The following is a 72,089-nucleotide window of genomic DNA, read 5'->3' on the forward strand; positions in this document are numbered from 1 at the left end:
AACATGGTTTGGACCGGGCTCTTTACCTGGAGAGCCAAATATTCAAAAGAGTCAAATTTGCCCAGAAATACTTTTTTTACCCCTCTACCTTTTCTTTGCTGTCTGCTCTCACAAAGAAAATTGTAGTTCGGAGGCGTTGACTCTATCAGAATGGGAGCTTCATTAAATTTATGTAACCATGTTTCTGTTAAAATCATAACATCAAGATCGTGGTGTTGGACCACTTGTTGCTGAATATTGGACTACTTGCACAGACACCAGGCCTCCTGCTGCTTTCGGCCATTTTGTATCCAGGACATGGCGGATGATATGACACGCCCCAAGTCTGACGTCACAAGACGCTATATAGGAAGGCGGACATTTTCAAAACTCGCTTTCAGCTGGCAATCTTGACGGGGTTGCCACGCAACTGGAGCGTCCTTGGAAGTAAAAGAGATCCCACGTGGAGTCTTCATTTATTTCTCTCGTTGGCCAACGAACAATTCATAACTGAGGTTTCTGGACTAGGAAGGCCAGAAATTTCACTTTGCCGATCGAAGACGTGAGTTTAATACGTAACTAAAAACACAGAGTTCGAGGAACGAACCGCCATCGTGTTTCACCCCTAGTCGACTGCTGATGGTCAGCTCCTATTTTTTCCTTTTCGTCAAGAAGACCAAAGGACGGGACTGACCGCTCTCTTGGAGTGTAACTGCGGATGCGCACAACGCTCAACCCCCCTTTTTCCTCTCACTCGCGGACCCAGAAGGAAACTTCACCAAGTAAAACCCATCTTTTATTTAATCTTTTATTTCTTTACTAGAAGGCCTGGGCAGGGTCAGAGGTTGTAGAAGCGATCAGAATCGCTGGTTAGGATCTCATGTGTTCTGAATGATATGTGCATGTAACCTTGCTTATTGAAACTTTGATGTGTTATTTTGATATCGGGATCCGCCGCGGTCCTAGAGCTGCTTGTGTTTTACTATCTGAGAGTCAACGCGGGTGCGTTGTAAGACTGGACTGTTAAAACGACCTCATGGTAAAATTCTCTATTTCCCTTTTGTCTTCAACCTCACTGTGCTAGATTGCCCCCAAAAGTTAGAATCCTTTGTGCTCAGGAGTTGGGGGAAAGTTTTATGATCAGGAGATCACTGAGTACACTCCATTCCGTCTTCTGTTTTTGCCATAAACTGCTGGTTGATTCAATACATACCCACTGCCGTTTGTTGAATTTTGCTTAGTTAGGTGTGTTACCCCTGTGTTTGTAGAACTTTGCATGTTAAGTAGGTGAAGATTAATAAATATTCACATAGATAAAGAGAGAGCGTTTTGTGTTCATTGTGTGCAAAAGTGATTTGTCAGTCAAAATAAGGTTAACGTTCCACACGTTTCGACAGAAACGGTCGATTAAGCAGTGACATCTCCGGCAATAGTTATTAATTATTACGGAGTATTTAACGGTTGTAATTGTCAAAGGCGTTGAGCCACAATTACAACACCAGAAACATCTCTGGTCTCGATTCATAAATGAGGATTTTGGTTAAGAAGTTGATTTTGTCAGATTATGATTTGTAATTATAATTATTGATCAAGATTAATCAATCAATAATCATAAACCCAACAGTGGTCAGTAATGAAGTCATTGATTAAAAATGATTTTCATGACATAGATCTAATGTTTAATAAAGCCAGTTTATATGACTTAGTTGCTGATATTAACTCTGTGTCTGGTTGTACCTGACAGTTTATGGCTTTTTTGATTGTTTATTACTGTCTCTTATACTTTTAGCTTTGTTCTTTCTGTCACGTATAAGCACAGAGATTTTATAACTATCTCCTATCAGGGGCCCAAGTTTTTCCTGGACATGCTCATTTCTGATAGCGTTACCACTGGGACCCAGACTGTATCACAGAGAAGTGATTTGAAGGTCCTGATTAGGAGGAGATAGATTAGGAGGTGATGGGGCTCTGCGGTATTTGGAAGATGTTGGTTTAGTAGCAGGGCCTCGGCCACGGGGGGTGTTGAATGGAGAAGATGTCAGAGCCATTTGGGTCCTGATTTTAAGAGCTCGTTTCATTTTATCAGAATCCAGTAAAGCAGAAAGCGGGCTCAGTGGGGAGATGGGAGAGTTCTGTGCGGTCTGGGTCTGGGTCGGGGTCTGGGGTGAAGGGGGTTTAACGGGGGGTGGTCGGTCTGGGTCTGGTTTGGGGGGGGTGGGGGAGGGGGGTTTCCACTTCTGCTGTGGATTTCGACTGGGAGACCTTTTGTGATTACCTCTCTTTCTCAGCCAACTGGCCGATTGTTTCTGCTGGAGCTGTTGGAGGTAGCGTTATAATTGTTGTAGATACTCCATGTTCTCTGCTGAAGGTCGAAGCTGCTGGCGGATTATTTACTGAATAGAACAGATCAGATGTGAGATGTCTGGCTCCCGGCTTGTTCAAACAGAAACCATCTTGCTTGAAGAGTTGTCTTTTTTCCCAAAAATTATTAAAGTTGTCGATGAAGTTCACAGGTGTGGTAGCACATGTTTTTTTCAACCATTTATTAATCATCAGAAGTCTCGAAAAAATGTCATCTCCACAGAAAATTGATGCAAAGGGTCCGCTGAGAAACACCTTGATATTGAGACCTCCTTCAATATTCAGAAGACGAGTGAAATCCTCCTTCAGTCTTTCTGATTTATTCTTAGCTACGTCATCCATGGCTCCACAGTGTATAATAAGGTTTTCTAGAGACGGGCGCTTTTCTGTGATTGCAAGAATATTCTCTGAGATATCAGATACAACCTTACTGGTACCAATCATAACGTTTTCTTGTTGCAGACGTTTTTAATCCCATCCACAGCTGTGTTGCCCACTATTAGGGTTCTTAGTCCGGGGCGCTTTTTCTCTGAAAGCTTAGGAGAAGACCGTTTAGAATGAATCAGAATCAGCTTTATTGCCAAGTTTGTACATACAAACAAGGAATTTGCCTCCGGTACACTTTGCTCTTTTGTTCTGTTTTTGCAGTACAGAATATACTAATTTACAATTTACAATTTACAATGTACAATATACACATATCTAATAAAAAATGTGCATTTGCAACATCTGTATGCTGTTGTTCTGTACTATATTGAATGTTCATCAGAGAAACAGCCTGGGGGAAGAAACTGTCTCTGTGGCGGCTGGTTTTAGTAAACAGTGCTCTGTAGCGGCGGCCTGAAGGTAAAACTCTAGTTTATGTGCAGGGTGTGTGGGGTCGGCAGAGATTTTGACAGCTCTTTTCTTGACCCTAGACCTGTATAATTCCTGGATGGAGGGAAGGTCAGCTCTGATTATTCTCTCTGCAGTCCTGATTATTCGTTGCAGTCTGGACCTGTCCTGTTTTGTGGATGAGCCAAACCACACTGAGATGGATGAAGACAGGACAGACTGAATAATGGCAGTGTAGAAGATGACCAACAGCTCCTGTGGAAGGTTGTTGAACTTCTTAAGTTGCCTCAGGAAGTACAGTCTCTGCTGGGCCTTCTTTCGAACAGTGTCTATGTGTGGAGACCATCTCAGGTCCTCAGAGATGGTGGTTCCTAAGAACTTGAAGTGGTCCACGGCCGATACAGTGTTGTTGAGGATGGTGAGGGGCGTGTATGGGGGTGGTGTTCTCCGAAAGTCCACCACCATTTCCACAGTCTTGAGTGTGTTCTCAAACCTTTTATTGTTCTCAGAAGATGGATAGTTTTCCTGGTTTTCGTTCTGTAGTGGAGCAAATCTCTTTTGAAGGAGAATTCCATTATTTCCAGCTGTCTCACTCCTATCATTTGTTGTGACAGCAGCTCGCTGTCGAGGTCTCCTTTTCCCAGGGGAAACGGGGGCATTTCTCTGTAAATCTGGTCTCTCTTTCAGGGTGACCGGAGGGTGTGTTCAAACTACAGGGGGGGATCACACTCCTTAGCCTCCCTGGTAAGGCCTACACCAGGGTATTTAAGAGGAGAGTCCGGCCGATAGTCGAACCTCGGCTTCAGGAGGAGCAGTGTGGTTTTCGTCCCGGCCGTGGAACATTGGACCAGCTCTATACCCTCTACAGGGTACTCGAGGGTTCATGGGAGTTTGCCCAACTGGTCCACATGTGTTTTGTGGACCTGGAGAAGGCAGTCAAAAGTGTCAATCATGGTGCCTTGTGGGGAAGGGGCTCCAGAAGTATGGAATTGGGGGCCCTTTATTAGGGGCCATCTGGTCTCTGTACAAGCGGAGCAGGAGTTTGGTCTGCATTGCCGGCACTAAGTCGGACCTGTTTCCGGTGCATGTTGGACTCTGGCAGGGCTTTGTCACCGGTCCTGTTCCTAACTTTTATGGACAGGATTTCTAGCCACAGCCAAGGGCCGGAGGAGGTCTGGTTTGGGGACTAGTGGATATCCCCTCTTGTTTTTGCAGATGACGTGGTCCTGCTGGCCCCCTCTAGCCAAGACCTACAGTATGCACTTGGGCAGTTCCCTGCTGAGTGTGAAGCGGCTGGGATGAAGATCAGCTCCTCCAAGTCTGAGGCCATGGTTCTCAACCGGCTTGTCCTCTTCAGGTTGGAGGGGAATTCCTGCCTTAAGTGGAGGAGTGCAAATATCTCAGGGTCCTGTTCACGAGTGAGGGAAGAATGGAGCGGGAGATAGAGAGACGGATCGGTGCGGCTGCCGCAGTAATGGGGGCACTGTGCAAGTCCGTTGTGGTGAAGAGAGAGCTGAGCCAAAAAGCAAAGCTCTCAATTTACCGGTCGGTCTACGTTCCTACCCTCACCTATGGCCATGAACTTTGGGTCATGACCGAAAGAACGAGATCCCGGATACAAGCGGCTGAAATGAGCTTCCTCCATAGGGTTGTCGGGCACTCCCTTAGAGATAAGATGAGGAGCTCGGCCATCCGGGACATGCTCGGAGTAGAGCCGCTGCTCCTCCACATCGAGAGGAGCCAGTTGAGGTGGCTCGGGCATCTATACCAGATGCCTCCAGGACGTCTTCCTCGGGAGGTGTTCCAGGCACGTCCCACCGGGAGGAGGCCCAGGGGATGGCCAAGGACATCTGCTGCCCCCGCAACCCGGTCCCGGATAAAGCAGAAGACGATGAGTACGAGTACGAATTCAAAAAGCAATAATGTTTTGATAAATTGGGCATTTGGGCTGAATTTTATAAAGCTTATTATCCCATAATTCTGGATTGCTTTCAGATTTGTATTACTATCTAAAGTTATATTTTAATCTTTTCTGTTGGCAAAACACGAATAAATGGGTTCAGCATGGGTGAAAACACTGAAGGAAGCAACACATTTATGATCCTTGCATTCAGATGTATTCTTGCGCTCATGGTGATTATTATTGAGATGAAATACCAGCATTGAGAAGTGACCTGTGCAGGTTTTAAAGGTTTATGTACTCCCCTGAGCTGTGGCAACTTCAGCTAAAACATAGCCAATACAAATGTGACTAGACAAGACAAATGGAAAAAGTACAAGCTATGTCAGGGCAGATTTGAGGTAAGCACTACAAAAACATGTTTCAATCAAAAGGAAAGTTTTGATCTTGTAGAAACTTCCTCTGCAACTTGTGTGGAATGTAGTGGGCTTACATATTTTCTTTATTTCTTTAATTATGTATTCTGTCTACATATAATCCTAGTTTCTTCCTGTTTTACTTTAGGTATTATTTCTATTTTATTGGATTTTCTTTTACCATTCAAGAATATTTTGTTAGCTATATGTTAGGGCTGCATGACATCAAGAAAATATGCAAGTGCGATACTATCGCTGGATTTTGTTAAGATGATATTGCATAAGATTAACTCATATTTTCTCATTTCTTCTTATTCCACTATGATGGAAAGCCACATAGGGTAATATCCACACCTCACCACTAGTTTATTCCACTTTAGTTTACTTTGTAGTCACTTCTTCAAATTTATATTCCTCATAATTCAATATATTGTTTGTTAAATTAGCTTATTTTTCCATCACACCTTGTAATGTTTATATTGAGTGCAAACATATCCACACTGCAAGGTCGAACTATTCTTTTCTGTTGTATTGATACCTCTTTATTTGTTTGAGTTACCTGGGGGTTTCACTGCTCCTTCCTAGATGGCAAAACAGACATCATGACACAAGACAAGGGGGGGATGGGTCACTGAGGCTTTGCTGCCCACTCACAGGTGCTGCCCTTGCTAGATGAGAAAAGAGGCCACATTAGGAAAGTAGAGGGAAAAAAATCATATTTCACACTTTATCCTTAGCAGGATACAGTTTAAGATTGCAAAAAACCTCAGCACAAAGAAGCAACAAGTTTACAAAACATCATGCCGGGAACGGTGAAGGTGGTGTGAGGGGTGCATATGTTTATCTTGAGCATGCGTGTGGGTGTGAGTGAGTGTGTGCAAGTAAGTCCATGAACCACTGTCACAGAGGCCATTATCCTTGATGGTACGTTGGAATGTTCATCAACCAGCCACAAAGTTCTGAGCAAGTCCACAAATATCCTCAGGGAAGGGAGGGGGCAGAGGGAGCAGAGCGTCATGTTTACATAACTTCCAGGAGAGGTTGAAGATAGCCAGCCATCAAGGCCATGCAGGGGAGCCAGATTCAGAAAAACAACAATTATTTGGGTTAGGCTGAATCTTAATTTTCCGTCAGCCTTGAGAGTCTCGCTGGTGCTTCTCAAAGGCTAATCCAAACAGCCAAATTCCTGGTCTTTCGCCAGATCCGAGCGAACAACTTTCTCCAAGATTTATACCATTTCACCCCAGAGTCCAGGAACCGCAACCTGCGTGCGATCCTAAGGATCACATCCAGTCTGCAATTCAGCTCACGTAACATCTCATTCTGAGTGCTGATCGCCCTGAAGATCCCATCATACATGCCAGGCAGCCTTACAATTGCCAGAACAGCTGCTGACACTCTCCGAATTTCTCGATATGCCAGGTAACCGCTGACTCCAAAAAGCAGAAATCCTGATATCAAACATCCAATTATATACACATCTTCCACATCTTCGACTGACATTATCGACAAACACACAATCCTCCACTTCTGCCAGGAGTCCATTGTGTATCCAGAGAAAAATGTCCAGTCCTTCACCCTGTCTTCTCCTCAAGAAAATTTGATCAATTGCATTGAGAGACCAGCTGACCAAATCCATAACTAAGAATTTGGAAGATATGCTAGAAGAGGCTCCAAAGACAAGACACAGAGCTGAAGCAGGGCAGATATGAGAGGGGGTGGGAGACAGAGAAAAAGCATCCTCCTCCACCGAGAGCAGAAAGTTTGCCAGTTTGTAATGTGGGAGCCATTTTGTCTTTCCCTTGTGTGTTATATTTACCATATTACACACAAGGGCCACACCATAGTTAAAGTTCCCTTATCTCTCAGTTCAGGAAGTCAGTTGGTCTTATGTTTGTTCGATTTTAGTTTGTTGAGTTGACCTATTTTACAGGCCTGCTTGTCCAAGTGTTGGAGTTTTCATACTTCTGGGTAAATAAAAGCATACATTTTTGAATGTAACACCTGTGTCCTCTACTTTATGGCTTTTGACAATCCTTTGTAACCTTTACAGTTTTCCCACCATTTTATTTGAGCTGTAGCATCTATGCTAAGCAGAAATACATATACCATGTGCATCAAGAGCAGTTAAAAGCCACCCCAACAAGCTGCATATTTCATTGGTATAAAGAATTTAATTGAATAGCACTTGGAAAATTATGTCCAACCAAATATTGCACTCAAGCAATCTGTGACACCGATGTTGCGATTAAGATTGCGATTAGACAAATATTGTGCAGCTCTAGAAACAGTTTTTATCCATCTTATGTTTTTAACTCAGATAATAGTTTCATAGGTTTTACTGTTGTAACAGTTTTATGGGCTGGATGGTACAGTTGTTAGCATGACTGACTCGCAACCACAGGGTTTTGTGTTCTAGAGATGAAACTGTTTAAATGAAGTATCTGTATTGGACCCAATATTGAGATTCTTGGATTGGATTTGGGGTTGAGGCCACCAGTCCATCCCTAGATCCAAGAGCTATGATCTTGTAGCTGCAGTTCATACTTTGACAGATTTTATTCAATAGGTTTAAGCTTTTGGCTAAAAAATTGTTGTACACTTAAGTAATAAAATTCACATAATTATCTTATACCATGTATAAAAACAGATGTATCAGTAGATGTGTTTTTTAGATTTGCCAGACTCCTTAAATATTAAACCTGACGAGAGCCTGTTATAGAAGCCTGCTGTAAAGAAAAGTCACAGCCATCAAAATAATGCTGACTTATTTGCCTCTCCCTCCTCCTCCTACACTTAGGTGCAAAACACAGTCGCACGTGCTTGTCTCCGCGAACTCAAAGCAGCGTCTGCCGGACATGTCTGCGCAAAGCTTAATTTTTACGACAGTGTAGGCGGTGTCACACAATATCCACGTATGCTTAACATTAATAGTGCTTCTGCCCAGATGTTTCTTTAAAGTAATGGCTGGAGTAGAAGGCATTTTGGTGCGACACTAGATGAAAAACGCTTGTATTTTCTTCCAATCAGCATCCATGCATGGCTGCATACACACTGCCTACATTTGTACTCATAAAATCTGTGATTTCAAAATCTTGTCCAGCTGTTGACCGATGTTTGTCAGGTTTAATGAAGACACAAGGAGAGGAATATATACAAACAAACAGACAAATAAGGCTATTTCACTAATTTTCACCTAATTATTTTGAAGAAGAAAAGAAAAAGTATGGCCACAATCATTTTTCTGAATGTCTAATAACTCAAAAAAGATGTTGATAATAGAAACAAACATTCAGTATTTTATAATTGCAGCAAAACTCAGTTCTGTGTAAGAAATGTCACTTTTATTCAAGGAGCTCTTTTCATGCAAGCATTTCTACTTCAACAGTGGAAGAATTATTTTGCTAGGTAGTTAACATTACTGGCCAATATATGTTGAAGGCTAAATATAATGCACTTGATATAGAGCTGCAAACAAAAAATGTGTTATGATTTGGGGTTGTTTGGTTTTTGGTTTCTGGGTTTTTCTTATATTTCTCTCACAGGTTTTGAATCATGCTTCTGTTTATTTTTCTGGTCATGTTTTAGTCTTGTTCATATTTTGTCAAGTTTGGTTTTTGGTTCTGGTCATGCTTTAGTTTTTGTTTGTATTCAAGAGTCTCTGTTCTTGCTCCAGCCACGTTCTGTTCTGTCTGTTATCTTTATCCGGTTCACCTGCTCCAAAATAATTTGTCTCCTAGCTCCACCTGGTTTACTCTCCATATATTCACTCCTGTTCAGTTGTTCATCGCGGAAACATTATTCAAATATTGCTCTTGTCCTGTAGTCACGCCACGCCTGTCTTGACCAGCCTGGCCAAGTCTGGTTTTTTTTGCCTGTTCCGCCTGCCCGTTCGTTGTTTTGTTCCTGCCTCTTTTTAGAGTGAGTTTTTGTTTTTTATTTGTTTTTTTCACTTACCATCACAATGCCTGCTCGTCTGCATTCTGGGGTTCTATCTCGCAAACCATAAAAAAATTATCAATAAATGGGAACATGTTACTTAGCTGTCTGTTTGATTTTATTAGCATAATAATAGACTCAATGTTAACACTAACTACCTCAAGTAGGTTTGTGATTTGAAATAAAAGGAAGGTCTTTAATTTGAACTACACGAGTGTAATTTATTTTTAGTGTAATGTTTCAACACTGTCAGAAAACAGTCAAATAATGTATCCTGTTTTCTCACCTGATTCCATGAATCTATTTTGATTACGATGCATAGCAGAAAATTGATTAATTTCATTTACAAATTTTGCAGCAATGCCAAGAAATGCAAGGCTATAGAAGTATAAATATATCCTATTTTTTATTGTAATTTTAGAAATAAATTTGGCAATGGATGCCCTTTTTTTGGCTTGAGCACCTGCCTCCATGTGCATGTTCTGACCAGCACCAGATGAAATTGGGATGTGGTGCTGGTCTGGTTTTAGCTTTTGGGATATCTTTTGTATTTCCCCCCTTAGGCATGATGCTGTCTCTCAACATCAAGTCGAAGCTTAACAAAGTAAAGGCTGCACCTCAGTGTATATTAGATTAACTCTTAACAGCATTTGGGGATTTTACAATTGATCAATATAATTTCACAGTGACAGTTGATTAACCAATGACCATCACTGATTAATCATGGCAAGTTCAACAGATTCTCTTTTTCAAAATAAATGAACTATTGATTTGAGTAAAAAGACAAAGCATTTTGAGATTTTGAGATGTGGAAGTTTTTATTTTCCTGCCACACAATGATAACTATTTTGATAGAATTTCCCCATGAATATTTTCTAAAAACCCTCCAAATGCTCTGAAAGCAGCCCAAATTTTAACAACAAAACAATTTGTTTTGTTGTTAAAATTTGTTGTTAAAATTTTTTCCCCTTAGTTGGGCTTCAAAAGAAGCCCAACTAAGGGGAAACAGTCCAATCTGGCAAATTGCACAACACCACACAGTTTACCCGAATCCAATAAAGCAAACACTAATCAACAACAACAATAAACATGCTGGAACATAATATGCACGCATGATGAGGCCCTTTCACATTTCTACCTGCCCCTTCATATATGCATGCCTAGAACCAGCGCTGTTACTTGAACTGAAGAAAACGGCTGAAATTTAATCAAAAGTTGCTTCAACAAAGTATTACTTTCAAGGTTTGGACATTTATGTAACCAGTCTATTGCACCATTTCAAATTAGTTCCCAAGTTGCTTTATAGAGGTTTGTGGCTGTCAGGATGTGCCATTTTGTTCTTTGTTTTTGTTTATTTTGCCATTAAAGGTTTTCATTGTTCCTTTGATTAGTAGTTTACTTGGTTTAGTTAATATTTGCTTAGATTCTTGTGCTTGTTTACTTACTTTAGATCTAGTTATCCTTTGGTTTATTTTATAGTTTAGTTTCTCCACTGTCCCAGTGTCTCCCAGTCCGGTCACCATAGTAACCATTTATTCCCTCAGTCGACACAGCCAGTTCCCACACCTGTTCCCACTTCTCCTCTGATTACCTTAGCTTCCTTTCATTGGTCCACTCTCATCCTCTCCCTGCTTATATAGCTGGTTGTTCTAGTTATTCTCCACTGGTTCCTCATTTCATGCTCGTCATGTTGTTACGTCTGTCCTTTTGATTATACTCCCTGAGATATCTTGCCTTTGAATCTCCTATGACTTTGTAAGTGCTTACCATTGAGCCTGAATTAGAGAGATCTGTTTTCAATATGGTGAGCCCTAGCGACTGTTTGCATCTTGGTCTAAAATAACCTCAGACGGTGACAGGGGCAACATTTTTGACTTTAATAAAAGCTTGTAATACAAGAAAAGAGCTAAAAAAATCAAGTAGGTTTGAACATTTATTAATCTGGATTACCTGTCCAGGGTGTGCCTTGCCTTTCGCCCATTGACAGCTGGAGATGTGCAGAACTACTCACGCAACCCTGCACAGATTAGCTGGTATAAACAATGGATGGATGGATGGATGTTCATTCATCTATGTTTTGCATTTCAAACAGTGGTTCATGAAGGTAAAAGATTCAGCAAGAAATCCAAAATTTCCTTTCAGTTTGGTTTCTTCTTTGCAACGACACTTCCTAGCAAATTCATCAAGAGTGGGAAGTTAGCCTTTAATCAATTGAGAACAATAACTTCAAACGTAGAGGAACTGACAATAGTCCCTACTGCTTCACATTCAGCTACAGTGCATCCCAAAGTTATGGCTTGAAGACACCAGCAGAATCACATCAGCAGCTGCAAAAAGCATACAGAAGACCTTGTGGTTTCCAAACCAGACACCCTCCCCTAACAACTTGAGACCCTACACATGAACAACCGTAAAAACAATCAGTGACATGTGGGAGCCCAGAGTAAATGGTAAATGGCCTACACTTGTATAGCACATTATCAAGTAAAAGCACTTTACACTGCAATCAGTCATCCACCCATTCATACACCCATTCACACAGTGACAATGGTAAGCTACAGGGGTTGGACAATGAAACTGAAACACCTGGTTTTAGACCACAATAATTTATTAGTATGGTGAAGGGCCTCCTTTTGCAGCCAATACAGCATCAATTCGTCTTGGGAATGACATATACAAGTCCTGCACAGTGGTCAGAGGGATTTTAAGCCATTCTTCTTGCAGGATAGTGGCCAGGTCACTACATGATACTGGTGGAGGAAAACGTTTCCTGACTCGCTCCTCCAAAACACTCCAAAGTGGCTCAATAATATTTAGATCTGGTGACTGTGCAGGCCATGGGAGATGTTCAACTTCACTTTCATGTTCATCAAACCAATCTTTCACCAGTCTTGCTGTGTGTATTGATGCATTGTCATCCTGATACACGGCACCGCCTTCAGGATACAATGTTTGAACCATTGAGCACATGGTCCTCAAGAATGGTTCGGTAGTCCTTGGCAGTGACGCGCCCATCTAACACAAGTATTGGGCCAAGGGAATGCCATGATATGGCAGCCCAAACCATCACTGATCCACCCCCATGCTTCACTCTGGTCATGCAACAGTCTGGGTGGTACGCTTCTTTGGGGCTTCTCCACACCGTAACTCTCCCAGATGTGGGGAAAACAGTAAAGGTGGACTCATCAGAGAACAATACATGTTTCACATTGTCCACAGCCCAAGATTTGCGCTCCTTGCACCATTGAAACTGACGTTTGGCATTGGCATGAGTGACCAAAGGTTTGGCTATAGCAGCCCGGCCGTGTATATTGACCCTGTGGAGCTCCCGACGGACAGTTCTGGTGGAAACAGGAGAGTTGAGGTGCACATTTAATTCTGCTGTGATTTGGCAAGCCGTGGTTTTATGTTTTTTGGATACAATTCGGGTTAGCACCGGAACGTCCCTTTCAGACAGCTTCCTCTTGCGTCCACAGTTAATCCTGTTGGATGTGGTTCATCCTTCTTGGTGGTATGCTGACATTACCCTGGATACCGTGGCTCTTGATACATCACAAAGATTTGCTGTCTTGGTGACAGATGCGCCAGCAACACGTACACCAACAATTTGTCCTCTTTTGAACTCTGGTATGTCATCCATAATGTTGTGTGCATTTCAATATTTTGAGCAAAACTGTGCTCTTACCCTGCTAATTGAACCTTCACACTCTGCTCTTACTGGTGCAATGTGCAATCAATGAAGACTGGCTACCAGGCTGGTCCAATTTAGCCATGAAACCTCCCACACTAAAATGACAGGTGTTTCAGTTTCATTGTCCAGCCCCTGTACATTGTAGCCACAGCTGCCCTGGGGTAGACTGACAGAAGAGAGGCTGCCATACAATCGGGACCACCGAGCCCTCTAACCACCATCAGCAGGCAATGCAGAATTATTGTCATGCTGTTATTATATTTTGATGGGCTTTAATGGCAGATAAAGTGTCTTGCCCAAGGACACAACAACTGAGATGGACAGAGTGGGGCTGGAACTGGCAACCCTCTGCTGCTGTCGCCCAATTTATATATCAGAATCAGAATCAGCTTTATTGCAAGGTTCGTACATACAAACAAAGAATTTGACTCTGGTACACTTTGCTCTCTGAGCTTTTTGTTTTTTGCATTATAAGATATATTATGCATACATCTTTATGTCCTTAAATACATATATACAATATACACATATACAAAGGTGGATTTGCAACTTCAGTATGCAGTTGTTTGGTACTCTATTAAATGTTCATCAGACAAACAGCCTGGGCGAAGAAACTGTCTCTGTGGCGGTTGGTTTTAGTAAACAGTGCTCTGTAGCGACGGCCTGAAGGTACAACTCTGAACAGTTTATGTGCAGGGTGTGTGGGGTCTACAGAGATTTTAGCAGCTCTTGTCCTGACCGTAGACCTGTATAAGTCCTGGATGGAGGGAAGGTCAGCCCTGATTATTCTCTCTGCAGTCCTGATTATTCGTTGCAGTCTGCACTTGGCCTGTTTTGTGGATGAGCCAAATCACACTGAGATGGATGAGGACAGGACAGGACAGATTGAATGATGGCAGTGTAGAAGATGACCAGCAGCTCCTGTGGAAGGTTGTACTTCTTGAGTTGCCTCAGGAAGTATAGTCTCTGCTGGGTCTTCTTTCGAACAGTGTCTATCTGTGAAGACCATCTCAGGTCCTCAGAGATGGTGGTTCCTAGGAACCTGAAGTGGTCCACAGCTGACACAGTGTTGTTGGTGAGGGGGGTGTATGGGGGTGGTGTTCTCCGAAAGTCCACCACCATTTCCACAGTCTTGAGTGAGTTGAGTTCAAGGTAGTTCTGACAACACCAGTGTACCAGCCGATCCACCTGCTGTCTGTATGCAGACTCATCACCGTCCTGGATCAGACCAATGATATTGGTGTCATCTGCAAACTTCAGGAGTTTCACGGACGAGTCCGCTGAGGTGCAGTCATTTGTATAGAGGGAGAAGAGGAGGGGGGATGGAACACACCCCTGGGGGGCACCAGTACTTATTGATCTGCTGCGGGAGAAGATGCTTCCCAGTCTCACCTGCTGCTGTTGCTCCGTCAGGAAGCTGTTGATCCACTGGCAAGTGGAGGCTGGGACGTTGAGCTGGGTGAGCTTCTGGTGGAGGATGTCTGGTATGATAGTGTTGAAGGCCGAGCTGAAGTCTACAAACAGGATCCTGGCATACGTCCCTGGACGGTCGAGGTGTTCCAGGATAAAGTGTAGACCTAATTTAACAGCATCATCTGCCGAGCTGTTTGCCCTGTAAGCAAACTGCAGCGGGTCCAGCTGGGGGCCTGTGTCTTTCAGGTGCTTCAACACCAGCCGCTCAAAGGATCATATTTGCACACAGAAGAAAAAGGGATTTCACTTCACTTGACCTCACTTCATTATTGTCCCCGTAGGGCAACTTGCCTTACAGCCAAGTGAATATAGAAACCCTATCATAGACACAATCTCTCTACAACAATAAGTCAAAAAAGTAAAACAGTAAGTTCAAATATCAATGAAAACATCAGGGTGAATAACAAAAGGAAATACAGATGATAATTTTTTTAATTTACCTGAGTAATTACTATTCTATCTGTTAGTTCTTGCTTTTGGGTATCTATTTTCCAATCAGATCATTGAAGCTAATATGCAGTATAGCTGGGTGATCAGGACAGTGGAGAGTGCCTTTAATCTTTTGTGTCTTCAAGAAAATATTTTCCCTCAAACACAGCGACGAAGCTGTAGCCAAAAAGCTGTTGGATCTCCGGTAGCACCAGCAGTCCGTAGCTGAAATGACCATCGATTTTCAAATTCTGGCTGCAGAAGCAGGTTGGAACGAACCAGCACTGAAAGGCACCTTCAAAAATGCATTAAACAAAAACATAAAAGACGAACTAGCTAGCCGGGAAGAACCCAAAACCCTCGATGATCTAAGGAATTTATCCATCCGTATCGATAACCATCTGAGAGAAAGACAAAGAGAAAGGAAGAACCTGACCAAGACTGAACCTGTAAGTCATCAGTCTACCTTGAAAACTTCTGAAATTAAAGTAAAACCTGTTGTTCTCACCCCCCAGATGGAACCCATGTAACTTGGCCAGACCAGACTTACTCCTGATGAGTAAGTCTGGGGTCTGGTCTGGCCATGCAACTGAGGAGTCTGGTCTGGACATGCAACTTGGCCAGACCAGACCCCTCATCTGGAGTAAGTCTGGTCTGGACCCCAATCGTTTCTATTTTCTCTCAGCCACCCAGTTCCAAGTTATTCAATGGAGCCTTGCCTCTCTCCCAATTAGTGAGCTGATCCCTGCAAACAGACGAGTATGGACTCCTGACATTGCCAAAAAACATTATCTTAATAAACCCGTTTAAAACTTTTCTGTTCCCCTGGTGTGCTGCTCTAGAGTCTCCTGGTTCAAACAACACTATGACACTTTGCATCTGTGTCAGAACAGCACCAGTTCACATACTTTCCCCCCTCCGCTGTCTCTGTATTGCTGCATTTGTTTCATTTGAGCAACATGCTGGATAGCTCACTGCCAGGCTTGCTGCATATACTGGCCAGCTTCCTCTGATAAATGAACAGCTGTGGTGACTATATGACACTGAGCAAGTGTGCTGCCTAATTAGGTACAACATGCTACTATTGATTTGGACCCCCTTTTGCCTTCAGAACTATCATAATTCTTTATAGGACAGGTACACCGAAATGTCTGTTTTTGGTCCATATTGAGACAACAGTATCATGCAAGTGTGCTGAAATTTGAAAAGAAAATCCTATATACATATAATAGGATTGATAAAAACCAACACAAAACTTTTGCGTTATCCTCATTGCTGTTACATATTCATAATTTTAGATTCCTTCTTAAGTTTTTTTTTTCACTTTTTATGTTCTCTTTATAATTGAAACTATGCAAAGGAAATTTCTAAATTATATAAATTTTTTATGTACAGAACTATACAAAAGTATCAGGCAGGAAAAATTTTCTAAATAAAGAATGCTTTCAAAAATGTAAGTGTTAATCATTTATTTTCATCAGTCAACAATATGCAATGAATGAACAAAAGGAAAATCTAAATCAAATCAATATGTGGTGTGACCAGCCTTTGCCTTCAAAACACTTGCACACAGTGTTTGAAGGAACTCAGCTGGTAGGTTGTTTCAAACATCTTGGAGAACTAACCACAGATCTTCTGTGGATGTAGGCTTTCTCACATCCTTCTGTCTCTTCATGTAATCCCAGACACACTCTATGATGTTGAGATCAGGGTTCTGTGGAGGCCATACTATCACTTCTAGTAATTCTTGTTCTTCTTTACGCTGAAGATGGTTCTTAATGGCTTTGGCTTTATGTTTGGATTGGCTCTCTTAGCATTTTGTAAATTGATAAAAATAAACAATCATCATTTATATATCTGAAAGCATTCTTTGTTTATAACATTTTTTCACTCCTGCCTAAAACGTTTGAAAAGAACTGTACATTTGCATTTGGGCTAAACAATGTCCTATTTTCCTATAACTCTGGATTGCCTCCTCATTTTCAATATTTTCTTCAGTGAACCTTTTATTTCTTGTGTCTGCAAAACATAAATGATTGGGTTCAGCATGGGTGGAAACACAGATGTCAAGGACAAGTTTATGATTCTTGCATTGGGATGTATACTTGCACTCATGGTGAATGTGATTATTATCGGGATAAAATAGATTACCACCAATGAGAGATGAGCTGTGCAGGTTTTAAAAGTATTTGCTCTCTCCTGAGCTGTGGCAACTTTGGCTAAAACACACCCAATACAAATGTAACTAAACACGATGAATACAAAAGGGAGCCACAGAATAAGAACTGGGAACAATCTAGCAATGACTAAATTAGGGAAATTATCATTGCAGGCAAGATTATATATCTGCCCATGGTCACAGAAATAGCTGTTAACAACCAGAGACTTACAGAAGGAAAGTCTTGTGAGCAAACCAACAGCAATTAAATTTGAAAAAATAACAATGAGCCACAAGGAGGCAATCAAAGAAAACATAATCTTATAGGTAACATTTACATGATAGTGCAGAGGAAGCATGATAGCCATCAGTCGGTCATAGCAGAGAGCAACTAGATTCAGAGCCTGCATTGAAAGACAGGTGTAGCAGAAAAAAAAGAACGTCAAACACTCATTGTAGGGGACATAATAGTGATTAAGCAAAAATATGTCAAGAAGCTTTGGAACCAGAGCACAGCTACCTAGCAGGTCCACCAATGCAAGGTTAAAAACTGCAACATACTTCGGAGTTCTTAGGTTATGATCCAGATATATTAAAGCCATTACAGTCGTGTTTCCCAGCACTGAAATAATAAAGACAAAGAAGAGGAAGACGTAGTAATACTTCATATCAGGTAAGCCAATAAATCCACTTATTATAAAATAGGGGGGACGCACGAAAGTAATATTTTCTCCTAAAGCAGCATTAAATAGGTCCATAGTGAGTCTATGCTCCAGACTGTTGTGTCCAATTTCTGTACCAGTGCTGACAGCAGCAGTGCAACCCTTAACATGCAATCATTTCAGAAGTTGTGAGAAGCTTTAACTGTCTTTTAGACCTTTGTATGCTCTGTGTTTGATCCCCTGAGAGGAAACGTTTTCAAATTGGGTTTTCAAAACTATGAGGTAACATTTCCTTCTTGTGTGTTTCTTTACATAAAATCAAGAAGAAAAGGGGGAGAGAGACATTTTCAGACTCAGGATGCCTTTGCTGAGATAGATATACAGTAAATCAGGAAAATAAATAATTGTAGGAATTTTTTTAAAGCTAGAAATAAACTGTTTAGGTGAAAAATTCACTTTATTACACATAAACAAAGTACATGTACATTCTACATTACAGTGGATTAAATCATTTAGGAGTTCAATAACAGTATATATAGCAAAACTAACAACATAGAAGACCTGAGTTGCATTTTGTTTTCTTAATTGAATTTTATTTACGTTCTGACTTTGGTTATTGTGCTTTGAAATGGATTTTGATCTTCATAAATAGCATAAAATGGATGTTGCAATCATGGCCCACAAGAATCTGACTTTTTGTGGATAAGTACACATTTCAATGGCATAAGATTTAGCCAAAATAATCTGGTATTCCGCAAAGAGGAAAATGTCAAAACATGCAATACTTAGAGTCACCTTATGTGGTCATCTCATTATCTAAACTAGTAACATGTTTTAAAACTAAAAAACACACATAAAGCACATATACTAAACTTTAATTTTGCTCTATCTTGAGACAACAGCATCATGCAGTTGCTGCAGATTTGTTGACTGAACATCTACAACCCAAATCTCCTGTTCCAATACAGTCATGGAGGTGCTCATTTTGAGATGGTTTGACCATTGTGACATGGTGCATATTCCTGCTGGAAATACCCATTAGACAATGGAAACCTGGTCACTTTGGGATGGACATGGTCAGCAACATTTTTCAAGTAGGTTGTGGTGTTTAAATGAGGTTTAGATTGTGTGCTAAATGTGAAAAATTATTCGACTATTACATCACTACCAGTAGCTTGTATAACGAACACAATGCAGGAATAATCCACGTTTTCATTGTTTTCACAAGCTTTTCATGCAACAGAAACATTACATTGAAAGATGGAAGAATATTTTGCATTTTGAGTCTCCGGAATATTACAAAATATTTCATAAAATTCACTTTGTTTACAATCCTGTCAATTTTATTACTGTCAAACCCTTTTGGTTCAAGCACAAGAACAATGTTGAATTATTAAGACTTTAAATATTGTGTCACAAGCGTGACACAATATTTCAGTTTTATATATATTTGCATTTGGGCTAAAGAAGATCCTATTTTCCTATAACTCTGGATTGCCTCCTCATTTTTAATATTTTCTTCAGTGAACCTTTTATTTCTTGTGTCTGCAAAACATAAATGATTGGGTTCAACATGGGTGGAAACACAGAGGTCAAGGACAAGTTTATGATTCTTGCATTGGGATGTATACTTGCACTCATGGTAAATGTGATTATTATCGGGATAAAATAGATTACCACCAATGAGAGATGAGCTGTGCAGGTTTTAAAAGTATTTGCTCTCTCCTGAGCTGTGGCAACTTTGGCTAAAACACAGCCAATACAAATGTAACTAAACACGATGAATACAAAAGGGAGCCACAGAATAAGAACTGGGAACAATCTAGCAATGACTGAATTAGGGAAATTATCATTGCAGGCAAGTTTATATATCTGGCCATGGTCACAGAAATAGCTGTTAACAACCAGAGACTTACAGAAGGAAAGTCTTGTGAGCAAACCAACAGCAATTAAATTTGAAAAAATAACAATGAGCCAGAAGGAGGCAATCAAAGAAAACATAATCTTATAGGTAACATTTACATGATAGTGCAGAGGAAGCATGATAGCCATCAGTCGGTCATAGCAAAGAGCAACTAGATTCAGAGCCTGCATTGAAAGGCAGGTGTAGCAGAAAAAAAAGAACGTCAAACACTCATTGTAGGGGACATAATAGTGATTAAGCAAAAATATGTCAAGAAGCTTTGGAACCAGAGCACAGCTACCTAGCAGGTCCACCAATGCAAGGTTAAAAACTGCAACATACTTCGGAGTTCTTAGATTATGATCCAGATATATTAAAGCCATTACAGTCGTGTTTCCCAGCACTGAAATAATAAAGACAAAGAAGAGGAAGACGTAGTAATACTTCATATCAGGTAAGCCAATAAATCCACTTATTATAAAATAGGGGGGACGCACGAAAGTAATATTTTCTCCTAAAGCAGCATTAAATAGGTCCATAGTGAGTCTATGGTCCAGACTTTTGTATCCAATTTCTGTACCAGTGCTGACAGCAGCAGTGCAACCCTTAACATGCAATCATTTCAGAAGTTGTGAGAAGCTTTAACTGTCTTTTAGACCTTTGTATGCTCTGTGTTTGATCCCCTGAGAGGAAACGTTTTCAAATTGGGTTTTCAAAACTATGAGGTAACATTTCCTTCTTGTGTGTTTCTTTACATAAAATCAAGAAGAAAAGGGGGAGAGAGACATTTTCAGACTCAGGATGCCTTTGCTGAGATAGATATACAGTAAATCAGGAAAATAAATAATTGTAGGAATTTTTATAAAACTAGAAATAAACTGTTTAGGTGAAAAATTCACTTTATTACACATAAACAAAGTACATGTACATTCTACATTACAGTGGATTAAATCATTTAGGAGTTCAATAACAGTATATATAGCAAAACTAACAACATAGAAGACCTGAGTTGCATTTTGTTTTCTTAATTGAATTTTATTTACGTTCTGACTTTGGTTATTGTGCTTTGAAATGGATTTTGATCTTCATAAATAGCATAAAATGGATGTTGCAATCATGGCCCACAAGAATCTGACTTTTTGTGGATAAGTACACATTTCAATGGCATAAGATTTAGCCAAAATAATCTGGTATTCCGTAAAGAGGAAAATGTCAAAACATGCAATACTTAGAGTCACCTTATGTGGTCATCTCATTATCTAAACTAGTAACATGTTTTAAAACTAAAAAGCACACATAAAGCACATATACTAAACTTTAATTTTGCTCTATCTTGAGACAACAGCATCATGCAGTTGCTGCAGATTTGTTGACTGAACATCTACAACCCAAATCTCCTGTTCCACTACAGTCATGGAGGTGCTCATTTTGAGATGGTTTGACCATTGTGACATGGTGCATATTCCTGCTGGAAATACCCATTAGACAATGGAAACCTGGTCACTTTGGGATGGACATGGTCAGCAACAATTTTCAAGTAGGTTGTGGTGTTTAAATGAGGTTTAGATTGTGTGCTAAATGTGAAAAATTATTCGACTATTACATCACTACCAGTAGCTTGTATAACGAACACAATGCAGGAATAATCCACGTTTTCATTGTTTTCACAAGCTTTTCATGCAACAGAAACATTACATTGAAAGATGGAAGAATATTTTGCATTTTGAGTCTCCGGAATATTACAAAATATTTCATAAAATTCACTTTGTTTACAATCCTGTCATTTTTATCAGTATCAAACCCTTTTGGTTAAAGCACAAGAACAATGTTGAATTATTAAGACTTTAAATATTGTGTCACAAGCGTGACACAATATTTCAGTTTTATATATATTTGCATTTGGGCTAAAGAAGATCCTATTTTCCTTTAACTCTGGATTGCCTCCTCATTTTTAATATTTTCTTCAGTGAACCTTTTATTTCTTGTGTCTGCAAAACATAAATGATTGGGTTCAACATGGGTGGAAACACAGAGGTCAAGGACAAGTTTATGATTCTTGCATTGGGATGTATACTTGCACTCATGGTAAATGTGATTATTATCGGGATAAAATAGATTACCACCAATGAGAGATGAGCTGTGCAGGTTTTAAAAGTATTTGCTCTCTCCTGAGCTGTGGCAACTTTGGCTAAAACACAGCCAATACAAATGTAACTAAATACGATGAATACAAAAGGGAGCCAGAGAATAAGAACTGGGAACAATCTACCAATGACTGAATTAGGGAAAGTATCATTGCAGGCAAGTTTATATATCTGGCCATGGTCACAGAAATAGCTGTTAACAACCAGAGACTTACAGAAGGAAAGTCTTGTGAGCAAACCAACAGCAATTAAATTTGAAACAATAACAATGAGCCAGAAGGAGGCAATCAAAGAAAACATAATCTTATAGGTAACATTTACATGATAGTGCAGAGGAAGCATGATAGCCATCAGTCGGTCATAGCAAAGAGCAACTAGATTCAGAGCCTGCATTGAAAGGCAGGTGTAGCAGAAAAAATAGAACGTCAAACACTCATTGTAGGGGACATAATAGTGATTAAGCAAAAATATGTCAAGAAGCTTTGGAACCAGAGCACAGCTACCTAGCAGGTCCACCAATGCAAGGTTAAAAACTGCAACATACTTCGGAGTTCTTAGGTTACGATCCAGATATATTAAAGCCATTACAGTTGTGTTTCCCAGCACTGAAATAATAAAGACAAAGAAGAGGAAGACGTAGTAATACTTCATATCAGGTAAGCCAATAAATCCACTTATTATAAAATAGGGGGGACGCACGAAAGTAATATTTTCTCCTAAAGCAGCATTAAATAGGTCCATAGTGAGTCTATGGTCCAGACTGTTGTGTCCAATTTCTGTACCAGTGCTGACAGCAGCAGTGCAACCCTTAACATGCAATCATTTCAGAAGTTGTGAGAAGCTTTAACTGTCTTTTAGACCTTTGTATGCTCTGTGTTTGATCCCGCGAGACCAAACTTTTCCAAATGACATTTTCTAGACTATGAGGTAACATTTCCTTCTTGTATGTTGCTCTAAATGATAAAGACAAGAGAGGGGGGAGAAGTCATTTGTTCTTTTATGATACAAGTTTGAGGTGTAGGGTTCTTTTCCTCCAAGATAGAAATAAAAAAGTAACTCTGATTAAAAAATAATTGTTTTTTGCACACTAACATAAAAAAAGCCCTTACTATTTTAAAAACGCAAATATGTCTAATATTTATATTTTCTGTTCTAAATTTACAAGACAGATTGTCGTTGGGATAATGGGCTTTGATTGCTGTGAGAAAAGAAATACATGACTTTCACATGACACCACTATCAAAGTAGCAAACAGTCTAATATATCCAAATATGTTTTTTTGCTTGTGAAATTGAACAAAATGTAGACCTACTGATTTGTGCATAGACAAGTAGGGAATCCAACTGAACTTTATCTTTCCAGACTACGTTCACTGCATTTAAAAAGTGTTTTTGGTCATTTCCTTATATTTACGATGCTCTGTGTTCTATTGAGTCCACTAAGGGTCAGATGTACCAGTAAAATAATAAATACAGGTGCGCTCAGTTAGTAAATCCATTGACATGAATTTGCAGTCTGTTTTCTACATTTAATTGTCGCATTCTGAGGTTTAGAGTGACCAAAGCACAGACAAGAGCTCGGCAGCAGCATGTTTAAAGGAGTCTTTTACTTTATTTAAAGAATAATCCAAAGGTTTTCCAGACGTAGCAAGAACGTAGCAAAATCACTGCAGATACAAGAAATCCAAAAACTTACGAAGTTGATACTGCAGGAACATAGTAGACAAAGTACATAGACGAAGGTAGGTGAACCAGCGAAGTACAATGAGAACCAGAGAGCTAATAAACAGAGGGAAGTTGAGTATGGACCAATGAGAAACTGAGGCAGGTAATCAGATGAGATGGAATTCAGGTGTGGACCAGGTAGTAGAGAACTGAGGGAATGTGAATAGTTGCTAAGGTGACAAGGCTAGAAACAAAACGAAACACGAGGGAAGCTAGATAAGAACATAACCAAAATAACCTGACTACAAAAACAAAACTATAAATAACAAAGCTCAAGGAAACAGAACTAAGCATAACTATGGACCAAGATAATAAACCAAAAGAGACATAAGAACCTAGAATAACTAAGTAACTAAAGTAAACTGAGAAACTAGAGGGAATAGAAGAAACACCAAAACGTAATAATTAACAAAGAACCCATAAAGAAACCGTGACCGTAAGTAAAAACTAAACCACAGAAAGGGAACCAGGACGAGGAGGAACAGAGAAAATAAACTAGTAAACAAAGAGCGCAGGTGAACAACTATTTAAACATAAATAAACACAGATATACTAAAAGGGAAACTAAACAAGAAACTACAAGAAAGGCAAGGGAACTAGAATACAACGAACATAATAATAGTCATAAGAAAACCATAATAAAAAATAAACTACTAAAAGAACTTAGAGAAATTCCAAACTAATAGAAAACACAAGATCACAACAAAACCAAAGATGTCACTTCACGACAATAATAAACACGCTCGCTCGCCCCTTTATTAGGTATACCTCACTAGTACTGCGTTGGACCCTCTTTTGCTTTTAGAACTAACTTAATCCTTTGAACAAGGTTTTGCACAGTTGCTGCATATTTGTTGGCCACCCATCTATGGTGGGCATCTCACGTTCCACCACATCCCAAAGGTGCTCTATTGGAGTAGTCCTCAGAGATTACCAGTCTACATGTTTTTCGATGTTTCCCTGCTGCCATGCATATAATTTACACAAATGTGTTAATGACGTGCTTCTGCAGCATTTAATGGGATGCTGAGGAGGTAATCCAATTGTTTAAATAAATTGTGCGGGAGCAGAGACACACCTAAAACATGCAGGGCACTGGGTCCTAGGGACCAGGTTTAGGAACCTGGTTTGACTGAGTTCTGGTGACTATGAAGGTCATCAAACCAGTTTTTTGTAAGCTTTGTGACTTGGTGCATTGATCTGCTGGAAGGAGCCATAAGAGGATGGGAAAACTGTGGCGATAAACAGATGGACCTGCCCAGCAATACTCTGGGAAGCTTTGGTGTTTTTGAAGCTCACTTGGTACTAAGGGGCCCAAAATTGACAATATACATCACACTATTACACCATCGCAACAAGACAAGATAGCTTTATAGTTTAATGTAGTTTACAACAAATTCTGAGACGGCACTCTTGATGTCGAGTATGAAGTGGTTTAGGGGTAAGAGAGTGATTGATTTTACACCACCAGGCCCTTCAACTTTGCAGGTTGGCTGAAGTATAAAAAAATGTAATGTATTAATGCCAAAAAATTACTATTGTCTCGAAATATACAAGCATGTGTCTGAGGAATCAACCTAAATTACACAGCTTATACACCCACTTTCTGTCAAACAGGTAACAAGGCCTGGATGATCGGGGAATTGTTCTAGGTATATTGCATCAATCACTGAAAGTTAAAAATAGTTTTGGACAATAAAGAAACACCGAATCATATTCAGTTTTTAGGACAGATCTATTCCAAACCAAATTTTGAGTAATTTTTCTGGATTGCAACCTTAAAGCAAATCCGTCTATCTGAATATTTTGGTTTCAACTCACCATAAACCTGGTAAATCGGTCAAACACACATGGCTGTATTCTCTTTAAGAAGGAAATGATGTCAATATAAACAAGCTGATAAAGCACCAGTAAAACTAGCCTAGAACCACCCCTGCAGGACATTGTGGATGCACCTTCTTTAAGAAAACTTGTTTACGTGATGAGGTGGGTATGCTTTAGTTAATGCAAGCAGTGACACTAATTTGATTCACATTCTTGAACAGTCACACCTATAGGGTGTACAAGGGGTTACCTGACTCTTCCGTTTAATTCTTTAGACTATCAAAACATGCAATTGGTTTAACCATGAAACGTAACTGTCGGTTTTAAACACTAGTAACATGTTTTACAACTATAAAAAAAAAAAAAAATCTGATTTGTTTCTATTGTGCTCCATATAACCACTGCCCGCTTCACCTAACCTGGCAATGAGTTAAAAGAAAAAAACTAAAAATTATTATTTGCACACACAGGCGAAATACGCGCACAGGCGCCGGCAGACAGGAGAAGTTCAGGACGGCTTTCAGTCCAGAGCCGTCAGCCTTCCTGGATCATTATCGGAAAAGTTACACTGAGCGCCTTGAACAGGGGTTATTTTAGGGCAACCACAAAGCAAACCGGAGAGCTGAGTCTGGTGTGTTTGCGCACAGGAATAGGTGGAAGCAGAGCAGCAAACCTCAGGCTTAACCTGAATGCTGATCGTAAGTTAAAGCTAATCACTTGTTCACCCAGCAAGACATGATGCAGAGGTTTACTCTAATGAGCATCAACAGGGTCATGATGAGGAACAGAGTAGAGGGACTTTTACCTGAGCTACAGGTGAAGGTAAATGGCCTGGCTTTGATAGAAAACAGTATGAATCCTCTCTGTGAGCTTCTAGCTGCATTAATCATGATGTGAAAAATATCTGGTTCTTTAGATCAATCAAAATAAAAGTTTTTCAACACAGGGTTCTTCAGATCATAACATTGCATCTCATTGCTGCAGCCGGTCCTATAGTCCACTTTTACAAGTAGAAAAAATAAATTGACGCTGAATACACCGGGAAAACATCTACAGGCGCCTCTAAGACATAGTAGAAAGTGTAAAAGTAAGCATTCGACTTCTTTTTCATATCTTCTTTGCTGATTCTAAACATAAAGCTCTGCATTCTTTAAAGGTGCAGTATGAGAAATAGAAATCATAGAAATTAATCACAGGTGTACTATTAACTAGTTTACTGTTTTTATTTTCTAAATAACACATGTGATATTAAATAAACTAATTAAACAAGGATACAGGATTACTCTAGGCAATATATTCATATCATATTCAGTTATTAATAACTGTACTATTAGTACTAGTAACAGAATAAAAGATGACAGTCCAAGAAAGGTCCAGGATGAGGCTCTGTGGTATGTTTCAAAGACCACAACTTTACACCCATTTCTCTCAGAAAGTGTTGAACAGTTAGAACTTAACTCATGACCCACATGCTCAGTGGAGAACAACAAACTGTACCGTAAATGTTTCATTTATTATTTTTGTATTATTTTTGGAAGACAAAATTTCTTCATTAGTGGAATGAAAGGCTGAAAGATGACAGTAAAACAGCTCATGAAAGAAGGAACAATTTTACTGAAATATTTGGAAAGCTGTCAGCATAATTAAATAAAATAAATGTGTTTTTAGGATCTTACTGTTTTACTAAGTTTTAAATAAATTAACTTTATACCAGTTTCCTTTTTTGAAATGTAAGAAATTAAGACCATGGAGTCTAAGCACAATTATTTGACTCATAGTAAATATCTCTGAGTTTAGAAAAACATTTTGTCAGCAAAAATTTAGATTAGGTTCTTTTTTTTCTAAATACAACAAAATGTGTCATTATCTGCTTCAGCAAAATGTTTTTAATCAATCCTAAACTCTATTTCTGTTACGATGTGGTTTTGGATCGGACCAAAGTGCAGACAAGAGCTCGGCAGGATCATCTTTGTAATTCAAAGATTTATTTATAAGGTCAAAAAATTTAGCAAAATCACTGCAGGTTTCCCAAGGCAAGACGTGGCAAAAACAAAGCATAATCATGGACGAGAACGAGGTGTGACAAACACAAGGAACCAGCCCCGAACAAAGACACAAAACCAACTAATATACTGTGAGATAACAAAGGGCAGGTAATCAGAGAAAACAGGGAACAGGTGTGACGGGGCAGGGAAGCAGAAGGAACAGGTGAAACAAATACAAAGACTGAGCATGGGCAAAGTAACTAATAAACAGAAACACAGACCAAGCAAACCTATAGACAAAGATAAATAATCAAATGGGGAATAAGAAAACTAGAATAATCATGACTAAAGTAAACAGAGAAACTAGAGGGAACATAAGAACAACAATAACAACCTGAGAACAAACAAAGAACCCATAAAGAAAACCTGAATACAAAAGTAAACAAACCTAACCACACTGACTGAAATAACTGGAAAGGAAACAGAGAATAAACTAGTAAAACAAGAAGAGTGCAAAGGAACAAATAATAAAACACAATTAAACACAAAGATACTAAAGATAAATAAAACTAGAGAATCCAGGGAAGACCAAGAACTACAATAATTACAATAATAATAATAATAATAAACCATACAAAGTAATAAGAAAACAACCATAAAAGAACTTAAGTAGTAAACACTAGGAGGCGGAAGAGGGAGAAAAGAAAAACATAATACAAAAACCAAAATAGAAAAATCTAAGAAAAAGGTACACAAACACAAAGCCACAAACAAAGTCCAAAAATGTCACTCCGTGACAGTTTCTCCTTCATTCAGCTTCTAACAAAAAATTAAAACCAAGTAAAATGTTATTGTAAACCTTCCTTGTTTGATTCACCATAATTTACATTAAATCAAAACCTGGCCTAGACAAAGAATATGTCCTATGTTATCTTAATTTGAAATGACTTAGAAACCGCAGCTGTCTTATGAAAAATAGAATATTTTGGGTGTGGGCTAATGCCTCCAATGTTTCAAGGCCCTAAAAACACCTCTGGGTTAACATATAAGCCACTTAATCAGACGTTATTTCAGTTAAAACCTTTTACCTCGAATACTTAGATGGTTTGTTGCTACCAAAACATTTATAGTTCCACAGTCCCCTTTTCCATACACTCACTGGCCACTTTATCAGGTACACCTTGCTTGTTCATGGTTGGATGTCATTAGTGTACATTAAATTATTATTTTCAACAACACATTCTGAGGTGTTTGAAGCTTTATGACATGGTGCATTATGCTGCTGGAAGCATTCATCAGACGGTGGGTACCCTGTGGGATGGACAGGGTCTACATTGATACTCAGGCTGTGGCATATAAATAAGGTTTAAATGATACTTCGGAGCCCCAAGTGTGCCAAGAAAATATTTCTGACACCGTTACACCATCACCATTGAAATGTTGGTACAAGGCACTTTGGATCCATGCTTTCATGTTCCTCATAACCATCATGTATTACTCATGAGCAGAGCCATAACCTTGCTTGTATGTGAGAAACTAAGAAAAGTCGCACCAAAAAGCTCATTAAAATTGCTGTTTTCCTTCTTTAGTCAAACAAAGCCAAGAACATATGATTTGTGTTTTACATATATGATCAAATAAATTTTACAAAACTTCAACAAAACAGTTTGAACAAACATTTTTCTGTTCTCTATTTATTTGCCTCTCATATATTCATAAAAGGTTGTACAACAAACCATAATGTAATAAAAAAAACTGGAAGACTGGATCTTACTTAGCAATGACCTTGGCTTGCCGAGTAAAGTTTAATATTCTTTTCAATGATAATCGGATTTCTTGTGTATACAAAACATAAATGATTGGGTTCAACAGGGGTGGAAATACTGAGGTCAATGACAAGTTAATGATCCTGGCATTTGGATGTATGTCTGGACCTAAAGTAAATGTTATTAATATGGGGATGAAATAGATAGCCACTAATGAAAGATGAGCTGTGCAGGTTTTTAGTGCCTTCACCCTTTCTTTAGCTGCAGCGACTTTAACTAAAGCATATCCAATGCAAACGTAGCTGGATAAGATGAAACCCATAGGAAGCCAAAGAATAAGAAATGGCAACAGAAAACCAATGACTAAATTGGGAAAATTGTCATTGCATGCAAGTTCAAATATCTTGCCATGGTCACAGAAATAGCTGTTAATAACCACAGATTTACAGAAGGATAGTCTTGTAAGAAGGCCAACTGCAATGAGCACAGCTAATACAGCAAACAGCCAAAAAGATGCAATTAAGGAAAACATAATTTTATGAGTAACCTTCACTGGATAGTGCAGAGGAAACATTATTGCCATTAGTCGATCATAGCAGAGAGCAACTAGATTAAGAGCCTGCATAGACAGGCAGGTATAGCAGAAAAACAGGAATGTCAAACATTCATTGTAGGGGACATAATAGTGATTAAGCAAAAATATGTCAAGAAGCTTTGGAACCAGAGCACAGCTACCTAGCAGGTCCACAAATGCAAGATTAAAAACTGCAACATACTTTGGAGTTCTAAGATTATGATCCAGATATATTAAAGCCATTACAGATGTGTTTCCAAGCACTGAAATAATAAAGACAAAGAAGAGAAAGACGTAGTAAAACATAATGTTAGGTAAGCCAATAAATCCACTTATTATAAAGTATGCAGGGTGCACAAAAGATACATTTTTTCCAAAAGCAGAATTGTATAGCTCCATTGTGAGAATATTGTCATGCCTGGTGTGTCCTCAGTTGTATCGCTACAGGCATTAGTACAGATATTAGACCTACTCTGCCATCAGCTGCAGGGCTCTAAGAAACTTTATCTGTTTTCCAGGACTTGGTTTTCTGTTTGGTCCCTTGCGTGCACAATTATTCAAATACAGTTTGTTAGTTTATGATGTGATGCGGTGTTGTTTTTGTGCTTACTATCTAATATAGAGGCATTCTTTTCTTGTATTTTTGAAGAATATGAAGACTTTGTCATAATAATTTAAGAAACATTTTTTGCCATTTTTCCTGAGACATATTCACAACATAAACCATATTGACTTTAATCATCATAAAATATTTAAATCTGAATTTAAAAGCATGTGGCAAATGAATTTTGTGGTTCAGCCTGAGATTTATAAGGTAATCAATAACTTAAACAAAAGGAGCCTCTGGATGCAATGTCTCTTCAAATTGACACCTGTTTTTCCTAGTGTCATGGAGTGACATTTTGGACTTGTTGGTTTATTTTGTAATTTTGATTCTCCTTATGGCTCTTTGTTTATTTCTTAAGTTATTGTTTCTATGTTCCCCTCTAGTTTCTCTGTTTACTTTAGTTCATAGTTATTCTAGTTCTTTATTTCCTCCTCTGATTTATTCTCTTGCTTAGTTTGTGTTTTCTGTTTTAGTCCTTTCACCCATCCTCAGCCTTTGTATTTGTTTCACCTGTTCCTTGTCACACCTGTTCCCTGTTTCTTTGATTACCTGCCTTTTGTTCCCCTCTCTGTGCTCTGTGTATATTAGTTGTTCTGTTTGTTTAGTTCCTCGCTGGTTCCTTGTTTCTATGTCGGTGATGTCTATGCTTCGTTTATGCTACACTACGTTTCTATGTCTATGCTTTGTCTATGCTTCGTTTAAGCTACGTGTACCATGACTATGTTTTGTTCATGCTTCGTTTTGCCATACTACCTGGAGTGTGGAATAAATCATGATGCGGCTACTGAGCTCTGTTCTGCCTTTTGGTCCGACCCACAGTCCTCCCCCGACATTAGGAACCAGCCAAAAAGAGGACCAAGCAGAACCAGAGATGATTACCTTGTTTGAGTATTTCCGACGTGCCGCGGAGAAGAGCCTTTTTTGGAGCCTACCTTTTGGAGTTGCCTGCAGCGCACTCTCCCAGTTCGGAGCCTGCCCCATCTCGTCGGAGATGTCGCCGGCGCCCCAAGCAGTCCGCAGCAGCAGCAACACCTGAGCTCGTCACGTCCACTGCTGCAGCAACGCCTGAGCTCTTCACGCCGCCGTAGCAGCAGCAGTAGCAGCACCTGAGCTCGTCATGCCCTCTGCTGGTCTCCGGTCGTCGGTGCGACCCCCTGCTCCGCCATGGGTTCAGGCCGGGTTGCAGGAAATGAAGAACGAGCTTATGAAGTCACGTTGCCTAGAGTGTGTTCCTCATTTGATTAGCAATCCTCAGGATCTGGTTGACGTGCACACTATCTTACTAGATGAGTTTCTTGCAGAGGGATGGCTAGATGCTCCAGCTCCACTCTCCGCTGGAGGTCCCTTCGATCCTCTTCTCGTGGCCGTTAAGGCAGCCATGCCTCTGGACTCACAGCATGCAGCTAATCCTACAGAGCCTCAGCCGGCCGCCGCCGGATCTACAGAGCCTCAGCCGGCCGTCGCCGGATCTACAGAGCCTCAGCCGGCCGCCGCCGGATCTACAGAGCCTCAGCCGGCCGCCGCCGGATCTACAGAGCCTCTGCCGGCCGTCGCCGGGTCTACAGAGCCTCAGCCGGCCGTCGCCGGATCTACAAAGCCTCAGCCGGCCGTCGCCGGATCTACAGAGCCTCAGCCGGCCGCCGCCGGGTCTACAGAGCCTCGTCATGACACGGAGGAGCCCGTGGGCGGGCTGCCTCCATTCCCACACCATGCTTCGGTGGAGCCCATGGATGGGCTGTCTCCAAGACCTGGTCCTGAGCACCTGCTCAGTTTCCTCTGGGGGGTGTTACTGGAGATACGGACTGACTTTTTGACTTTGATTGACACACCAGAGCCTGACTCTTTGCCTGACTGTTTGCCGGACTCTTTGCCGGACTCTTTGCCGGACTCTTTGCCGGACTCTTTGCCGGACTCTTTGCCGGACTCCGAACCGGACTCCAAACCGGACTCTTTGCCGGACTCTTTGCCGGACTCCGAACCGGACGCAAGGGCCAAGTCTTCAGGGTTTCTGCCTGGGTCCAAGTTGGACGCCAGGGCCAAGTCTTCAGGGTTTCTACCTGGGTCCAAGTTGGACGCCAGGGCCAAGTCTTCAGGGTTTCTGCCTGGGTCCAAGTTGGACGCCAGGGCCAAGTCTTCAGGGTTTCTGCCTGGGTCCAAGTTGGACGCCAGGGCCAAGTCTTCAGGGTTTCTGCCTGGGTCCAAGTTGGACGCCAGGGCCAAGTCTTCAGGGTTTCTGCCTGGGTCCAAGTTGGACGCCAGGGCCAAGTCTTCAGGGTTTCTGCCTGGGTCCAAGTTGGACGCCAGGGCCAAGTCTTCAGGGTTTCTGCCTGGGTCCAAGTTGGACGCCAGGGCCAAGTCTTCAGGGTTTCTGCCTGGGTCCAAGTTGGACGCCAGGGCCAAGTTTTCAGGGTTTCTGCCTGGGTCCAAGTTGGATGCCAGGGCCAAGTCTTCAGGGTTTCTGCCTGGGTCCAAGTTGGACGCCAGGGCCAAGTCTTCAGGGTTTCTGCCTGGGTCCAAGCTGGACGCCAGGGCCAAGTCTTCAGGGTTTCTGCCTGGGTCCAAGTTGGACGCCAGGGCCAAGTCTTCATGGTTTCTGCCTGGGTCCAAGTTGGACGCCAGGGCCAAGTTTTCAGGGTTTCTGCCTGGGTCCAAGTTGGATGCCAGGGCCAAGTCTTCAGGGTTTCTGCCTGGGTCCAAGTTGGACGCCAGGGCCAAGTCTCTGAGGATCTCGCCACGTCATACACTGCCTGACTCCTCGCTTCGTGGGTTTGCCTGGCATCTCCGCTGTCGGACTCCAGGCAGCCTGCATCCTCGACGCAGACCTCCGAGGCGCCTGCATCCTCGCCACAGACCTCCGAGACATCGGCTCCTTCATCGCTGGCTACTTCGTCACTGCCGGCCTCCGGATCATCAACCACTTCGATGGCTACTTCGTCGCAGGTCTCCGGATTATCGGCCTCCTGGATTTTGTTATGCGCCCCTGGAGATTATGGACTTTGGTTTTGTTGTTTTGTTTATTGGGAGTTATTTTTGTTTTGGACTCTGGCCCTCCTCCCAAGGCCCCCCTCCGCCCACCCTGGTTTGGTGGTTTGTGTTTTGGACTCTTACCCTCCTTCCGGGGCCCCCTCCGCCCGCCCTGGTCGGGTTGTTTTGAACTTTTGTTTTAGTCTCCAAGTGGTCGTCTGGAATCCAACCTTGAGGAGGGGGTTATGTCATGGAGTGACATTTTGGACTTGTTGGTTTATTTTGTAATTTTGATTCTCCTTATGGCTCTTTGTTTATTTCTTAAGTTATTGTTTCTATGTTCCCCTCTAGTTTCTCTGTTTACTTTAGTTCATAGTTAATCTAGTTCTTTATTTCCTCCTCTGATTTATTCTCTTGCTTAGTTTGTGGTTTCTGTTTTAGTCCTTTCACCCATCCTCAGCCTTTGTATTTGTTTCACCTGTTCCTTGTCACACCTGTTCCCTGTTTCTTTGATTACCTGCCTTTTGTTCCCCTCTCTGTGCTCTGTGTATATTAGTTGTTCTGTTTGTTTAGTTCCTCGCTGGTTCCTTGTTTCTATGTCGGTGATGTCTATGCTTCGTTTATGCTACGCTACGTTTCTATGTCTATGCTTTGTCTATGCTTCGTTTAAGCTACGTGTACCATGACTATGTTTTGTTCATGCTTCGTTTTGCCATACTACCTGGAGTGTGGAATAAATTATGATGCGGCTACCGAGCTCTGTTCTGCATTTTGGTCCGACCCACAGTCCTCCCCCGACACCTAGAATACACAAAATATAGTCTTTTGTGAAGACTCATTTACATGTGGGGACAGCACAGCATCGAATTAAACTGTACAATTGAATCAACATTGCGTAAGCACAGTAAAATATTTCAAATCGAGTTTGATATGTAGTTTTTGAACACTTAATATTTTAATCACTTGCCAATCCCCAAGTCTACAACGTGCTCAAAGTGGTGGGGGCTTCTTCAATGGTAATTTAGCAAAATTAAGTCATGCTGACAACCTCCTGATTATTATTTCATGAGACATACTTATACCCTTGATAGAAATAACAGTACAATTTTAATATCAAAATATTTATTGACATTAAGTTATCAAAATACCCTTCTTTATTTGCTAAACTTAGATTATTTGTTCTTCACGGCATTACCGGTGAGGACTGGCACATCATAGGTATCCTGGATATACAAAAGAAATCTATTGATGTGGGCAAGAGTGTGACTAGGGTCAGAAGATCAGATAGTAATTGCTCAAGTATTGTTTTTTGATACTCTGTGGCCCCTGGGCTGGTCTTTAGAAAGGGTTTACAAGGACAGGAGCACAGGGCCCCAAGTTTTTCATTGTTTTTTTTGTTTTTTTTATGAAAGTTAGCTCGGAAAACAGTTTGGGTCAACATTTTGCAAGGATGATGATATTTCGCAAAACAGTGCTGTTTTAACCCATGCATGCATTAATTTGTGCCCTCAGACTTGTGGGTCAATCCTGGCTATCAATTTTCTGTCAGTTGCAAGAGTACAAGAAATCTGTGTTGTTTCAGGGCATCAAAACTGGCTCCAGCCCCAGGGCCCCTATCCTTATAAAGCTGGTCCTGCACAGTTCCCACAGCTGCTCCCATTTGTGCTAGCTACTTTTGGCTTATTGGCTTCATAATATGCCCGTTTAACATCAGTTTGACTTGTTGAAAACTTTGCTCCTGTGCCACTCCCCAGATCCACATTACATATTTTTTAGCAGGCAGTTGATAGGCTACAATAACAGATGAGGTCATGCAGAAACAATCTCAGGTAATTAATGATGCCAATAACATGGCAGCTTGATAATGTCTTCACAATTGCAGTACAGCATTTGTAGGATTGGGCATTTCTCTGATGACTGTTTTCTAGATTGGTCTTGATGTAAAGTTACATGAAGATAAATGCAAAATAATGGTTTCAGAGTTTCCAAAACTGATACTTTTCTTAGTTGAACTTCAAACCAGGTGCTCTGATGGTTTCCATAACTGCTATGAGATTTCTATCATGGTCCTCTTTATCTATCATGAAAACAGGATTTCATTCAACACAACCACTCTTCCTGCATGATCCTTTAAAAGATAGGTAATTGTCTCTTGGAATATTTCTGGAGCTTAATGAATCAAAAAGGGCAGCCTATGGGACAGAATCAGCCCGCCTGATTATTATTTCATGAGACATACTTATACCCTTGATAGAAATAACAGTACAATTTTAATATCAAAATATTTATTGACATTAAGTTATCAAAATACCCTTCTTTATTTGCTAAACTTAGATTATTTGTTCTTCACGGCATTACCGGTGAGGACTGGCACATCATAGGTATCCTGGATATACAAAAGAAATCTATTGATGTGGGCAAGAGTGTGACTAGGGTCAGAAGATCAGATAGTAATTGCTCAAGTATTGTTTTTTGATACTCTGTGGCCCCTGGGCTGGTCTTTAGAAAGGGTTTACAAGGACAGGAGCACAGGGCCCCAAGTTTTTCATTGTTTTTTTTGTTTTTTTATGAAAGTTAGCTCGGAAAACAGTTTGGGTCAACATTTTGCAAGGATGATGATATTTCGCAAAACAGTGCTGTTTTAACCCATGCATGCATTAATTTGTGCCCTCAGACTTGTGGGTCAATCCTGGCTATCAATTTTCTGTCAGTTGCAAGAGTACAAGAAATCTGTGTTGTTTCAGGGCATCAAAACTGGCTCCAGCCCCAGGGCCCCTATCCTTATAAAGCTGGTCCTGCACAGTTCCCACAGCTGCTCCCATTTGTGCTAGCTACTTTTGGCTTATTGGCTTCATAATATGCCCGTTTAACATCAGTTTGACTTGTTGAAAACTTTGCTCCTGTGCCACTCCCCAGATCCACATTACATATTTTTTAGCAGGCAGTTGATAGGCTACAATAACAGATGAGGTCATGCAGAAACAATCTCAGGTAATTAATGATGCCAATAACATGGCAGCTTGATAATGTCTTCACAATTGCAGTACAGCATTTGTAGGATTGGGCATTTCTCTGATGACTGTTTTCTAGATTGGTCTTGATGTAAAGTTACATGAAGATAAATGCAAAATAATGGTTTCAGAGTTTCCAAAACTGATACTTTTCTTAGTTGAACTTCAAACCAGGTGCTCTGATGGTTTCCATAACTGCTATGAGATTTCTATCATGGTCCTCTTTATCTATCATGAAAACAGGATTTCATTCAACACAACCACTCTTCCTGCATGATCCTTTAAAAGATAGGTAATTGTCTCTTGGAATATTTCTGGAGCTTAATGAATCAAAAAGGGCAGCCTATGGGACAGAATCAGCCCGCCAGTGTTGTAAATATTGTAGTCCTCCTCCATAATTCCTGATTACTGCTTTAGTCATGTGGGACAGGCTGTGATATTTGTGTTCTGATATACCTGTGATATCCCCTTCTGTCTCTATCCTGAATTGCAAAAAAGTGCTATATGTCTCCATACATGTAAATCGTTTTTCCTCTTCAGTGTTTCTTCAGTGTTTGCATATCCAGTAATGGTCCATGGGAAACATACTAGCCTTCATCGCAGTCTGTGTTTATAGTTTTAACTGCTCTTGATCAGATTTTTATCAATAAGATGCACTACAGAGGCGTAAAATATACATGAAGGGGCTAATTATAGGCTATACCTCTTTACTAATCACATAAAAGCTGACTTGTTCACAACTTTGTCTGTCTGGTTAAGCTTTGTAGTAGTCCAATAGTGGACTACTACAAAGCGTTGTTTCCAAGCTATTTTTTTAAATATGTAAGAGCACAGGTAAATTTTTGTGGTCTACCTTTTTTTATCCAATACTTTAGAAATTTAAATGTGCTGTTTTGCTGTGTCCAACCATGGCAGCAAAGGCACATTGCAAGGGGCTTTGTTATTTGTTTATTCTCAACAATCCCGCCACATTCAAAGAAAAATCCTTTGCATTTGCAATCAGGGCATCATGGCAACGTGGAGCCAAATATCATAAAAGCCAGATATATGTGTAGCTTGCTTTCTTTTTGGGGCTTTCCACTTTTGATCAGATATTAAAAGCCTCTTCGAGTTTAAAAAAGTTAGTCAGTCATTTTCTACCACTTATTCCATAGTGGGTCACGGGGGAGCTGGTGCCTATCTCCAGCAGTCTATGGGCAGGAGGTGGGGTGCACCCTGGACAGATTGCCAGTCCATCGCAGGGCAACACACAAACAACCACACTCATACACTTAAGGGCAATTTAGAGTGCCCAATTAACCTAACAGGCATGTTTTTGGACTGTGGGAGGAAGCCGGAGTACCCGGTGAGAGCCCACGCATGCACAGGGAGAACATGCAAACTACATGCAGAAAGACCCCCGGCCAGGAATTGAACCCAGGACCTTCTTGCTGCAAGGCAACTGTTTTATCAGTACAAAGTAAAAACTGTATCAGCTCTACTTTTACAGATTTGTCCAGTTCTGACCAAAAGCACAGTCACGCAAGAAGTGGCTTTTCAGTACTTGTACTTGTCGTCATTTTCCATTTATCCAGGACCAGGTCGTGGGGGTAGCAGTCAGGCACTGCAGAGATGCCCAGACTTCCCTCTCCCCAGACACCTCCTCCAGCTCCTCTGGGGGAAACCCGAGGCGTTCCCAGGCCAGCTCAGTGACCCTCCTGCGGGTCCTGGCCCGTTCCCCTGGGCCTTCTTCTGGTGGTACCGTCCTGGAACACCTCCCGAGGTTCCATCTGAAACAGATGCCTGAAATACCTCAATTGACTCCTCTCAATGTGGAGCAGCAGTTTTAGTCCAAGCTCTTCCCAGACGGCAGAGCTCCTTACCCTATCTCTGCAGAGGAAGCTCATATCAGCCGCTTGTATCTGAGATCTCGGTCTTTCAGTCATCAAAAGGTTTGTGCCTATAGGTGAGGGTATGAACTTAGACTGACCACTTAAATTGAGAGCATCGCCTTCTCGGCTTTTCATCACAACGGACCACCGCGGTGTCCTCGTTGCTGCGGGCCCCTAATAAAGGGCCCTGACTCCATACTCCGGGAGCGTTGCCCACAGGGCACCACAAGGGACACGGACGAATGCCTCCCCCCTTTCTTTTGCTTCCCCAGACCCAAAGTGTTGAGTCAGAGGTTCGTAAACAGGTGATGTTAGGAGGGAGGACCATGTGTAGTGTTATGTCAGAGGTTTTTGAGAAGAGTATCTGTTGAAAACATGAAAATGAGTGGGTGATTTTTAGATTAGGGGAGTTTTTAGAGGAAAGCTATCAACCTTTGAGTTTCATAGGGGTATGGGTTAGGGTGGTGAAAATAAAATAACTGACAGCTTCTGTGAACACCAGTATCTTGTGGGGAGGAGTTATATACGGCTTCCACCCAACTCATCTACATGGGACCATATAAGGTCAAGACATTTACAATAGGAAAACAAAGAGCATTGTTTTTGTCCATAATCTATACAAGCTTTGCCTATTACTTCAAAATCCAAGTTTTTGATTAACTTCTCTTGATCTAGTGAGGAACAAAAGACAAACACCTGTTGTACTCACAAAGCAAAACTGTGTAATCTGTAATAGTACTGTCCTACTAAGGACTACTTTTATCTGAGGAAACACTTTTGTGACTATTTGAAAGACTGGAAAATAAATGCAGATGTCCGTAAAAGACTAGTAATATGGGTTTCCCAAACTAAATAAGTAAAAAAGAATGTGAGCTATTTTAAAAAGTAGCGTTTTAGTTATGGTAGTGAATGAAAAAAGCAATGAGATAAGACTTTGTCTCTGCTGAACTCTTGTCCAGATGTGGAAATCCAGATGTAGGTCAATATTTGTCTTAAATTAACACACTTCTATATTTAGAGAGAGGGACTTTTTTGATAATTTCAAGTTAATATGTCAAAAGTTTATATTAAATTATAGATGTTTAATCTTAAAAGTTAAAAACGTCTGTGAGCTTTTTCCCTTTCATAATGGCTTCTTTTGGATTTCTAAGGGACCACACAAGTTCAGACTGGAGGTAGTTCAACATGTTCAACACTGCTCTCCCTGTTGCCTTCTGGCAAAAAGTTACAGCAGCTGCAAATGCAGAACAACCAGATTCTTCAATAGCTTCATCCCACAAATCATAGGACTGATCAGTTCCCAATAATCCCTCCTCCCATACATACACTTGTCACTTTACATGGTCACTGTGAACTCTGTTACAACTCATCCAGCTGCTACAGATACTTGCATTATTCATGTTGCCTTACATATACTTTTCTCTCGATTAATTAATTTTCTAATATATTTCATTATCTGCCACATGCTTTCCTGTTGTTGCACATTCTCATATTTATACTGCTGTGCTTTTACTTGTTTTTCCTGTGTTTGTTTGTTTCTTTTTTTATTGGGAGCCTAGCAACAAAATCTCGCTCAAATGTACATAGTTGAATGTGTAGTTGAATGAAAATATGAGTATATATTAAGTAATATTTATTGTCCCATAATCTATACAAGCTTTGCCTATTACTTCAAAATCCAAGTTTTTGATGATCTTCTCTTGATCTAGTGAGGAACAGAAGACAATCACCTGTTGTACTCAGAAAGCATCAAACTAAAGACTGAGCTACTGTTTATCACAAAACAATACTCTCAGTTTTCCTATTGTAAATGTCTTGACCTTATATGGTCCCATGTAGATGAGTTGGGTGGAAGCCGTATATAACTCCTCCCCACAAGATACTGGTGTTCACAGAAGCTGTCAGTTATTTTATTTTCACCACCCTAACCCATACCCCTATGAAACTCAAAGGTTGATAGCTTTCCTCTAAAAACTCCCCTAATCTAAAAATCACCCACTCATTTTCATGTTTTCAACGGATACTCTTCTCAAAAACCTCTGACATAACACTACTCATGGCCCTCCCTCCTCACGTCACCTGTTCACGAACCTCTGACTCAACACTTTGGGTCTGGGGAAGCAAAAGAAAGGGGGGAGGCATTCGACCGTGTCCCTTGTGGTGCCCTGTGGGCAACGCTCCCGGAGTATGGAGTCAGGGCCCTTTATTAGGGGCCCGCAGCAACGAGGACACCGCGGTGGTCCGTTGTGATGATGGGGAAGCAAAACAAAGGGGGGAGGGGGCTCTGAGTTGGCACGCTGAATGAGAAAGATGAGGTTGGTAGTGGGTTCAGTTACAGAATAACGATTTTCTCCAAATCCCTCAATAACTATTGCTCCAAGATGACTTGTCAAAAAGTGTTTTTGTCATGCATTGTTTTAGAAAAGCTTAAGGCAACTAAAATTATCACTTGTTTTCCAATTTGAGTTGAACTCTCATGAGTTCAAACCAAAACTTCTAGCTGTAGTATCAATTTCTAATTTGGAAACAGTATACTGAGAGTTCATAAAGTGTCCGATAATTCCATATTTGTCTTGTTCTATTTATATCTTTTCTTTGGATTACTCAAACATTTTAGCAGAGGAAGGCCTTGGTGTTGAGTTCTTTCTTATGTTGATGCTGGAGTGGAAGGTTCTGTTCATTCTAACTCAGTAGGCAAGCACAATCTTTATTTACTTTTAGTCTTTAATTTTTGTACTGGTTGAAACTTGCTCATATATTCAGCGAATAGGTCCTGCATTAAAGCAAAATGAACTTAACATTCTGTAAGGTTACACAGTTCATTTTATCAGGATTTCATGTGACAGGCCTGCACTAAGTTGAAGTGGAAAGATCGCATGTTCTTTTAGATGTATAAACATCTGAAAAATGTGGCATGAATTACATTCAGTCTCTTTTACTCTGATATGCCCAAATAAAGTCCAATCTAACTAATTGCTTTCATAGGTTCTCTAATTAGTAAACAGAGCCCCCTGTGTATAATGTATTCTAACTATAGATCCAACAGTTCAGTGGAGAATTCAGAGGTTTCTTAGAATATTAATGAACAAACAGCAGCTCTAATTACATGATTGCTAGTTTTCACACACTCGATGTGGGGACTCTGAATCAGAAGGATGAGGTTGATAGGGAGTTCAGTTACAGAATAATAAAAAATGTTTTAGAAAAGCTAAAGGTAACTGTCAGAATCATGGGTTTGGAGATAGGACCAGAGTGCAGAACATGGCGAGGAGGCCGCATGGTGAGTAGTGTTGGGACCATACAGCCATGGATTTCGACACCAAACTCCGGTACATACTTTTCTGGAACTTTTCAAAATAAAGTGCATTAACCTTCTTCCGGCACAGCCAGAAAAGGGGATAACTGCGGACTTCCTGTGGCGCCATTACCCAAATAAAAGCACAACTCCGAAGGGGGAAGGGGGGCAGCAGAAGATGTCCCAGTGATGCCACTGCCTGTATAAGACCCCCACCCTTCCCACAAGTCTTTCTCTTTCCACACGCCTCCGAGGAGGACGGTTCAGGAGAGGCCCAGCGCACGAATGTCTTTTGCTAGTAAAAAGACATAAATTCATCGGATCCAAGGAAGCCATAAGATCATCGATCATATGCAAAGTTAAGTAGAATGAAATACTGTCTGTGTATCCGGTATTTTCATTCATGAACGCGGATAATTAAGGTACAAGCATTGCTGACTGTCTCTCCGAGGCCCCACAGACTCAAACGGTGTTCAAGAGAAGCCCCGGCCTGAAGGAAGACGGCAGAGACCGCAGCGGACAACGTTCGTTCTTCATCCAGGAAGTTAGCTGGAACCTAACCCTATCATTCACAGAGCGAACGCAGAAGTTCCGCTTGTTGACTGTGGACGTTTATCCGAACTTCATCGCCCTTGGACAACGTTTGCTCACCATGGTCAGAGGTTAGGTTTGGGCAGATTAACAGATAGGTTTAACGTTTTCATGTCATGAAGTTTTGTTTTGTGGAACCTGGCTACCTTTAGCACTAGTAGGCTAGCTACGGCACGCGTCGGTTCTGTTTCTTTGTATGTTTAAAAGCTAAGATAAATTTTATTTAAAGGGTGGTTTTAACCAGAACATTGCTCATAACGCGCCGTCCGCGCTTATGCATTCTAACCCTTTTATTAACCTGGTATGTTAAAGGTATGTGTTGATTCTGGTGCTAAGCTATCTGCTTCTTGCTAGCTTAACTGCTAACGGTAAGAACACGTGGGTGCTAGCATTAAGGCTAGTCTACAGAAAGGTTGTTGGTTTTCAAGCTAGTGGATAATAGTCCCTGAACATCATTTACTAGAGTTGATAACTAAGTAAACACCATTAAGCCCCATTTCTCCAGAAAGATTTGGCTCTTTTCCAAAATACTCAATAATATTTCTTCAAATATTATTTCAATAAATAAAGGCAGTTAATTAGACACCGTCATCCAAGAGGTTGGTTTTATTCGGCAGATCATTATTTAAAACATTATTTTATTAAAATAATATTTTACCTGATCTTGCATTGTGAAGGGTTGTCTAAACGTTGCTGATTATTTTCTAAGTTAGTTCCAAAACTAACTTAACTTCACTTCCAGATTCTTCAAGATAATCCTTGGTTCTCAAACATAAACATTGCATGGTAATGTTGCATCACTCTTTTTGGTCATGATTTCCAATCATCTTTAATCAACTTGTTTATATTTTACATAGCCCATTAGTCTTCGTTATTCTTTAATTCTGCTTGGTAGTTTAGTTGGATTGTTTTAGCATAGTAAAGAGTTTGTTGATTGAAATATGTTTGACTTTGAGTTGACTTATTTTTGTTAATAAATTCTTGTATTTTAAGAAATTGTGTGAATTCATTCCATATATGTGCAGAGTTTATGCTGTTCAATAATGTCAGAGCTCGTCTCACACCTTTCTATTTTGTCCTAATACCATCGGCTTACTGGGCTGGTATTCACAGGACAACCCTTAATAGACCGAAATATTATTTGATAAAATATTAATATTAAATAATATTCTCAGATTCATAATTACAACATCAGTGTGGTTTGGCTCATCCACAAAACAGGACATGTCCAGAATGCAATGAACAAACAGGGCTGCAGAGAGAATCATATAGGGCTGACCTTCACTCCATTCAGAATCTGTACAAGTCTAGGGTCAGGAAAAGAGCAGCTAAAATCTCTGCAGACCCCACACACCCTGCACACAAATTGTTTAGGCTTTTACCTTCAGGTCGGCACTACAGAGCGCTGTCTGCTAAAACCAGCCGCCACAGAGACGGTTTCTTCCCCCAGACTGGTGAACTGATGAACACTTGACAGTCCAGAACAACAACATGCATACTTGGAGTGATATAACATTATATTCTATTGTAAAGTCAATTGTGTATATATGTACATTTAAAAAGATAGTCTTTATTATTGAGAGTAAAGTGTACTGGAGTCAAATTCCTTGTTTTTCTGTACAAACTTGGCAATAAAGCTGATTCTGATTCTGATTACAGCTATCAAAGAGTGGACTCATTATCAATGCTTTATTTATAATACTCTTGATTTCCTCCCTATCTCCCCTGTGTTCCTGATATTCCTTTTAGACTGAATTATCTCCCATTCTGGCACTACGTTTACTGGCGGTGAGGAGTGTGACAGCGCATGCGCAACGCGAATCGACTAACTATGTGCTCCACTAACCAGCCTGAGATCACGTGACGCCAAGTCGCTGTTGTAAATTCGTATTCTCATAGAAAATAAATTGTATTCACAAACTCTTATAGCATATTGTATTCATAAAGAATAAACCACAACTGTAAACTTGAACTTTGTGTTTGTAATTTCTTGAAGCTGTAACATTTTAGTCTGTATTCTTATAGAGAAAATATACAATACCTCTTTTGGATTTTACTTATGCACAACTATTGACTAATATGCACACATTTCCATTTTACATACACATTGTTATTGACAGCGTTCTTACCCCATAGGGGACCACCACCCCAGTCTGCCAGTCCAGAGGCACTTTCCCCGACCGCCACGCAATGTTGAAGCGGCATGTCAACCATGACAGCCCCACAACATCCAGAGATATGAGGTACTCAGGGCGGATCTCATCCACCCCCGAAGCCCTGCCACCGCAGAGCTTTTTAACCACCTCTGTGACTTCAGCCCGGGTGATGAAAGAGTCTAACCCTGAGTCCCCAGCCTCTGTTTCCACCAGGGAATGTGGGATGGCAAGATTGAGGAGATCCTCGAAGTACTCCTTCCACCGCCTGATAATGTCCTCAGTCGAGGTCAGCAGCCTCCCACCCCCACTATAAACAGTGTTGGGGAAGCACTGCTTACCCCTCCTGAGGCGCCGGACGGTTTGCCAGAATCACTTCGAGGCCAACCGGTAGTCCTTCTCCATGGCAGTTACTGTACAAAATAACATCTCTAATAAACCATCCAATATCAAATTGTCAGCCTCAAAGTGTGACTTTGCAAAGAGTGGAATGGCAGAAAAGACACAATATTGTGTGATAAGAATGCTTACTTCAGAATTAAAACTAAATTTAGAAAAAAAAACAATAGGCAGGATATTGTTAGCATGTACTTTAGTGTCACATTTAGCAGACGTGTTTCTCAGTTTACTTTAATCACAGAACATCCCATGATAAACGTTACAATAGAATCACAACTCATATATTTGTATCACTTCTGTGAAAACATAATAACTTTAAATGGGAGTAAGTTTTTTTTATTAACCTTGACCATACAGGTCCTTCTCAAAATATTAGCATATTGTGATAAACTTCATTATTTTCCATAATGTAATGATGAAAATTTAACATTTATATATTTTAGATTCATTGCACACTAACTGAAATATTTCAGGTCTTTTATTGTCTTAATACGGATGATTGTGGCATACAGCTCATGAAAACCCAAAATTCCTATCTCACAAAATTAGCATATCATTAAAAGTGTTTCTAAACGAGCTATGAACCTAATCATCTGAATCAACGAGTTAACTCTAAACACCTGCAAAAGATTCCTGAGGCCTTTAAAACTCCCAGCCTGGTTCATCACTCAAAACCCCAATCATGGGTAAGACTGCCGACCTGACTGCTGTCCAGAAGGCCACTATTGACACCCTCAAGCAAGAGGGTAAGACACAGAAAGACATTTCTGAACGAATAGGCTGTTCCCAGAGTGCTGTATCAAGGCACCTCAGTGGGAAGTCTGTGGGAAGGAAAAAGTGTGGCAGAAAACGCTGCACAACGAGAAGAGGTGACTGGACCCTGAGGAAGATTGTGGAGAAGGGCCGATTCCAGACCTTGGGGGACCTGCGGAAGCAGTGGACTGAGTCTGGAGTAGAAACATCCAGAGCCACCCTGCACAGGCGTGTGCAGGAAATGGGCTACAGGTGCCGCATTCCCCAGGTCAAGCCACTTTTGAACCAGAAACAGCGGCAGAAGCGCCTGACCCGGGCTACAGAGAAGCAGCACTGGACTGTTGCTCAGTGGTCCAAAGTACTTTTTTCGGATGAAAGCAAATTCTGCATGTCATTCGGAAATCAAGGTGCCAGAGTCTGGAGGAAGACTGGGGAGAAGGAAATGCCAAAATGCCAGAAGTCCAGTGTCAAGTACCCACAGTCAGTGATGGTCTGGGGTGCCGTGTCAGCTGCTGGTGTTGGTCCACTGTGTTTTATCAAGGGCAGGGTCAATGCAGCTAGCTATCAAGAGATTTTGGAGCACTTCATGCTTCCATCTGCTGAAAAGCTTTATGGAGATGAAGATTTCATTTTTCAGCATGACCTGGCACCTGCTCACAGTGCCAAAACCACTGGTAAATGATTTACTGACCATGGTATCACTGTGCTCAATTGACCTGCCAACTCTCCTGACCTCAACCCCATAGAGAATCTGTGGGATATTGTGAAGAGAACGTTGAGAGACTCAAGACCCAACACTCTGGATGAGCTAAAGGCCGCTATTGAAGCATCCTGGGCCTCCATAAGACCTCAGCAGTGCCACAGGCTGATTGCCTCCATGCCACGCCGCATTGAAGCAGTCATTTCTGCCAAAGGATTCCCGACCAAGTATTGAGTGCATAACTGTACATGATTATTTGAAGGTTGACGTTTTTTGTATTAAAAACACTTTTCTTTTATTGGTCGGATGAAATATGCTAATTTTGTGAGATAGGAATTTTGGGTTTTCATGAGCTGTATGCCACAATCATCCGTATTAAGACAATAAAAGACCTGAAATATTTCAGTTAGTGTGCAATGAATCTAAAATATATGAATGTTAAATTTTCATCATTACATTATGGAAAGTAATTAACTTTATCACAATATGCTAATATTTTGAGAAAGACCTGTATGCACACATATTTTAGCAGGCTCATTATGTTGGATAGGTGTAGCCCTATTTGATGTGTTTTGGAACATAGAAAATCTAATTCAAGGTGTTTTATTGTTTCAAAAGGACATAATTTCGGCATCAGTAAAAGCACTCACTCGTGTAAATTGTCAGAGAAATAAAACACACACAAATAATTGCCCCAATTTTGTGTTATATTTAATATTTCTCATTCCAAAGTTCTTAATATTTTGTCATATTACTTTTCTTATTCCACAGTTAATAGTTTTGCACCAATTTAAGCCTGTATTATTTCTGCACAGTGATCAAACCAAAATGTTGTTTTGCCTTCTCTGCTTTCTTTCTGTGGCTAGAGAAACAATATGGTTCACTTTTATTCCAGTGATACAATTGCTAGCTGCTAGAAAGATTTAAATTTACCCTGCAATTTTGGATTGTCTTCTTTTCCTAACAAGCTTGTTAAAAGATTGTTTTATTTCTTGTGTCTGAAAAACATAAATAATGGGATTCAACATTGGTGGGATTATAGTAGTCAGAGATAAATTTATGATCCTTGCATTAGGATGCATTTTGCTTCCAAATCCAAAAACAAGACTAATGGGGAGAAAATAAATTGTCACTAATGAAAGATGTCCTGAGCAGGTCTTAAAAGCCTTTTTTCGTTCCTGCACTGTGGAAAGTTTTAACAAAGCATAAGCAATACAGCAGTAAGTTGCTAAAATAAATGCTAGGGGAACCCAAAGCATGATAACTGTTGTCAAAACACCGATGACACGACTGGGGGAAACGTCATTACACCCAAGTCGGTACACAGGGCCATGGTCACAGAAATAGCTGTTAATAACCACAGACTTACAGAATGACAGTCTTGTGATAAGGCCAACTATGGTGAGATTAACAGTAATGGCAAAGAGCCACAAAAAAACAATCAAATTTATCATGAACTTTTGGGTCACCTTTACCTGGTAGTGTAGTGGGTACATGATAGCCATCAGTCTATCATAAGACATTGCCACCAGGTTAAAACATTGCATTGCAAGCAGTGTGAAGCAGACAAACATGAAGGTCAAGCATTCATTGTAGGAAATATAGTAATGGTTAAACATAAAGATGTCAAGACATTTTGGTACCACAGCTGTGCTGCTTAAAATGTCAGTAAGTGCAAGACTGAAAACTGCAACATACTTAGGACCTCTCAGAGTATGGTCCAGAACTATTACAGTCAGCACTGTTGTATTTCCCACCACTGAAAGAATATAAACAAAAAACAGAAAGACAAAGTAGTAGTTAATGTAAGGTATGCCAATAAAGCCTGCTATGATAAAATATGCAGGACGAACAAAGGTGACGTTTTCCTCAAGAGCTGGGTTGAAAAATTGCTCGCTTCTGTGTTGATCAGCCATTGTTTTCTGGTCATTGTCTTCTTCAGTGAGCTCTGTTCAGCTGAGAGCTACTGAAATGAAAACATTGCTTTTGTTTTTCTGACTTATAGGAAAGGTTTGCTCCCTTGTGTTTACTGTACAGAAGCTCAAAGCGATGCTCCAAGTCAGTAGGAGTGGAAATATGTTTGTTGTAGAACGATACCTTTTGGGGGGGAGAGGAGGTTTTTTGTTCATAGATAAATAATAATAATAAATAATATTAAATCTGAGTTTTCAACTTTTATCTGAGGGCATCAATGACACACTCATATTTTTGGAAAGCTTTTTATCACAGTAAGAAACTATTGTTTCTTTAATAATTCAAGTAAGAATTGTGGCTAAATATAATCCTTTATATGTGGAAATATATAACTAAATATTTTTAAAAATGTATATTTTTTCTTTCTTAATTATTGTAATACATCCATGTTCAGATGTATTCATTCATTCATATCCTTTATTCAACAAAGAAAAAAAATAATTGAGATTAATACCTCTTTTTGAAGAGTGTCCTGGTCAAGACAACAGAAAAACCATAAAACATACAGCAAGAATCAAAAACAAGACCCAGTACTCAAACACAACAATTTCATAATTCATAGAGTCACCTTGAGATATCACATAGCTTTAGATATTTGGGCAGTTAAAAAAACCCAGTGAGCTAATTTGTCTGTTCTTTAAAACTGACTTAAACAGAGTTGTTCTAGAGAGCTGACTTTTAAGACTTGATGATGTATTGAGAGTGCAGATCATAATAGTTGAGTTTCCTACACATAAATGAGCATAGAGTTGTGCTCATACGTTTACATACACTGGTGGAATTTTTTATTTTTGGCCGTTTTTCAGAAAATATGAATAATAAAACAAAAACTTTTGTTTCACTCACTGTGGTAGTGTGAAGCCATTTATTTTCAAACAACTATATTTCCTCTTTCTGAATCATGATGACAACAGAGGCTACCCCAATGACCCTGATCAGAGGTTTACATGCCCCAGTTCTTCATACCATGCTGTCATGATCTGCTTGTGTTAAGTTTTTAGTCTGAGTTCCTTGTCTGTTGTCCCTACTTCTGCTTCTGTTATTTCCATTCATTCATGTTGATTAGAATTATCATTCATTATTGTGTTTAGATTTCTTTCTTGGATTCCTGTGTTAGATGTTTTAGTTTGTATCTCCTTGTAGATCTGGTTCCTCCCTATTTATGTGCTTTAGCTGGTTCCATTGTTCACCTATTTCTGTTCACTTAGATTTTTTTGTTATTCCTGGATTCCCTGGTCATTTCTTTTTATTAGGCACCCTCCATCAGTTGCCTGCTTTCTCCCCTTCACCAGCTGCTCCTGATTTCCCTCTGATTAGCTCTTGGTGTTCATTGGTCCATTCTGCACCCTACCTCACCATTTATACTCTATACATACTCTCGATGTGTGGTTCCCTTCAGCTGCGGTCCACTGCCGAGGATCACGCATCTGAGGGTCTTGCTGACGCCTCAGGTTTCCATGCTTCTGAGGGTCCTACCAGCATCTCTGGTTCCCACGCCTCCGAGGGTCTGCCCGGCGTCTTGGCGAGGGTTGAGAACGACCAGCCTCCAGCTCCAGGGCCCATCTGTCTGCTCAGTGACGAGGGGTTTGAGGATGAACCACTTCGTGTTCCAGAGCTAGTGGAAAGCACTCCCAAGATCTGGCCAGAGGTCAAACTTCACCCTGGGTCCAAGATTCATGGACAGCCTCCTGACAGGGTTCTTGCCTCTTCCCTGTACCCAATCACAAAATAAGTAACCATAGTTGTTTAAAAATAAATGGTTTACACAATCACTAACCATGAGTGACACAAAAGGTTTTTGTGTAATCATTAATATTCTCTGAAAAATGGCCAAAAATATAAAATTCCACTATGTATGTAAACGTATTAGCACAACTATAAATATGTAGGAAGATTTTAAAAAAAAACACCTCCATCTTCTTCCCTCCCTGTTGGATGGGGTAAGGGGGAGTTAGGTTTAGCCTAAACCAGCTCAGTTATGGTTGAGGTGCAAACACACCCTCCATTTCTGCTACCTGTATGACCCCGTCTCTTTTTCAATGGTTATGGTCAATCTGACAGAGAGAGGTATCCCAATTGTTGTGGTTTTTAGTATAACAATGGCCATCAGTGGGCTCTAGATGGACAAACTGTCTACTTTTAAGGCTAGGCTTAAAACTTTCCTTTATAATAAAGCTTATAGTTAGAGTGGCTTAGGTTATCCTGAGCTATCTCTGTAGTTATGCTTCTGTAGGCTTAGGCTGCTGGAGGACATAATGACCACTTTCACCCTCTTCGCTACATTGTCACACTACTTTCCAATTTTGCATTATTTGCTGTTATTTCAGCTTTTAACTTTATGTTCTCTCTTTTCTCTTCCTAGAAGCTACACCTGGCCTGACTCTGTGTCTACCTGTGACACCTCTCAAACCCCCAGTCGGTCGTGGCAGATGGCCGCTCACACTGAGCCTGGTTCTGATTGGAGGTTTTTTCCTGTTAAAAGGGAGTTCTTCCTCTTCACTGTCGCTACATGCATGCTCAGTATGAGGGATTGCTGCAAAGTCAACGCCAGTGACTGTCCACTGTCTCTACATGCTCATCCGGCAGGAGGGAATGCTGCAAGTCACTGACTGGATGCAATCTGCTGGGTTTCCTTAGACAGAGAAACGTTTTTTGTTCATGTTCATGTGTTGGCGTTATATAAATAAACTGAATTGAAATTGAATTGAAATTGGAGGCTGGTAGAAATGGACAGTTTGGTGTAGCATACAAACTACAGTGATTTACTCAGTAGCTGCAATCAGTCATAAAACGCAGTGCACAATGATACACAGTATCCATTTTTTTAAAATACTGGGCTGTGTTGATGAATAGCAGGTCTCTATAATCCATCAGGGCGAGAAAGGTTGAAGTGATTAGGTGTTTCCTGACTGTCTGTGAATATGTCTGCACTTGTAAGTGCGATTGGGTGAATGTGGCTCTAGTAGTGTAAAGCATTTTGAGTGGTTGTTATGACTGAAAAGGCACTATAGAAGTTCAATCCATTTACCATTTCCAGTTTAATCAGACAGACATGAACAGTGTCAAATACAGACGGGATTGAGAGACTAAGAAAGATGAACAATAAATAATCGTATCTTCGGCATAGGACACAGCATCAGGCAAGTTATCACACAAGTTGATCACATAAATTGTGAACAACAAAGGCCCTAGTATGGATCCTTGAGGCACCCCCTAAAGACAGGAAGGAAAAAAGAAGATGGCCCAGTACACACTGTGTTCTGCCTGATTAGTAGTTTGAAAACCAATTTACAGCCTGGTCAAATAACCCAATGTTGTGGAGTCTACTCTTCAGAATGACATTATCAGCAGTGTCAAATCCCTTTAATAAATCAATAAAAGGAGCTGCACAATATTTTCGACCATCTAGGGCATCAATGATGTCATTTACCACTTTAAGAGGAGCAGTTATTGTACTGCAATTTTTATGAAAACCAGACAGGTGCCGTAAAAGCAGACTGCTTGAATCTAAGAACATTTTGAGTTCATCCCAATCAAATTTTCAAGAACTTTGGAACACAAAATTCAGAGATCGGCCTATAGTTGTTGACTACAGATGGATTACCACCTTTGAACAGAGGAAAGACATAGGCAGACTTTAATATGAAAATAATGTTATTTTCAGAAAGAGTTAGGTTAAAGATGTTACATAGAGGTTCTGCTATGAAATCTGCAGCTGATCTTGGAAGTAAAGGCTCCAAATTCTTGGGTCCAGCAGGTATACAAGGATCTAACTGCTGTAGGCTCTTTTAAACCGCTGTTACACCAAAAGGAGACAGTCTAAATCCTAAAGCCAAATCATTTGATTCTGTTGAAGAACAACTGTGAGTGCAGGAATGTGAAAGGGGATCCTAAGGAAATTAAATGTTTTTTGAGCCAATTAAGAATAGCTGCTTTGTCTGGTATGTTCTGTGAGTCTTAACAATACACGTAGGTAATTCATTATTTCTTTCAGTTCCAAATAAAGATGTAATCACTCTCCAAAACTTCTTAGGATCAGTTAAGTTTCAGGTAGTTTCCTCTACATAAAATTGGGATAAATATATAAAAAAATACATTCTCTTACCTATTTTATATCACAAAATATATGTGTGCATATATTTTTCAATATTTGTAAAGTGGTAATTCTATATTTTTCAATACAGCATATAATATATAAATACACCAAAGCCATGTAAAACACAAAATGTACTATTCAAAAATCTAAAATCTAAAAAATTCTGTATACTGTATTTGCAGCAATTAAAAGGATAATATACTTTTCTTTCATGAGGGCGCTAAAATAGAAAACAAAACGCACTTTAAAAATACATTTAAAAAAAATTAGTTGAGAATTCAAATTGTTCAAGGAGCAGTTTCACATCAATGATCAAAACACTATTCATTTAACAGTGTGCCAAATCATTGTGAATATTTAAAGCTATAAAATTATCATAAAAAGCATTAGACTGTCTAACAGTGTGTTATTAACACTAAACTACTTGCTTGTCAAAACGTCAAGTCTCTTGGCTGTGAAAAAAATGATTTATTCTGGTTAAAACGAGAAAGCTGGAGATAACTCTCTGTGCTGGGCATGACCTGGAAAAGGAACCAAAATAGGTTAATGGTTATATCTTGAGGGTAACAAATGCTACACATCTGGGACATTATTATATTAATGGTGAGCTTTTGATGATTCATTTGAAGTATTGTTTTCCAACAACAAACAACCTAAATACATTTTTATTTACTTTTACTTTTATCCAGCCAGATAAAATTAAAACAGCCAACCCTGTTAATACCAACAGAAAGGGTATTATTTTTTCTGCAACTTTCTGAGGGCCATAAAAACAGTAATGAGTGAAGGCACATAGATCTGAGTAAATATGCACAATTTTAAAACTTGTGCAGATTTCAGAAAATATAAAATAAATTCAAACTTGTTTAAAACTATTCTTGTTTTAAAAATTCATTCAAGTTTTTTGTTGTATTCTATTATTAATCTATAGGGTCTAATTTGTTGATGATTGCACCGTTGCCAGCGATAGCAACTTTAACTATTCTGTAAACATCCCCCACAAAGTTTAGGAGTATGTTTATAGTCAGATGAGAAAACCAGAATTGCAGCCTCTACTCTAATTCATCCTAAAGGTGTTCAACAAGGTTGAGGTCAGGACTATGTGCAGGCCTGTCAGGTTTCTCCACACCACACGTTTTACACCTGCAGCCATGGAAGTGATTTTAACACCAGAATACATTGATTTGGTGGTGTGACCCAACAGTGAGATAAATCCCTACAGGGGTCACAGGTTTTTTGATACTTTTTTCTACTTTTGTCTTGTCAGCTGGTCATGTCTGTTTGCTCTGTTTTAACCTATTCAGCCTCAGTCTGTAACTGAAGAAGTTGTATTTCGGAACAAGGGCAACCATTTTCAAACCTTAGAGTTAAGTTAAGGGTTAATATGGAATACACATAGACTAGTTAAACTAGTTCTTTCAGAAGGAATGGTCCTAAGGTTCCAGCAAACTATGGTAAGATGCTATCCAAAGCATTTCACCCAAATCAATCATATTAAAATGCATTTATGACACAATGAGAAAAGGTAAACCTGTTAATTTGAAGAAATTTTGAAATAATACTCTTGTTCTTCTGGAATTTATCAAATAGAAATAATTTTGGTAATCCTTACGGAGAAAAAGTTATGTGTCTTTAATAAAGTATATTAGAAGATGTAGTTTCAACTATACTTTAGTAAAAACGTTTTAGGAATATATAATACTTGTATATAGCATAGTATGGGGCAAGGTTTGTATCCCAGTCTTTCAAACAATCAAGATTGTTATTGTACATTAGTGTCAATATCTATGTTTTTAGGGCAATAGCAATTGCAAAAACATTCAATAAAAAATATAAACAACAGGAAAAACTGGAGTGCATGTTTGTTTTTGGGATTTTTCAGGGATTTGATGGTTTCTTGCATTTATATTAATTACTTTTCAGTAAACAAAGACACGTTTTTGATTGTATCATTTTAATTTTAGATTTGCAGTAACAGCTAATGAGATTTTCTATTAGAGAAATCAACTTCTCATTTAATAATTTTGAGTGTCATTTTAAAAAAACAAAGCTTTCATGAACTATAATTTCTATAGGAATTTAACAGAATAAGGGACTAGTAAATAACAGAGGAAATATTTCAACATTCGTTTTCTTTAATATTGAAACAGAAGTTGGCATTCTGAGTCAGCTTAGCTGAAAAGATTTCATAAAGCAAAACTAAATAAACTATAATAAAACATTTTCATTTTCTCAGTCATTTCTATGCAAAAATAAAAACATATACCTGTATGCCTATATATATAGATTTTAAAAAATAGGCCCCGAAAAAATTTACTTCACCATAATTTTAGATTTATTACTGCTTTTTAGCATTCTTTTAATTGATAGTCTGATTTCTTGTGTATGCAAAACGTAAATGATTGGGTTCAACATTGGTGGAATAACAGAGGTCAAAGACAGGTTAATGATCCTGGCATTTGGATGTATGCCGGAACCCATAGTAAATGTAATTAATACAGGAAAGAAATAGATTGCCACTAATGAGAGATGAGCTGTGCAGGTTTTGAGTGCCTTTACTCGTTCCTGAGCTGCAGCCACCTGAGCTAAAGCATAGCCAATACATATATAACTGGACAATATTATTACAAGAGGAAGCCAAAGAAATAGAAACGGAAGCAAATATGCAATCACAAAATTTGGAAAATTGTCGTTGCATGCCAACTTGTACATTTGACCATGGTCACAGAAATAGCTGTTAACAACCACAGACGTACAGAAGGAAAGTCTTGTAAGAAGACCATCAGCAGTAAGCACAGCTAGTACAGCAATACACCAGAAAGATGCAATTAAGGAAAACATAATCTTATGAGTAACCTTCACAAGGTAGTGCAGTGGAAACATGATGGCCATTAGTCGATCATAGCAGAGAGCAACTAGATTTAGAGCCTGCATAGACAGGCAGGTGTAGCAGAAAAACAGGAATGTCAAGCAGTCGTTGTAGGGGACATAATGGTGATTAAATAAAAATATGTCAAGCACCTTTGGCACCAGAGCACAGCTACCTAAAAGGTCCACAAATGCAAGGTTAAAAACTGCAACATACTTTGGAGTTCTAATATTATGATCCAGATATATTAAAGCCATTACAGATGTGTTTCCCAGCACTGAAATAATAAAGACAAAGAAGAGAAAGACGTAGTAAAACTTCATGTCAGGTAAACCAATAAATCCGCTGATAATGAAATAAGCAGGTCGGATAAAGGTAATATTTTCTACCAGAGCAGGGTTAAATAAATCCATTGTGGGATTATTGCCAAGTCTATTGTTTTGACCAAGCTCTATCGGTGCCATCAGCAGTAACAAGCATGCTAGCACTGCTACACCATCAGTCAGCAAACTCTGGCAGGCTTTAACTACTCTTAACTGCAAAATACATTGTAACTTATCTGCTTCTGTGTGTGTAATTGCGCATGCTGAAGGCTTTATGTTTGTGCAAAGACTACATCCTGCTTCCCCTTTAATCAGAATTATGTATTACAAGCCATTGCACATGAGGGCAGAGCAGTGTCCAAAGTGGTGCTCGTCATCCGCCATTGGGCCATTGCTGCGCACGAGAGGCACATGATCAGGTTTGTACGCCCTTCACAAAAAAACACAGTAGTTTCCCACAGGATTACATGCTGGACTATGTATGTTATATATCTGCTGACAGGTGAGTGTCCACATTAATATCAAAAAGATAATGTAAGAAAATGACATGCATGGCGAGTAAACATAATAATGAGCAAACCAAATTAATGACAAGCATGTAAGTTAGATATGTTCAAACATTTTGATGCTGTGTGACAAATTTTGCTAAGTTTCGTCATCAAGACATTTCTTAACCCTGTCTAAAGTCAGTGATCGTTTAATTTCTCTCCATTGATTACTAGGAGTGCATTTGTTTTTTTTGTTTCAATTTTTGGTTTTTTGTTACAACCAATCACAGCTCTTAGAAGACAGCGTCACACCTAGCAATGGGGTCAACCACAACTCCTCACTAAGATACGAATTTCTGTCGTTTCCTCACTTATAGTCGATCTAAGCAGCTAGCTAAAACAGCTGCGTGAAGCTGACACCCCACCCACTTGAAAAATTCCGGCAAATAGACAGAATGGTTAGTGCTTCGTTTGTGCAGGTTTGTGTCATTAATTTTTCGTTTGTGCTGTTTTGGTTTCTGAGATATTATAAGGTTTAATTTCGGCCGATGACATCACCGTCCCCCATTTTACTCCAAATTGAACCAGAGTGGTCTCATTTTTTAGTGCTTCGTTTGTGCAGATTTGTGCCGTTGAAATTTTCGTTTGTGGTGTTTTGGTTTCTGAGATATTAAAGAATATCTTTTTAGGTCATCCAGAGGTCACCATCCCCCCATTATGCTCCAAATTGAACTGGAGTGGTCTACCTTTTTAAGGCTCTGTTTGTGCCGCTTTTATGTATGAGCTATATGATTTTCTTTCAGGCGATCACTGACGACTTAAATCGATGACGTCTATGGCCTGCGCTGGACATCATCACCACAAACCAAGCAGTAATAAATTTTGTGTTTTTCTTTCATCATGCTAGTTAAACTGTGTTTTTTTCCGATATTGTAAAATGTGTGCCTTGTTATATTGTTTAGCACTTTATTCCTTAATAAAGATTATGAAACTTTTTTGGTCTCAAAGAAATGTGCTTTAAATATGTCTACTAAGTTACCTATACATTTATCTTTCTACACAGTAATTCAATATTATCCTCTCACAAATGGGGAAAAAACCACCAGCTACAGCCTACACATTCCTTGCCTAAAACCTGACAAGGTCTGCCACCACTATGATGTAATGTTTATAATTTCAATAACTGTTCTGTGTTATAACTGTTTTTTTAAAGGTGGTTTTAATAATCTAATTCAGCTCGTGTACGCTGGACAAAAGCGGAAGTCCGAGTAGGTCATTGGCTCAAAGTTCATAACCAAGTACTTTACTTTTTGTTTAAATAAAATTTGAAATGCATCAAGCATTAATTTCTAATTTCTGACATTAAATGTAAGAATTTTTAAAAGAGCATTGAGCGTTTGGCCACTTTGACATACTAAGTTCTCACGCAATGTCATAGGGATTGGCTCCACCCACGTATTGACCCCCACCACTGACCTTGTTTTGGCGGTATTTTAAACTTCCCGTTCAAAATTTTCCACTGACCAGTTTCTTTTAAAACCTCGAATAGTGTGTTTTTATGAAAAATGTAGGTTACACCTTTAGAATTTTTACTACACTTGTACAAGGTAAGTAGCTAATAATGTTGAGTTGTTAGATAAAACACTGACTCACTGCTGCCACTGCAATTCAGCCCCCGATTAGCAGAGAGGGATGCATGGTTGCATGCCTTGCATATATATTTCTGTAAACCCACAATTCAATTACATTTTAAGTCCAGACTTTTAAAAAATGTTGAAACAAAGATTCCGCAAGGCTTCATCTTACAACTATTCCATTCATATTCAGTCATCGATGTTTAGGCACATCAGTAGACTCCACAGAACTAAGACACATATTTAAAGTTGAACAGATACTCCAATTGAAAATTCACAAGACAAGTAGTAGTAAAAAATTCAACATTTAAAATAAAATTTAAAGAAAACATACAATAATTACAACACAGCATAAATGGCATACGGATTTGAGAGAACAATTTAAACAGAATGTTTGAGTTGTGATAGAATACTGAAATATCAATGTTTTGTGGCTTTGGGAGATTATATAGGCCAGAATAATATTTTGATTAATGCTAATCAAAGCCTTTTTATTCTTTAACTAGATGCCTTGACAGCCATCAATAGACAGGGATTCCCTTTTTGCAGTTCTTTGCAGTTCAAAAGAGGCTATCCTTCTAAATGGCAAAATAGCCACTCCAGCTGCCACTATTTGGACAGAATTAAGTCAGCAGCTGGAAAACAAGATGTCTCCAAAAGCCCTGTACACGTTTGTAAAGTCAAACAGACACAACATCTGGTCATGTTTGGAGATCAGTGAGCAGGAAAGTGATCGTGAGAGCAGTGTGGACACAGAGTTTGACTCTGGCTCCATTTCTCCTGGACAAGACGACTGCTCAGGTTTTCAGCTTGAAGTTCCTATTGAAGAATGGATCAAATTTGTACCTGAGAAAGTGGAACATAATGACAAGTTTTCATCATCTGGCAAAAGGTAATACATGATTTTTAAGCCTGGCACTTGGAGTCATGTAATTAACCATCTCATTTGGAAAAAGATCAAAAGCACATGTACATTTGTGTTCCAGAGAGCAAAAGTTTATCCAACTGTCACAAGCAACTACATAGATATCAAAGGCTTATGTAAAGAGTGTCAAGGCCATATTAAAATGACTTGTGCTAGAGAGCCAACGGTAAACAGCCCAATGCTGCTTCAGTGTTTCATCGAAGACACTGATATCTCCCTGCACACTGGGCAATCCAAGAGGTTCATGTCTGGAAACCTTTGTGCACAGATTTCAAAAGAGCTGTGTGAGGGCAGGATGGAGCCGGCTGTATGGAGGTCAGCGAAGGCATCAGATTTGATAGATATTGGAGATGCTGAGCCAAGTCACCTTCCAAATTTGGCCACCCTATGAAAAGCTAAGCAGGAGAGAAGAGATTTGGAATTAGGTGACAAAGATCCCATTTTGTCTTTGCAGTTATTAAAATATAGCACACCTCACAGTGGTAGTATGAGAGACATTGGTCTAGACAAGTTCTTCTGCCACTATTGGAGTCAAACACAGCTACATGTGTATAAGGCATTGTCCAAAAAAAGCCCCTCAGTAGTTTGCTTTGATGCAACTGGCTCAGTTGTGAGAAGACTGGTGAGACCAAATGGTACATCGGGCCACATCTTCTTATATCAAGGTTTTCTAGCAAGGGACAACTGCTCAGTCCCAGTTGTGCAAATGCTGTCAGAGAGAAACGACATTAATGCAATTGCAACATTGCTGACAGAATGGATTCGTACAGGTGCTGCTGTACCAAAGGAAGACGTGAGTGACTTTTCTCTGGCTATTCTTGGTGCTCTGGTGAAGGCCTTCACTCCTTACCCCAATCTGAAGACATACATTAACGAATGCTTCCGTTTGCTACTTGGGAACCAGTCTGCAAAATTCCCTCCTTGTTTTATCAGGGTTGATGTGGCACACTGCATAAAGATGATCTGTCAGTGGGACTGCCTGAAAAACAAGTCACACAATGTCAAAGATTTCTTTGTCAGGGCAATAGCAAAGCTTCTTCAATCACAGTGCTTGGACCATGCAAAACAGCTAATACATGCCATCACTGTTGTGGCCCTCAGTGAGGCAGAGGGTGATGATAGTTCTGGAGTCCCTATCGAATCAGAGATGTGCAAAAAATATCTAAAACCCCAGATCACAGAAGACTCCATCATCATTCCAGCTGAAGACACAAAGGAAGCGTATCAAGTGGATCCTTTTGACGAGATCCAGACTGACCTACGTGGCTGGGTATCAAACATGCGAGGAGAGCAGGTCCCTTGCTGCAGCCAATGGGGCTAGGGATAACATCCATTTCCTCCCTGATATTGTTCCACACATAATAAGACTAGCGAGTTACTTACCACTTTGGACAGGAGTAATGGTCCCCTTCGTCAAAACCACCAGTCTCACAGCAAGCTCAGCCACTGTTGAAGCAGAATTCAAAAATGTAAAGCATGGCCTTTTTAAACACGAGAACTTACCCATTCGAGTTGATCGCTTTATTTCTCGTCATGTTTTCTTCATTGAAGGAAATATGCGGATTTGTTCTGCAAAAGAGAAAAATGATGAGGAAACATCTGGATTAGCAAATTTTTCCAAAACAAACTCTATATCCATGACTACCCATAGTGCTGAAGCCAAGAGAAGAATGGATTCTCACCATTCTGTGGAATCCGATGAAACCACAAACATTCCTCCAACAGATGTAGAAGTGGTTGAAAACTGGAGGGGACTCCAGGAATAGGAGTTCTTATCTCACGTCCTGCACTGAATGGCTCCATGCAGATCCATCTTTTGGGGCAAAAAGAGTGAAAGTGGGACTATTAAAAAATGGAAACCTGCATCAACCGATTAAAGTTGGAAAATCAGCAATCTCTGTTCTGAACACATGTGCAATTGATGCGTTTTGTCAGTGCTTATGCTGTGCTTTCTGTGACAGCTCAGCATTTCAAAATGTTGTCAGGAACAACAGTGACAACCCCATCTCGCTGCTGGTAAAAGCCATTGCTACAGATGGTGTGACCCCAAAGATCTATTCACAGAGGGCAGAGCTGCTTAGTGCAATGTTTGAAAAAATCCAGTTGAGGTCTGGTGTCCATCAAATTGATGCCCAGTGCAATATCTCCTGACAATTGTTTCTCCTGACATTTCTGTGCTGATGGACTCTGGCATGGCTCAGCTTGACATTTCAGCGGAAAACGGACTCTTCCTTCCAGAGTCTTCCTGCCTTCGCCCACTACCGAAGGAATCAGAATGTCCAGTTGAATTTAAAACAGGAGCCAGCACCTCAGGAAAAATGCTCTGTGCTGGAACTGTTACTCACACCTACAGCATTGGAGAAATAGCATGGATTGACACTGACCTTGCAAACACAACTCAGTTTCCTTTGAGTGAATTTCCCCCCATTATGGCTCTCCAAGGAAAGACATTCACTTTGAGAGGAGTCATCGCTTTCAAGGGAAGCTTGACTAAAGATGGTCTGGGACATTACACTGCATACTGCCGAAGAGCTCCATGTGTGTGGGAGCTTTATGATGACCTGGCAAATGTAGTGAAGACGGTGTCTGAAAAGAAGACAATACAACCACATGCAGCGTTATACACAGCACTGAATGCTGTGAATCAACACATTTTGGGGGAAATGTTTTGAGAACCTCAGATCAAAAGGCAAACACATTTTGCCATGGTTTGATATTCCTCACCAGAAATAAGTTCTATTTTAATGTTCTTTGTTACAAGTTCTTAAATGGTTAAGTATGGCATATTTTACTTTATAACAAAGTAAATTTTCCAAATCAGAAGTGTTTATTCTTCTTTGGAAGTATAAAGGTAGATTACATTTTCAAACAGTAACTTTGTAATGCATGATCTCAGAAGTCATGGTTCATGGTTACCTCTCTCAATTAATTAGAATAGAAAGCCTTTATTGTTCCACAATAGGGAAATTTGAGTGTCAGCACCAAACCATAAGGCAATGAAAGTATACAGGTTCATATTTCTCTAAAAAAGTAGAAAACTTACCCAAACTAAAAGCTATAAGAAACAAACTGCAAAAAACAATCACAAAAAGGCTGAATAGGATTTACAGTAAAGGAGTGGAAAAAGACAATACTGTGCAGTTATTAGTAAGGTATAGGTTATATGTATTAAATTAGATGTGCAGAACAATCAGGTGACAGTGGTGACAGCATTTATGTAAACACTTGATCTGATAAAAACTTCAATATTGGCACAAATGACCCCTCCTTAAACCACCACCTTAACGTGGTGGAGGGGTTTGAGTGCTCAAATGATCCTAGAGGCTATGTTGTCTGGGGTGTAAATGCCCCTGCTAGGGTCTCCCATGACAAACAGGCTCTAGGTGACGGGTCAGACAAAGAGCGGTTCAAGAATCCTTCATGAGGAGCCGGGGTCCCACCCTGGAGCCAGGTCTGGGGTCGGGACTCGCCGGAGAGCGCCTGGTGGCCGGGTTGCTCCTCGCGGGACCCGGCCAGGCTAAGCCCGAACGAGAGACGCGGGGCCATCCCCCAGTGGGCCCAACACCTGCAGGGAGAACCGTGAGGAACCGGTGCAACGAGGATTGGGTGGCGGACGAAGGTGGCGGACGAAGGTGGCGGACGAAGGTGGCGGACGAAGGTGGCGGACGAAGGTGGCGGACGAAGGTGGCGGACGAAGGTGGCGGACGAAGGTGGAGACCTCAGCGGCCCGATCCCCGGATGCTTAGGCTGGCTCTACGGACATGGAATGTCACCTCGCTGGGGGGGAAGGAGCCTGAGCTTGTGCGGGAGGTCGAGAGATATCGACTAGAAATAGTCGGGCTCACCTCCACGCAGAGCGTGGGCTCTGGAACCCATCTCCTTGAGAGGGGTTGGACTCTCTTCTACTATGGAGTGGCCCATGGGGAGAGGCGGCAGGATGGTGTGGGTGTGCTTGTTGCCCCCCACCTCAGCCGTCTCGTGTTGGGGTTTACCCCAGTGCCTTAGAGGGTCACATCCCTGCGCCTTTGGGTTGGGGATAGGTCTCTGACTGTCGTCTCAGCCTACGGGCCGGGCGGTAGTGCGGAGTACTCAGCCTTCTTGGTGTCCCTGTCGGAGGTGCTGGATAGTGCCCCTCCCTGGGACTCCATTATTCTGCTGGGGGACTTCAACGCCCACGTGGGAAACGACAGTGACACCTGGAGAGGCGTGATCGGGAGGAATGGCCTCCCCGATCTGAATCCGAGTGGTGTTTTGTTATTGAACTTCTGTGCTAGTCACGGATTGTCCATAATGAACACCATGTTCAAACATAAGGGTGTCCATCAGTGCACTTGGCACCAGGACACCCTAGGCAGGAGGTCAATGATGAACTTTGTCGTCGTATCATCAGACCTTCGGCCGCATGTTTTGGACACTCGGGTGAAGAGAGGTGCTGAGCTGTCCACTTATCACCACCTGGTGGTGAGTTGGATCCGCTGGAGTAGGAGAAAGCCAGACAGACTTGGCAGGGCCAAGCGCATAGTGAGGGTCTGCAATTAAACTGCTACTTATGGCGGAGCCCTCGGACAGGGATGTATTCAACTCCCACCTCCGGGAGAGCTTTGACAAGATTCCGGGGGATGTTGGAGACATAGAGTCCGAGTGGACCGCGTTCTCTGCATCTATTGTCGATGCTGCTGCCCGTAGCTGCGGCCATAAGGTCTGCGGTGCCTGTCGCAGCAGCAATCCCTGAACCTGGTGGTGTACACCGGCTGTAAGGGATGCTGTCAAGCTGAAGAAGGAGTCCTATCAGCTGTGGTTGGCTTGTGGGACTCCTGAGGCGGCTGACGGGTAGCGTGAGGTCAAGCGTGCCACGGCCCGGGCTGTGGCAGAGGCAAAACCTCGGGCCTGGGAGGAGTTCGGTGAGGCCATGGAGAAGGACTACCGGTTCGTCTCAAAGCGATTCTGGCAAACCGTCTGGCGCCTCAGGAGGGGGAAGCAGTGCTTCGCCAACACTGTTTATAGTGGGGGTGGGAGGCTGCTGACCTCGACTGAGAACATTATCAGGCGGTGGAAGGAGTACTTCAAGGATCTCCTCAATCCTGCCATCACAAATTCCCTGGTGGAAACAGAGGCTGGGGACTTGGGGTTGGACTCTTTCATCACCCAGGCTGAAGTCACCGAGGTGGTTAAAAAGCTCCGTGGTGGCAAGGCTTCGGGGGTGGAAGAGATCCGCCCTGAGTACCTCAAATCTCTGGATGTTGTGGGGCTGTCATGGTTGACACACCTCTTCAACATTACGTGGCGGTCGGGGACAGTGCCTCTGGACTGGCAAACTGGGGTGGTGGTCCCCCTTCATAAGAAGTGGCACACTGTTGTTCCAACTACAGGGGGATCACACTCCTCAGCCTCCCTAGTAAGGCCTATGCCAGGGTATTGGAGAGGAGAGTGCGGCCGATAGTCAAACCTCGGCTTCAGGAGGAGCAGTGTAGTTTTCGTCCCAGGCGTGGAATACTGGACCAGCTCTATACCCTCTACAGGGTACTCGAGGGTTCATGGGAGTTTGCCCAACCGTTTCACATGTATTTTGTGGACCTGGAGAAAGCATTCAACTGTGTCCCTCGTGATGCCCTGTGGGGGGTGCTCCAGCAGTATGAAATTGTGGGCCCTTTGTTAGGGGCCATCCGGTCCCTGTACGAGCGGCGCAGGAATTTGGTCCGCATTGCCGGCACTAAGTCGGACCTGTTCCCGGTGCATGTTGGACTCCGGCAGGGCTGCCCTTTGTCACCGGTCCTGTTCATAACTTTTATGGACAGGATTTCTAGACGCAGCCAAGGGCCGGAGGGGGTCTGGTTTGGGGACCAGTGGATTTTGTTTCTTCTTTTTGCAGATGATGTGGTCCTGCTGGCCCCCTCTAGCCAAGACCTACAGCATGCGCTGGAACGGTTCGCAGCCGAGTGTGAAGTGGCTGGGATGAAGATCAGCTCCTCCAAGTCAGAGGCCATGGTACTCAACCGGAAAAGGGTGGTTTGTCCTCTTCAGGTTGGAGGGGAGTTCCTGCCTCAAGTGGAGGAGTTCAAGTATCTTGGGGTCTTGTTCACGAGTGAGGGAAGAATGGAGCGGGAGATCGACAGACGGATCGATCCCGGATACAAGCTGCTGAAATGAGCTTCCTCCGTAGGGTGGCCGGGCACTCCCTTAGAAATAGGGTGAGGAGCTCGGCCATCCGGGAGGGGCTCGGAGTAGAGCTGCTGCTCCTCCACATCAAGAGGAGCCAGTTGAGGTGGCTCGGGCATCTATACCAGATGCCTCCTGGACGCCTTCCTCAGGAGGTGTTCCATTCACGTCCCACCGGGAGGAGGCCCAGGGGACGGCCCAGGACACGCTGGAGGGACTATGTCTCTCGGCTGGCCTGGGAACGCCTTGGGCTCCCCCCGGATGAGCTGGAGGAGGTGTCTGGGGAGAGGGACGCCTGGGTGTCTCTGCTGAGTCTGCTGCCTCCGCGACCCAGTCCCAGATAAGCGGAAGACGAGTACGAGTATTGGCACGAAAGTAGAAAACCTATTGTTTGTTGGAAGCAGTGATGGTTAGCCTATAAAGTCTAACAGCAGCTCTGATCTGCAAAAAAGTACTTTTATCCACTTAAGGTAAAGCTTCACTTAGGCTAAAGGACCTCTCCGTGTCTTTACCAGCTTCATGCATGGGATGGGAAATATTGTCCAACTATGAATATATTGGTCATGTGCCCACCTCATGCCCTGCAGTTGTGGAATGTTCCTTTATCTACACGACTGTGGCAGCCTCCATTGCTTAGAAAAGGCATAGGCTACTCATAACACTTGAAACTTATTATTATATAAGAAACATTTCACCGAAAAAATCAATATCAATAAAGTTGAGTGGCGGTTCATTTCACCCAAAAAACAAAACAAAAAAATGTTGTGGGAGGGTGGACTGGATCCGTAAAATACAAAAAAAAGTTGTAATGTCACAGTTTCTCAACGAAGAGAAATAAAAGACTTTTCTGCGTTGACAACATCCGACAATTTCACACTGATTGAATTGGTGACAAGGAAGTGCCGGAACACAACTGACGCTGAACCAAAACAGTAATTACAGCCTGCAGCAGGTGAAATTCATCGTCTCCTATTTAGGTGAAGTTATGCTATCGCCTGAAAGTAAAACATAACACTGACCGGTGAGCAGCACAAAATAATTAAAGTAAAACTAGATTTAGTTGACATATTTGGAAAAATCTCAAAAATGAAGAATCATCAGTGAGTATTTTGTTATTCAAAGTTACATATATAACCCTTGAGTGACATTCTGGTTCACACACCATACCAGTCGATGACGATAATGCACCAATTTCCTTACCAACCATCAATAAACTAAACCAAAAAAAGAGAAGAAAACAGCACAAACGAAAATGTAAATGCTCAAACGAAGCACTAAAAAATGATACCACTCCGGTTCAATTCGGAGCAAAATGGGGGTTGGTGACCTCTGGATGACCTAAAAAATAATCTTTAATACCTCAGAAACCAAAACAGCACAAACGAAAATTTAACGACACAAACCTGCACAAATGAAGCACTAACCATTCTGTCAATTTGCCGGAATTTTTCAAGTGGGTGGGGTGTCAGCTTCACGCAGCTAGCTAAAACTCCTTTGCAGGATTGTTTAGGCTACGTTAGGAGCTCTCTGAGAGGATTCTAATAATCTTTGTGAATACAGGCCCAGGTCTTTATCCTGGCAGAACTGCTGAGGGCATCATGGGAGTATGCTTCCCTGGTCTACATGTGTTCTGCGGACCTGGAAAAGACTTATGACCATGTTAAGTGAGGTGTTTTGTGGGGGGTGGTGCAGGAGTGTGGGGTATCTGAGTGGCTTTTGAGGGCTATCTAATCCCTGGGTGTCCAAAGCAATAGCTGAGTCTGCATTCTTGGTACAAAGTTGAGGTTGTTCCCAGTGAGTGTTGGACTCTAACAGGACTGCGCCTTGTAATCAATCCAGTTTTTGGTGTTAATGGACTAGATATAAACACATAGTAATGGAAAGGAGGGTGTCCGGTTTTGGAACCTCAGGATCTTATCTTTGCTTCTTGCGGCTGATGTTCTGTTGGCTTCTTCTGGCCACTACCTTCAGTGTGCACTGGAGTGGGTCGCAGTTGAGTGTGAAGCTGCCAAGATGAGATCCAGCCCTAAGTCTGACGGCAAGGTTCTCGGCTGGAAAAAAGTTGACTGCACCCTCTGAGTTGGTTGTCAGCCAAGCAGAGGAGCTTATCTTGTTGTCTTGTTTACTAGTGATGGTAGAATGGAACAGGAGATGAACAGTTGAATCAGGGCTTCACCTGCAGTAATGCGGACACTGCTCCAGTCTGTTGTGGTGAAGGAAGAGCTGAGCCAAAAAGCAAAGCTCTTGATTTTCTGGTGTGTCTACACTTTGATTTTCACCTATGGTCTTGAGTTATTGATCTGGTTGGGTTGGATAACGTTTTTCCCTTTAGTAAATTAAATCATCTCTTGAAAACTACTTTTTGTATTTATTCAGGTTATCTCACAATCAGCTTTATTGCCAAGTTTGTACCTTCCTGTGGAAGGTACCTCTTGAGTTGCCTCAGAAGATACAGTTTCTGCTGGGCCTTTTTCTGAACATTGTCTATGTGTGAGGACCATCTCAGGTTTTGAGAAATGGTGGTTCTTGGGAACCGGAAGTGGTTCACAGCAGACACAGTGTTGTTGAGGTTGGTGAGGGGGTTATGTGGGTGTAATGTTCTGCAAAATTCCACCAATATCTCCACAGTCTTGAGTGGGTTACGTTCCGGGTGGTTCTGACCACATGAGTGTACCAGCCGATCCACCTCCTGTCTGTATGCAGACCCATCACTGTCCTGGATCAGACCAATGACAGTGGTGTCATCTCCAAACTTCAGGAGTTTCACAGAGGGGTCTGCTGAGGTGCAGTCAATTGTGTAGAGGTAGAAGAGGAGTGAGAAGAGAACACACCCCTGGGGGGCACCAGTGCTGATGGTTCTTGTGAGGGAGAAGATGCTCACCAGCTTCACCTGCTGCTGCAGGTCCTTCAGGAAGCTAGTGATCCACTGACAGGTGGAGGCCAGGGCTTTGAGCTGGATGAGCTTCTGGTGGAGGATGTCTGAGTAGATAGTGATGAAGGCCAAGCTGAAGTCCACAAACAGGATCCTGGCATCCTGGCATTGTTCTTCAGGTGCTTCAACAACAATCGATCAAAGGATTTCATGACCACAGACATCAGGGCTACAGGCCTGTAGGCTTTATCTGATATTATGTTTAATGGTTTGAAAAAATTCCATTTGACAAAAAGAGCAAAAACGCAAGACATATGTAAGGGGTCAAATGCTTTTTCACCTGCAGATGACTTTGTTGTGGCCTCTCACATAAAACCGTAATAAAATACAATGAAGACTGTGTTTGTAACGTGACAAAATGTAGAAAAGTTTTAGGGATAAAATAATTTTGAAAGGCAGTATAAATGTGCTGCTTTTGCATAAACAACTAAGTTTATTCCTGCAAAGTTGGAACAAACTAAGTTGCTGTAACTCTAAAGTTAAAATGTTCTTTACTCCCTGGTTAAAACTCAGCCTATAGAGACAGTTAATGACCTGTTTGTTGTTTCTGCTCCTACAGGGTGATGACACATCCTGAACAAAGAGGTAAACACAGTTTTCATAACTGCACACAAAAGTCAAGGGAGAAATTAGTTTACATTATGTAACTCATCCAACAATAACAATTACTGCATTGCCTTGTGACACAATTACCTTTCTGTCCTGAATAATTTCTGTTGGTATGCCATTAAAATAAAAGAATATTTGTCAAAGGCCAAGAAACTTGGACTTGGTCAGATAACGACAACATTTCAAACTTTATAGGACAAATTTTCTATGTCTATTATTGGCTTTGGTTTGAATAACCCAAACATGCTTAGCTCAGAACAAGAATATAGCTAACAAAGTAGTTTGTCCTTTTTAACTCTAGGAAGAGCTAGTTTTTCTACTCTTCCTCAACTAAATCTATGTTTCATCTATTTAATAATAGAAAAGAAAATAACTCTATCTTATCTTATCTTATCTTATCTTATCTCTAAGACTAAGACGTGATTAATAGCTTGAGAAACCTGATAGCAAAGCTACACATAGTGTGAATAACTGTGATTAACAGCATCCCAATTCCTTAGGAGCAGACCCTATACAGCGGTCCTGCATGTAGTCATCATTTTTATTAATCTCATGTGGCTCAGTCTGTTGTGCCTACAACAGTATCCAAACCTATCTCAAGTGACTATTACAGTCCCACAGCTTCTGATGTCAAACTGGGGCATCATGTACCACCCAAAGGGATTTTCTATTATGGTATTGTTGCCAAATGAATGAAATTTCCTCTCAGATTAATGAAATTCTCTCCCCAGGTAAAAACTTACTTTGCCCCAAAGTGGCTCACTTTAAAAAATAAATAACAACGGCAACAAATTAAATAAATAAGCAGATATGTAAATGTGGAAATCAATCTTATTGATCAGTTATGATTTCCAGCTATGTGTTGGGTTTAGCTTATCCTCCAAATCTTTGGGAATTTTTCTTGACTGTACAACTAGGCTCAGGTGTAAAAACCTTTATTTTATGTTTCAGTAATGAATTACTTGGTAAGATTTAGAAACAATGTTACAACAGTGCTTTGCATTTAGAAAAGTGTATGCTTTAAATGGAGTGTCATCCAGGATAGCTTTAAAAACTGGGATACAGGCCCAGTCTGTGATGATGTACACTCACCGACCACTTCATTAGGTACACCTGTCCAACTGCTCGTTAATGCAAATTTCTAATTAGCCAATCACATGGCAGCAACTCAATGCATTTAGGCATGTAGACATGGTCAAGACGATCTGCTGCAGTTCAAACCGAGTATCAGAATGGGGAAGAAAGGTTATTTAAGTTACTTTAAACGTGGCCTAGTTGTTGGTGCCAGACGGGTTGGTCTGAGTTTTTCAGAAACTGCTGATCTACTGGGATTTTCACACACTACCATCTCATCTTACAGAGAATGGTCCAAAAAATAGCAAATATCCAGTGAGTGGCAGTTCTGTGGGCGCAAATGCCTTGTTGATGCCAGAGGTCAGAGGAGAATAGTCAGACTGGTTTGAGCTGATAGAAAGGCAACAGTAACTCAAATAACCACTTGTTACAACCAAGGCATGCAGAAGAACATTTCTGAACTCACTACACGTCAAACCTTCAGGCAGATGGGCTACAGCAGCAGAAGACCACACCGGGTGCCACTCCTGTCAGCTAAAAACAGGAAACTGAGGCTACAATTCGCACAGGCTCACCAAAATTGGACAATAGAAGATTGGAAAAACGTTGCCTGGTCTGATGAGTCTCGATTTCTGCTGCGACATTCGGATGGTAGGGTCAGAATTTGGCATCAACAACATGAAAACATGGATCCATCCTGCCTTGTATCAACGGTTCAGACTGGTGGTGTAATGGTGTGGGGGATATTTTCTTGGCACACTTTTGGCCTCTTAGTACCAATTGCGCATCGTGTCAATGCCACAGCCTACCTGAGTGTTGTTGCTGACCATGTCCATCCCTTTATGACCACAGTGTACCCATCTTCTGATGGTTACTTCCAGCAGGATAATGCGCCATGTCATAAAGCACGAATCATCTCAGACTGGTTTCTTGAACATGACAATGAGTTCACTGTACTCTAATGGCCTCCACAGTCACCAGATCTCAATCCAATAGAGCACCTTTTGGATGTGGTGGAATGGGAGATTCGCATCATGGATGTGCAGCCAACAAATCTGCAGCATCTGCATGATGCTATCATGTCAATATGGACCAAACTCTCTGAGGAATGTTTCCAGAATCTTGTTGAATCTATGCCATGAAGGATTAAGGCAGTTCTGAAGGCAAAAGGGGGTCGAACCCGGTACTAGCAAGGTGTACTTAATAAAGTGGCCGGTGAGTGTAAACTCCTCGCACATACTGTGACCCCACCAGTAAAGGTATTTAAAAATTCTTAAAACAAATTCATCTTGTTTAGAGCTTCAATCACTGAAAGATTTGCCATTTTCATATTTATACAGTGAGCTTTATGGAGTTATTGAATCTCCCAAACTATCCTCCTCATTGTTTATAATGATAACAAAAACTTTGTCCAACCTTGTTTGCCTCAGCTAATCATTGTTCAATGTTCAGACTGAAAATGTAATCAAGTTAAAATGAGTAGCCTTATATCTTACCTCCATTTCCTGTCTTATGAAGTTCAACAAAAAGCAGCATAACTTTAAGAGCATGTTCTCCTGACTTTCCAATTTTGGTGTTGGCCTTTGTGTCACATCATATTTGTAAACAAACAAAATCTAATACTATGTAAGAGTTCCTATACATACTGATGAACTTTATATATATATATATATATATATATATATATATGTATGTATGTATGTATGTATTGTATATATATATATATATATATATATATATATATATATATATATATATATATATACAATCAATACATACATACATAAAGAGTCCAAACTTTTTCATAACTATATGCAAGAAAGAATATTATCGTGGGTTTCAAACTAACTTGCTCTTACTTTGCATCATAACAAAAAGTTATGTGACTTTCTCCAAACAGAGACTCTTTGTCATCGCACCATAATGCCACAGTACCTTCACATTTGGCCTCAAGAGAATGCTGATGTTTTTCCTCTTTCCACAAGCCATATTTTTAATTCTCACAAGACACCAGTCTTACCTAAACTTGTTATGACAAACTGACTAATTGATCCTGGGAGGTTTTCAGCCAACACCTGCAATCTTCTCCCATTTCTGTGATAAAAAAAAATACATTTATCACTAAAATGATGTAGCTTATTGTTGTTTGAACATATTTCATTTAGGACACCGAAAATAGCAAGGGACTATCCTTACACCTGCAATAATAAAATATCTGCTTCTTCACTAACTCCTACACTGTAGTTTTTGTAGACTCGGCTGAAGTTCACAGGTTATGCACAAAACATTTTTATAATAAATAAAAATATGATTTAAGCAAAACAATTTAAACGCTTGTTTTATTTATTTTAATCTTTTTTACTTAAAGAAGTCATAAAAAATAGTAATACTCAGACAAATCAGCCACAGATTGGAATAGCGATTCAGCAGGTGGAACGCTAGAAAAATCTAATTGTTTCCTGTTTGTTAAATGCATCAAAACGAAGAAATCCCACCATTTCAGCCTAGAAATGCATCGACTAACAGCATGCTATTTGATTGACTTGTTTTAGTGTACAAAAAATCCGATACATTGATGCATAAATTCCTTCAATATCTGTTGGGTTCAAAATTACTTCATCGATGAACCTGAAGCACATTGGTTTGTTTTATGTTATCTGAAGGAAGACCTGAAATCTGTATCGATCAGGAAAAGCCTGATCACAGAAACGTTAAATAATATTGTAACTGAGGCCTGTGATAAAAGGCTTCAAGACTGACTCCTTGAAACAGGGCTGACATTTCATGGCACTGAATCCAGATGATATGCCACTTTTAGTCTTTTTCAACATAATTTGTGTTAAATACAATTACTTTAAATTTTTTTACCATAAATGAAACTAAACCAAATGTTCTTACTTATT

The 72,089-nt window shown here is 40.7% G+C and overlaps 6 protein-coding genes across 6 annotated transcripts; all 6 read right to left on the reverse strand.

Moving 5' to 3' along the window:
* Nucleotides 1-16,969: 16,969 nt before the first annotated feature.
* LOC124876868 (olfactory receptor 1-like) lies at nucleotides 16,970-17,938 on the reverse strand. Its single transcript, XM_047379893.1, has one exon. It carries the CDS (start codon nucleotides 17,936-17,938, stop codon nucleotides 16,970-16,972), a length of 969 nt encoding a protein of 322 aa, XP_047235849.1.
* Nucleotides 17,939-19,315: 1,377 nt separating this feature from the next.
* LOC124876953 (olfactory receptor 1-like) lies at nucleotides 19,316-20,284 on the reverse strand. Its single transcript, XM_047380020.1, has one exon. It carries the CDS (start codon nucleotides 20,282-20,284, stop codon nucleotides 19,316-19,318), a length of 969 nt encoding a protein of 322 aa, XP_047235976.1.
* Nucleotides 20,285-21,661: 1,377 nt separating this feature from the next.
* On the reverse strand, nucleotides 21,662-22,630 carry LOC124876901 (olfactory receptor 1-like). The gene has a single exon (XM_047379949.1). It carries the CDS (start codon nucleotides 22,628-22,630, stop codon nucleotides 21,662-21,664), a length of 969 nt encoding a protein of 322 aa, XP_047235905.1.
* A 6,562-nt stretch (nucleotides 22,631-29,192) lies between these two features.
* On the reverse strand, nucleotides 29,193-30,161 carry LOC124876927 (olfactory receptor 2A12-like). Its single transcript, XM_047379983.1, has one exon. It carries the CDS (start codon nucleotides 30,159-30,161, stop codon nucleotides 29,193-29,195), a length of 969 nt encoding a protein of 322 aa, XP_047235939.1.
* Nucleotides 30,162-46,935: 16,774 nt separating this feature from the next.
* Nucleotides 46,936-48,022, reverse strand: LOC124876831 (olfactory receptor 6C4-like). Its single transcript, XM_047379842.1, has one exon. It carries the CDS (start codon nucleotides 48,020-48,022, stop codon nucleotides 47,036-47,038), a length of 987 nt encoding a protein of 328 aa, XP_047235798.1. The 3' UTR covers nucleotides 46,936-47,035.
* Nucleotides 48,023-54,489: 6,467 nt separating this feature from the next.
* LOC124876906 (olfactory receptor 1-like) lies at nucleotides 54,490-55,700 on the reverse strand. Its single transcript, XM_047379960.1, has one exon. It carries the CDS (start codon nucleotides 55,507-55,509, stop codon nucleotides 54,490-54,492), a length of 1,020 nt encoding a protein of 339 aa, XP_047235916.1. The 5' UTR covers nucleotides 55,510-55,700.
* Nucleotides 55,701-72,089: the final 16,389 nt, after the last annotated feature.

Source organism: Girardinichthys multiradiatus, chromosome 11, assembly GCF_021462225.1.
Source record: "Girardinichthys multiradiatus isolate DD_20200921_A chromosome 11, DD_fGirMul_XY1, whole genome shotgun sequence".
Taxonomy (NCBI): Eukaryota; Metazoa; Chordata; class Actinopteri; order Cyprinodontiformes; family Goodeidae; genus Girardinichthys; species Girardinichthys multiradiatus.

Bases quoted from the DNA above. Each gene is read 5' to 3' on its own strand.
- LOC124876868 (XM_047379893.1), bottom strand. From the start codon at position 17,938: ATGGACCTATTTAATGCTGCTTTAGGAGAAAATATTACTTTCGTGCGT.
- LOC124876953 (XM_047380020.1), bottom strand. From the start codon at position 20,284: ATGGACCTATTTAATGCTGCTTTAGGAGAAAATATTACTTTCGTGCGT.
- LOC124876901 (XM_047379949.1), bottom strand. From the start codon at position 22,630: ATGGACCTATTTAATGCTGCTTTAGGAGAAAATATTACTTTCGTGCGT.
- LOC124876927 (XM_047379983.1), bottom strand. From the start codon at position 30,161: ATGGAGCTATACAATTCTGCTTTTGGAAAAAATGTATCTTTTGTGCAC.
- LOC124876831 (XM_047379842.1), bottom strand. From the start codon at position 48,022: ATGGCTGATCAACACAGAAGCGAGCAATTTTTCAACCCAGCTCTTGAG.
- LOC124876906 (XM_047379960.1), bottom strand. From the start codon at position 55,509: ATGGCACCGATAGAGCTTGGTCAAAACAATAGACTTGGCAATAATCCC.